A 72,089-nucleotide genomic window follows, 5' to 3' on the forward strand; every position below is an offset into this window, starting at 1 on the left:
GTGATCCCTTCGACCATTGAGTATTTTGCCTCTTCCCTTTCCATTCCGAAATTCGACTCTGAGTAGCGAGATTCCCTTCCGCTATAACGGCTCTCTCCAACACATCAACATAAGTAGGTAACTTCAACATGTTGACCCTATCCAGAATAGCGCTCCGTAATCCCCCTTCAAATTTGCGCGCCTTCTTATAGTCCGTGTCTACCATATGAGGTGCGAACCGAGCTAGTTCTGCGAATTGGGCTTCATATTCAGCGACAGTTTTGTTCCCTTGTCTGAGAGTTTCAAATTCTGTTACCTTCTTATCCCGCATGCTTTGAGGGAAGTACTTGTCATAAAATAATTCTAAGAACCTGTCCCATGTCAACCCTTGATGTACGGTTCTTGTAAGCATCCACCATCTGCGTGCCTCATCCTCAAGAGTAAAGGCAGCCAATTGCACTTTCTGAACTTCTGTGCAGGGAAAGACTTCAAATAACTTCTCTATTCCCAACACCCACGCCTCAGCTTTCATTGGTTCTATTCCTCCTTTGAAGGATGGCGGTTGCATCTTTTTAAACTCCTTAGTAAGAGTGATAGTTCGGTCTTCAACATGGAAATCTTGTACTGCCGGTGGAGGTACCGGTGGTGGGGGTGGTTGTTGTGGCTGTTGCTGTTGTTGCCGAAGGGTCTCTGCCATTTCCATAATCATCCTCTCCATTCTATCCAGCCGTGCAGACGTAGCATCTTCTGTCTCTTCTGTCCTTGTCCTCACCATTGCCTACACAATAAGCATTTATACATAATAGACATATTTCAAAAGTGTTAGCATTATCAGAGTAGACTTAACGTTGCCATCACTCTTTTATATATTTTTAGGATGTCATGCAAGATGCCTAAAGCTTTTCTAGACACCCTAAAGCCCAATGGATTCGTGTGTGAGATAGCAACTCGTGCTCTGATACCACTTGTCACGCCCCTAACTTGCCCCTAAAAGTTCGGGCATGACCTATTCTCAAACAGACGTATAACCTGGTATACATATAGTATATGGGGCCTTAGACGGAAGCACATAAACATACAAGAATACAAAGTCAAACAAATTCCATTGAGCTATCTCTAATATGCCAGGATCTCATACATTACATGCACCATAAGAAGTTGATGGAATCCAAAAATATTCCTTAGCAGAAGATATATTTACAAACATATATACAGACCCAGCCCTATAGTCGGGCATGTAACAAAACTTTTGGAGTTATACACAATCAACTTGGAAGGGTAGCCAAAAAGACTTCACAAAATGGGTGGCCTTGTGAGTGCTTGGATACACGAAGGTTGTCAAAAGGAACCGGGCATCATAGGTTAGGATTGACCACCTGATTGATTGCCTACAGAAACAGACATAACAGAGAGTGAGCCGGGCTCAGTGAATAGTAGTACATAATGAAGCAATGCTCAACTTGAACATGACATATAACAGTATATGTGTGAATGCAAAGATTGCAAGGGTAGTCTGATTCTGTATGCATCTTATATCGGCCTTAGGCCCATACCTGAACATAAAACTTGATATATCATATCCTTAATTTATATCAGCTTGAAGCCCTTAACATGGTGGCATAATGCCCTTAAACATAGTGGCACAAGGCCCTTAAACATGGTGGCACAAAGCCCTTATAACATATGGCACTAAGGCCCTTGAAACTTGTGGCACAAGGCCCTTGTACTTGTTGGCATTAAAGCCCTTGAAAATGGCATAAAGCCCTTGAAAATGGCATAAAGCCCTTGAAATCATACTTATTCGGACTCAAGAGGCGTCTCACACGGATTCTAGAGGTGGCTCACGTCGTAGCACTTAGTTCCGTGTAGCACTTTGTTCCGAATCTTGCTAACTTATCTTGAATGGCCATGGGCCTAGAGTCTTATAGAACATAGGTGTTTTATCTTTCTTATTTCATTCATTACATACTTGGAGCATACTGGAGCATTAACATACATACTTACACATTTGAAACATTAATCTTAGTTGCGTACTTGAGACATTAACATAGTCGCGTAAATGAAATGCTAATGAAAATCATTATTCATGTGTAAGGAAGATAATGATACTACTACTCACAGTGTTGCGACGACGTGCTTGTTCTTCCCGGAGTGTGCCCTGCACACATTCAACCTCACACACTTTAGTTTCCTTTTCATATTGAATCACTTTCTGTTTCGTTTTACTTCGAAGGAATTTATACATGTTAAAAGACATCAAATACATATTCCGACAATATCAGAGGGTTCTACACGCAAAACGGAGCAAACCATGTTTTTCAGCATGAGCCGCACGTGCGGCTGTGAGCCCCGCACGTGCGGCAGTTGGCCCCACACGTGCGGCCCGGAGGTCCCGCACGTGCCTTTTTAGCAGAACAGAGGCCCCTGTTTTTCACCATTTCCCGCACGTGCGGCCATGACTCCCGCACGTGCGGCAGCACCTCCCGCACGTGCGGCCATGACCCCCGCACGTGCGGCGATTCAGCCCAAAAATGTCCGAAAATTCTTACAAAATCCCATCTTTTGGCACATGTTTACAAGGCTCAAATCAACATTCTTATGTGATAATACATGGTCCAAAATCATGTCAAGATGATAGAAATTACATCAATTTAATTCAGTTCATCATTCTTAGGCTCTCAACATACACATATTCATGAGAATTCTTGCTTTACACATCCATAAACACATATATCCACATCTTTGAATTCAAAGTAAAAGCTCAAATACAATGTCTCCATGGTTGATTCAAGCAACTAAGTAAGGTTATCTTGTTCATTAACTTCTGACATTCATATGGAATTATCATTCCACCCCCTAAGTAACATGATCATAAGGGTATTCTACATATCTTAAAAAGAAGAGTTATGGGAGTTAAGTGAGTTAGTCTTATACATACCTTATGCTTTAATCTTCCACAAATTCTTAACCTTTGATGATCTCCTCCCCCTACCCTTCAATTTCTCTCATTCTCCATCTTCCCTTAGGAGCAAATATCATTTCTAAGTCTTATGAGTCATAAGACTCTTATGAGCATATATATACATATATAAAAACTTAGATAGAGACAAAAATGAATCGTTTAAGCATCCCCAAATTAAAATTTCATAAACATGCTTAATATTACTTAAAAATCACGCTGATCATATGTGTGATATCAATTCCAGATAATTAAGCCTCTAAGGCTTCCAATTTCTGATCTAAACATTCTCATTCAACAGATACTTTTCTTATTGAACAGATAGACATCTTTAATCATATGGTTTACTCACTTAAGGATTCCACAGTAAGCATTCAAAATCGCCAAAATAGGACCCAAAATATAACAAAGAACATATACGAGGGTCGGGTTATTACACTCTCCCCCCCTTAAATAAGTTTGGTCCTCCAAACTTAGTTTTACCTTAGGGTAGGAACAGATGTGGATACTGATGTTGTATTTCCTCTTCTCTTTCCCAAGTTGCGTCAGTTCCATAATGTTCTTGCCATTCCACTTTTACCATTGGGATTTCTCGGTTTCGTAATTGTTTCACTTGCCGATCCAAAATGCGGATTGGCTTCTCCTCATAAGTTAACTTATCATCTAGTTCAATGTGGTGATGATCAATAACATGAGACGGATCCGCAAGATACCCTCGAAGCATAGAGACATGAAACACATTATGTACTTGACTCATATGTGGCGGAAGGGCAACCCGATAAGCTACCAGACCTACCCTTTCCAAAATTTGAAAGGGACCAACGTAGCGGGGTGTTAACTTACCCCTTTTCCCGAATCTTGGATGGCCTTTCATCGGAGTAACTTTTATAAAGACGTGACTGCCCACCTCGAATTCCAAATCTCTCCGTCGATTATCCGCATAACTTTTTTGTCGACTTTGGGCCGTTTTTAATCTTTCCCGAATAATTTTAACTTTTTCAGTTGTCAGCTGAACAATTTCAGGCCCTAACAAAGACTTGTCTCCAACTTCAGCCCAACATACGGGAGAACGGCACGGTCTTCCATACAAAGCTTCATAGGGTGCCATTGCAATACTTGAGTGGTAACTATTGTTATATGCGAACTCTACCAGTGGTAAATGGGTTTCCCAACTTTCTTGAAACTCTAGCACACACATCCGGAGCATGTCTTCCAGAGTTTGTATCGTTCTCTCGGATTGACCGTCAGTTTGAGGATGGAAAGCTGTGCTGAACTTCAATTCTGTACCCATGGCTTCTTGTAAACTTTGCCAGAATCTGGAAACGAACTTCGGATCCCTATCCGATACAATGGAGACCGGTACACCATGCAGCCTTACAATTTCATTCACATAGATAACCGCCAGTTTATCTGCATTGTATTGAGTCTTCACCGGTAGGAAGTGGGCAGACTTAGTCAATCGGTCGACAATGACCCATATCGAATTCATACCCCTCGGTGTCCGCGGTAATCCCACAACGAAATCCATGGTTAAATGTTCCCATTTCCATTCTGGGATCGGGAGGGGCTGTAATAGTCCTGCTGGCCTCTGATGCTCCGCTTTTACTTGCTGACATTGCAAACATTTAGAGACGAATTCTGCAATCTCCTTCTTCATGCTTGGCCACCAAAAATTTTGTTTCAAATCCCGGTACATTTTAGTACTTCCCGGGTGCATAGAAAATCTCGAGACGTGTGCTTCTTCCATCAATTTCCGTCTGAGTTCCAACACATTGGGGACACATATCCGATTTTGAAATTTGAGTACCGAGTCCACTAAACTGAACCCCGATTTTGGTTTTGTCTCTAACTCATCACACACCTTCTTTAGAATGTCATCCTCCATTTGATGTGACTTAATCTCCTCAAGTAAGGTCGGTTGAGCCATTACCGCTGCTAGTACTGTTTCCTGTCCATGTATCTTAAACTCCACACTCATTTTATTCAGTTCATTTACCAATTCCCTTTGCTCCGTAAACAGGTGGGCCAAATCTCCCATATTCTTCCGACTAAGAGCATCCGCAACCGTATTGGCCTTGCCAGGATGGTAATGGATCTGTAAATCATAGTCTTTAATTAACTCTAACCACCGACGCTGCCGCATGTTCAATTCCTTCTGGGTAAAAAGGTACTTGAGGCTTTTGTGGTCGGTGTACACTTCGCAAGTAGTGCCATACAAATAGTGCCGCCATATCTTTAGAGCAAAAACCACTGCCGCGAGCTCGAGATCATGCGTGGGGTAATTCTTTTCATGGGGTTTAAGTTGTCGTGAAGCATAGGCTATGACTCTTCCACCTTGCATAAGCACACACCCTAATCCCTTATGAGATGCATCACTGTAGATCACAAACCCTCCGATACCAGATGGTAAAGCTAGAACTGGAGCTGTAGTTAATTTCATCTTTAATTCCTGAAAAGCAGATTCCCGCTCTTTTGACCATTCAAATGCAACTCCCTTTCGAGTCAATTGTGTAAGTGGTCCAGCAAGTTTAGAAAAATCTTGAACGAATCTCCTGTAATAGCCAGCTAATCCCATGAAGCTACGCACTTCGGCCACATTGGTAGGAGTCGGCCATTTCACAATCGCCTCAATTTTGTGTGGATCAACGGAAACTCCTTCCTTTCTGATAATATGCCCCAGGAATGCCACCTCGAATAGCCAAAATTCACATTTCTTAAGCTTTGCATACAATTTCCTTTCCCGAAGGATTTGAAGAATTAAGCGAAGATGGGTTTCATGAGCTTCCACATCCTTTGAATAAATAAGGATATCATCAATAAAGACTACCACAAATTCATCCAGATAAGACTTGAAGACGCGGTTCATCAAATCCATAAAGGCTGCTGGGGCGTTAGTAACTCCAAAGGGCATAACCAAAAATTCATAGTGACCGTACCGGGTTCGGAAGGCTGTCTTCTCAACATCATCAGCCTTGACTTTCAATTGACGGTATCCAGACCGTAGATCAATCTTAGAAAAGACCTGTGCCCCTTGAAGCTGATCAAATAGGTCATCGATTCTTGGTAACGGATACTTATTCTTGATGGTGACTTTGTTGAGTTCTCTGTAATCGATACAAAGCCGAAGTGTTCCATCCTTCTTCTTCACGAACAAAACGGGCGCACCCCACGGAGATACACTCGGGCGAATAAATCCCTTGTCCAATAGATCTTGCAACTGCATTTTCAATTCTTTCATCTCAACCGGTGCCATTCTATACGGAGTCTTAGAAATGGGTTGAGTTCCCGGTGTTACTTCAATTGTAAACTCAATTTCACGATCTATTAACTGTCCTGGTAGTTCTTCTGGAAAAACATCCGGAAATTCACAAACAACTGGGATCATGTTAGTATTCTCATTCACCATTTGCCCCTCTAGAATGCTACATAAATACCCCTGACACCCTTTCTGAATTAATTTACAAGCCCTTGCTGCGGAAATTAAGTAAGGTGGCGAAGTCACTTCATGTCCCTGAAAGGTAGACCCTGATTGTCCCGGAGGGTGGAAACTGATTTGTTTAGTCAAACAATCTATAGTTGCACCATATTCACCTAACTAGTCCATTCCCAGAATAATATCAAAATAGGCCATATCAAGAGGCAATAAATTGGCATATACCCGGATATCTCCAAGTTGGAGCTCACAAGCAACATAGATAGAAGTACAAATCATAGGGCCTCCCAAAGGTGAAGACACACACAACATGTAAGACAATTCTTCTTCAGTTTTATCTAAATTAGGAGCAAATAGTTTCGACACAAAAGAATGGGTGGAGCCAGAATCAAATAATACGTGAGCAAAATGACCATGAACGATAAATGTACCTGACACCACCGTTGCCGCGTTTTGCACATCTCCCGGGACTAATGCGAACACCCTGCCTTGTCTCGCAGTGTCTTTATTATTAGGGGGTTTAACAGTTGTCTTGGTGTTGGCAGTTGGTGCAGACCCCGCTGAACTCGTAGTGGTTCTATTATTACTTAGTTGATTCCTTTGAGGGCAATTCTTGATCAAATGACCCGTCTTACCACACTGAAAACAGGCTCCAGACTTCCGATAACACGTTCCACGATGCTTCTTCCCACATTCCGGACAAGTCGGCATTGTATCCTGACTAGGGGTAGAAGTAGTTGAACTCCCTAAGGTCTGCTTCTTGTTTGGTGGCGCAGGTGATCCCTTCGACCATTGAGTATTTTGCCTCTTCCCTTTCCATTCCGAAATTCGACTCTGAGTAGCGAGATTCCCTTCCGCTATAACGGCTCTCTCCAACACATCAACATAAGTAGGTAACTTCAACATGTTGACCCTATCCAGAATAGCGCTCCGTAATCCCCCTTCAAATTTGCGCGCCTTCTTATAGTCCGTGTCTACCATATGAGGTGCGAACCGAGCTAGTTCTGCGAATTGGGCTTCATATTCAGCGACAGTTTTGTTCCCTTGTCTGAGAGTTTCAAATTCTGTTACCTTCTTATCCCGCATGCTTTGAGGGAAGTACTTGTCATAAAATAATTCTAAGAACCTGTCCCATGTCAACCCTTGATGTACGGTTCTTGTAAGCATCCACCATCTGCGTGCCTCATCCTCAAGAGTAAAGGCAGCCAATTGCACTTTCTGAACTTCTGTGCAGGGAAAGACTTCAAATAACTTCTCTATTCCCAACACCCACGCCTCAGCTTTCATTGGTTCTATTCCTCCTTTGAAGGATGGCGGTTGCATCTTTTTAAACTCCTTAGTAAGAGTGATAGTTCGGTCTTCAACATGGAAATCTTGTACTGCCGGTGGAGGTACCGGTGGTGGGGGTGGTTGTTGTGGCTGTTGCTATTGTTGCCGAAGGGTCTCTGCCATTTCCATAATCATCCTCTCCATTCTATCCAGCCGTGCAGACGTAGCATCTTCTGTCTCTTCTGTCCTTGTCCTCACCATTGCCTACACAATAAGCATTTATACATAATAGACATATTTCAAAAGTGTTAGCATTATCAGAGTAGACTTAACGTTGCCATCACTCTTTTATATATTTTTAGGATGTCATGCAAGATGCCTAAAGCTTTTCTAGACACCCTAAAGCCCAATGGATTCGTGTGTGAGATAGCAACTCGTGCTCTGATACCACTTGTCACGCCCCTAACTTGCCCCTAAAAGTTCGGGCATGACCTATTCTCAAACAGACGTATAACCTGGTATACATATAGTATATGGGGCCTTAGACGGAAGCACATAAACATACAAGAATACAAAGTCAAACAAATTCCATTGAGCTATCTCTAATATGCCAGGATCTCATACATTACATGCACCATAAGAAGTTGATGGAATCCAAAAATATTCCTTAGCAGAAGATATATTTACAAACATATATACAGACCCAGCCCTATAGTCGGGCATGTAACAAAACTTTTGGAGTTATACACAATCAACTTGGAAGGGTAGCCAAAAAGACTTCACAAAATGGGTGGCCTTGTGAGTGCTTGGATACACGAAGGTTGTCAAAAGGAACCGGGCATCATAGGTTAGGATTGACCACCTGATTGATTGCCTACAGAAACAGACATAACAGAGAGTGAGCCGGGCTCAGTGAATAGTAGTACATAATGAAGCAATGCTCAACTTGAACATGACATATAACAGTATATGTGTGAATGCAAAGATTGCAAGGGTAGTCTGATTCTGTATGCATCTTATATCGGCCTTAGGCCCATACCTGAACATAAAACTTGATATATCATATCCTTAATTTATATCAGCTTGAAGCCCTTAACATGGTGGCATAATGCCCTTAAACATAGTGGCACAAGGCCCTTAAACATGGTGGCACAAAGCCCTTATAACATATGGCACTAAGGCCCTTGAAACTTGTGGCACAAGGCCCTTGTACTTGTTGGCATTAAAGCCCTTGAAAATGGCATAAAGCCCTTGAAAATGGCATAAAGCCCTTGAAATCATACTTATTCGGACTCAAGAGGCGTCTCACACGGATTCTAGAGGTGGCTCACGTCGTAGCACTTAGTTCCGTGTAGCACTTTGTTCCGAATCTTGCTAACTTATCTTGAATGGCCATGGGCCTAGAGTCTTATAGAACATAGGTGTTTTATCTTTCTTATTTCATTCATTACATACTTGGAGCATACTGGAGCATTAACATACATACTTACACATTTGAAACATTAATCTTAGTTGCGTACTTGAGACATTAACATAGTCGCGTAAATGAAATGCTAATGAAAATCATTATTCATGTGTAAGGAAGATAATGATACTACTACTCACAGTGTTGCGACGACGTGCTTGTTCTTCCCGGAGTGTGCCCTGCACACATTCAACCTCACACACTTTAGTTTCCTTTTCATATTGAATCACTTTCTGTTTCGTTTTACTTCGAAGGAATTTATACATGTTAAAAGACATCAAATACATATTCCGACAATATCAGAGGGTTCTACACGCAAAACGGAGCAAACCATGTTTTTCAGCATGAGCCGCACGTGCGGCTGTGAGCCCCGCACGTGCGGCAGTTGGCCCCACACGTGCGGCCCGGAGGTCCCGCACGTGCCTTTTTAGCAGAACAGAGGCCCCTGTTTTTCACCATTTCCCGCACGTGCGGCCATGACTCCCGCACGTGCGGCAGCACCTCCCGCACGTGCGGCCATGACCCCCGCACGTGCGGCGATTCAGCCCAAAAATGTCCGAAAATTCTTACAAAATCCCATCTTTTGGCACATGTTTACAAGGCTCAAATCAACATTCTTATGTGATAATACATGGTCCAAAATCATGTCAAGATGATAGCAATTACATCAATTTAATTCAGTTCATCATTCTTAGGCTCTCAACATACACATATTCATGAGAATTCTTGCTTTACACATCCATAAACACATATATCCACATCTTTGAATTCAAAGTAAAAGCTCAAATACAATGTCTCCATGGTTGATTCAAGCAACTAAGTAAGGTTATCTTGTTCATTAACTTCTGACATTCATATGGAATTATCATTCCACCCCCTAAGTAACATGATCATAAGGGTATTCTACATATCTTAAAAAGAAGAGTTATGGGAGTTAAGTGAGTTAGTCTTATACATACCTTATGCTTTAATCTTCCACAAATTCTTAACCTTTGATGATCTCCTCCCCCTACCCTTCAATTTCTCTCATTCTCCATCTTCCCTTAGGAGCAAATATCATTTCTAAGTCTTATGAGTCATAAGACTCTTATGAGCATATATATACATATATAAAAACTTAGATAGAGACAAAAATGAATCGTTTAAGCATCCCCAAATTAAAATTTCATAAACATGCTTAATATTACTTAAAAATCACGCTGATCATATGTGTGATATCAATTCCAGATAATTAAGCCTCTAAGGCTTCCAATTTCTGATCTAAACATTCTCATTCAACAGATACTTTTCTTATTGAACAGATAGACATCTTTAATCATATGGTTTACTCACTTAAGGATTCCACAGTAAGCATTCAAAATCGCCAAAATAGGACCCAAAATATAACAAAGAACATATACGAGGGTCGGGTTATTACAATCACGATTGGCCAAATTAAGTCTCCGGATTCAGAGCCCCTTTTGGTGCATTACACCTTAGGGCCGATTAAAGTCTCCGGATTCAGAGCCCCCTTTAGTGCATGATACCTTAGGGCCGACTAAGCCTCCGAATTCGGAGCGCCCTTCGTGGATATCACGATTGGCCAAATTACTTCGTGGATATCGCGATTGGCCAAATTAAGTCTCCGGATTTGGAGCCCCACTTTGGTGCATGACACCTTAGGGCCGATTAAAGTCTCCAGATTTGGAGCCCCTTTTGGTGCATGACACCTTAGGGCCGACTAAGCCTCCGGATTCGGAGCGCCCTTCGTGGATATCACGATTGGCCAAATTAAGTCTCCGGATTTGGAGTCCCTCTTGGGTGCATGACACCTTAGGGCCGATTGAAGTCTCCAGATTCGGAGCCCCCTTTGGTGCATGACACCTTAGGGCCGACTAAGCCTTCGGATTCGGAGCACCCTTCGTGGATATCACGATTGGCCAAATTAAGTCTCCGGATTCGGAGCCCCCTTTGGTGCATGACACCTTAGGGCCGACTAAGCCTCCGGATTCGGAGCGCCCTTCGTGGATATCACGATTGGCCAAATTAAATCTCCAAATTCGGAGCCCCCCTTTGGTGCATGACACCTTAGGGCCGATTATAGTCTTCGAATTTGAAGCTCCCTTTGGTGCATGGCACCTTAGGGCCGACTAAGCCTCCGAATTTGGAGCTCCCTATCACGATTGGCCAAATTAAGTCTCCAGATTCAGAGCCCCCTTTTGGTGCATGACACCTTAGGGCTGATTAAAGTCTCCGGATTCAGAGCCCTCTTTGGTGCATGACACCTTAGGGCCGATTTAAGTCTCCGGATTCGGAACCCCCTTTGGTGCATGACACCTTAGGGCCGACTAAGCCTCCAGATTCGGAGCGCCCTTCGTGGATATCACGATTGGCCAAATTAAATCTCCAGATTCGGAGGCTCCCTTTTGGTGCATGACACCTTAAGGCCGATTAAAGTATCCGGATTCGGAGCCCCCTTTTGGTGCATGACACCTTAGGGCCGATTAAAGTCTCCGGATTCGGAGTCCCTTTCTGTAACAACCCAGATTTTTATTTAATCTCAGTTCTGAAAATATATAATTTATTATATATTATTATGGGTAATTTTGTAAAATAATATAATTATTAAAAATTTAGGGGTCAGAATATAAATAATAATAATAATAATGGACATAATAATAAAATAAATAATTAATTTTCTGTTAGTATGTGATAATGTGTAATTTAATTAAGAATTAATTAATTATATTAGAATATTGAGTCAAAAGGTAATTATCCTAAATATTTAAATAAGATAAGAACGAATCGATTTAATTAATGAACGAATCTGAGCAAGAGGGACGGCCCGGCCACGTGTTGGCCAAGCATTGGTCTCACCTCCTTATAAATAGGAGGTGATTCGGCTGAAGGAGAGGAAAGAAGAAACAAAAAAAGAAGAAAGAAAGTAAAGAAAAGAGAAGAGAGAAAGAAGGAAAGAATAGTGGAAAGTGAAAGGGTCTTTGATAGTGGAAAGAAAGAGTAAAGTATTAAAGTTAAGGTGAGTTATATTATACCTTGAGTCTCCAAAATGTATTTTATGTATGTTTTGACTTACTAAAATCTATTTTATAAAAGTTATATTTTATTAGTATATTTATAAAAGTTATGTTTTATAAAGGTTTCAGTTACGTGGATTATTTTATGAACTCTATTTGCTTAAAAGAAAACTCATGGATGTGTTTGTTTTACTCTTAACGAATATTTGGCTATAACCTTATATAAAAATATGTTTTGTAAGTACCATCACGGGAGTCCCATGCCTTGGGGGACTTAAATAACCATTGGCTTAGTGAGTCCCATGCCTTGGGAGACTTAAATAACCATTGGCTTAGTGATTCCCATGCCTTGGGAGACTTAAATAACCATTGGCTTAGTGATTGACCATTTTGTGGTCCAGTGTTTGTCGTGGATCCATTGACCAGTGTAGTGCTTGGCACTTAGTGATGTACCGTAGTTATGGTAGTATAGTGATTTCTGTATTACATGTTATACGCCAAATGATTTCCGTATTATGTATGTTATGTATCAAACTCTTTTTGGCCTAACTAATTATCCATGGTGAATTTTATGCCTTATACTCTTAGTATAATATTTCTCACTCTGCCATGAGCTTATAGTTTTTTACCACTTTCAGGTGGCATGTCGGCACCAGCGTGTGGAGTAGGCACAAAGCACTTTTATTAATGTATTTTTTTTATGTAAATATCGGCCTTCTTGGTCAATACATTTTGTAATAAAAATAGACGCTCCAATGATTATTTTAGTACCCTTATTTAAATATTTCTTCCGCTTGCGTTTATTAGATTTGGCCGGAGGTAACCTCGGTTACAGGCCATCACGATGCCTAACCCGTGGGTACGGGGAGCGGGTCGTGACAAATGGTATCAGAGCAATGGTTTATAAAAAAAAAAAAATAAATAAATAAATAAATAAATAAATAAATAAAAAAATCATCATTGGAGCATAGGACACGCGCACGTTTAAGAAGTGAGATAACGGGTAATTAGTACCGAATTATTATATTTTGTTTGTCGATTTAATTATATTATAATTTTATATGATTATATATATATATAATAAATTTTTTTTTAGTGTGCCTAATTTGTGAAGGATTTTAGACATAATTTATATTTGTTATAGTAAAAGAATGACAAGAAAAGAAGGATGTCGGGCTCAAGCACCATTAAAATTATAATATAATTAAATATATATATATATATATATAATTTTCAGTTCTATATTGAAAAAAAAAATTATTTTGATGTTTTTAAAAGTGGGTTCAAATTATAAAGATACTAATTTTGAAATTATTTTCCATCAATGAAAAGTTCATCTCCTGTATATGATTCTGTCATTGTATTCTCACTTTATTTTATTTTTTATTTATTTTTATCGAAAACAAAACGAGTGAAAAGTTTTTAAAGTCGCTCCTTATTTCTCATTTTGGCCCAAACCAAATTTTGACAACTAGACCGTGAGTTATTTTTGGTAAAATTTTTTTGAGATACTATTTTTTATCAGATTAATCATCTAATATATATTTATCAGAGTGCGCAGCGGATAACTTACACCTATGGCAAATTTCGAGGACGAAATTTTAAAAGGAGGGAAGATTGTAACAAACCAGATTTTTAATTATTCTGTAGAATTTATACTAATATTATTTAATCTCAGTTCTTAAAATATATAATTTATTATATATTATTATGGATAATTTTGTAAAATAATATAATTATTAAAAGTTTAGGGGTCAGAATATAAATAATAATAATAATAATGGACATAATAATAAAATAAATAATTAATTTTCTGTTAGTATGTGATAATGTGTAATTTAATTAAGAATTAATTAATTATATTAAAATATTGTGTCAGAAGGTAATTATCTTAAATATTTATATAAGATAAGAACGAATCGATTTAATTAATGGCCCTGTTTGGTAGAACTGTGGGAAAGTGCTTATAGCTTATGCCTCAACAGCTTATAGCTTATAACTTTCAGCTTAAGCTGATTTCCAGCTTATTCTTAAAGTATCTCCTGCCCCACTCAAAGAATAAGCTGATTTCTGACTTCAAAAAAGCTATAAGCTATAAGCTATAAACTAAACTAAACACATCAAAATAGCTTAAATTAAGCTGAAAGCTGAAATAAGCTGTAATTAAGCTCTGCCAAACAGGCACAATGAACGAATCTGAGCAAGAGGGACGGCCCGGCTACGTGTTGGCCAAGCATTGGTCTCACCTCCTTATAAATAGGAGGTGATTCGGCTGAAGGAGAGGAAAGAAGAAATAGAAAAGAAGAAAGAAAGGAAAGAAAAGAGAGGAGAGAAAGAAGGAAAGAATAGTGGAAAGTGAAAGGGTCTTTGATAGTGGAAAGAAAGAGTAATGTATTAAAGTTAAGGTGAGTTATATTATACCTTGAGTTTTCAAAATATATTTTATGTATGTTTTGACTTACCAAAATCTATTTTATAAAAGTTATATTTTATTAGTATATTTATAAAAGTTATGTTTTATAAAGGTTTCAGTTACGTGGATTATTTTATGAGCCCTATTTGCTTAAAAGAAAATCCATGGATGTGTTTGTTTTACTCTTAACGAATATTTGGCTATAACCTTATATGAAAATATGTTTTGTAAGTACCACCACGGGAGTCCCATGCCTTGGGGGACTTAAATAACCATTGGCTTAATGAGTTCCATGCCTTGGGGGACTTAAATAACCATTGGCTTAGTGATTGACCATTTTGTGGTCTAGTGTTTGTCGTGGATCCATTGACCAGTGTAGTGCTTGGCACTTAATGATGTACAGTGGTTATGATTGTATAGTGATTTCTGTATTACATGTTATACGCCAAATGATTTTCGTATTATGTATGTTATGTATCAAGCTCTTTTTGGCCTAACTAATTATCCATGGTGAATTTTATGCCTTATACTCTTAGTATAATATTTCTCACTCTGCCATGAGCTTATAGTTTTTTACCACTTTCAGGTGGCATGTCGGGACCAGCGTGTGGAGTAGGCACAAAGCACTTTTATTAATGTATTTTTTTTATGTAAATATCGGCCTTCTTGGTCAATACATTTTTTAATAAAAATAGACGCTCCAATGATTAGTACCCTTATTTAAATATTTCTTCCGCTTGCGTTTATTAGATTTGGCCGGAGGTAACCTCGGTTACTGGCCATCACGATGCCTAACCCTTGGGTACGGGGAGCGGGTCGTGACACTTTCGGCACGAACAAAACAAAACAACATGCCAACATTCGAAATAAGGTGCTTAACTAAGCATATAAAAAATTCAGAGTAAGACGCAAATGTTTGAAATAAAACTTTTTATTTGATCAAACAGTTGTTACATAAACGCAATCCGCGTTCGAACATTACAATATCGATTCTCAACCTTGAAAGCGAAAAAAGAGAAAAAGACGCGTTGGTAAAGCAGCAGCGTCGAATCAACGCTCGTCGCTCGGAAGTCCTCCACGGCTTCCAATGCCTTGAGTGAACTGTGCCCAAGCCCACGACTTGCACATTGCCAAACTTCCCCTGATACCATTGACAATGTCAAGGCAAAGATCCAGGACAAGGAAGGATAAACTCAACGGTCGTTGACTCACCTTTCGGGGTGATCTGCTTCGATGACTTGGAGACTCACGAATCTCCCATTTTTTGGATGACCTGACTCCCGCACGGGTGGGTTCTCTGCTGCGATCCATTGCAACACCAAGCTCAACCGAAGTTCGAGCTTCTCTAACCGACATCCCCACTTATCTCACCCCACACAACAAGTAATGATAAATCAAGTGTGTTTATTGGCACGAAGCGCCCACTCCTTTTATTTTGAACAATGGCAGCGATCTCGAGGCAATTTCATTAACGCTAAACTGCAAGAAATCTAACCCGAGCCGGCTTATGATCCGGCGTTCGAATGACCATGATCCACCAGGGGCAAGGGCAGATTGATCAATATATTCGGCTCAAGTGCTCTAGATGGCTCATGAATCGATTCTTCAAAATTCTTAAGGTCGTCTCATCCGGTGTCTAAATGATCATGAACCACCTGGGGCAAGGGCAGATTCATCAATCTATTTGGCTAAAGTGCCCCAGCCGGCTCATGAATCAATTCTTCAAGATCCTAATCTATTCGGCTCAACTGCCCCAGTCAGCTCATGAATCGATTCTTCAAAATTTTTAAGGTCGTCTCATCCGGCATCTGAATGATCATGAACCACCTGGGGCAAGGGCAGATTCATCAATCTATTCGGCTAAAGTGCCCCAGCCAGCTCATGAATCGATTCTTCAAGATTCTAATCTATTTGGCTTAACTGCCCTAGCCGGCTCATGAATCGATTCTTCAAAATTCTTAAGGTCGTCTCATCCGGCATCTGAATGATCATGAACCACCTGGGGCAAGGGCAGATTCATCAACCCAACCGGCTAAACATCAAGGACCCGAGCCAAGTCCTCACTATAAATGGCCTAGTTAGAATGGCCTCATTCTAGACTAAACGGCTATCATGAGTGGGCCGACCTTGCCTATAAGCTGTCGTCTCACTGGTCATTTAATGGATGCTTGGGCTGATCAATGTTTATATATTCATTCAAATATTTGTGCAATAAAATGAAACACGTATACGCTGAATACAAACTGCAACGAAATATTTACAATAGAATATTTTTATTCGATCAAACAATAATTACATAGTTCTGAACGCGATCCGCGTTTCAACCTTACAATGAGCATTCTTATACGGCATCACCCTCATCCTCACTCTTCTCAACTTCAAAAGCGGAGAACGGAAAATGTTTATTGCGGTAGAGCGGTGATGCTGAATCAATGCCCGACGCTCGAAGAGCTTCCGCGGCTAGAGATGCCTTGATCCAACCATGCCTAAATCCACGATTTTCACATCGGCAAACCTCTTTGGCAAGCTTCACCTTGGTCTTTTTGATCCCAACTTTTCGGCCATTGTGAAAATCTTTTTCATAGGCCCTCCCCTTTGCAGACTCCATCGCGAACATACTCGCTGTATCACAATCAGTGAGCACGGTACTGATGAGCCGTTGGGTGACCCTTTCTTCCACGATTGGGTTTCCTTGCCCGGTGGGTTGTGCCTGGACTGCCTTGGCCTTCCTTAACTCACGCTCAGCCACCTCCGCGTGAGCCTCCAAACTTCGAATACATTCCTCCTTTTTCTACATTTCTTGGTGGGCAGCACGTAGTCGCATATACCGATTTCATAGGCAGTATAAAGCCCCTTCACGAAATACTTCGTAGTCCTGTCGACCTACCATTGACTGCTGAACCTCAGGAGGAAAAATTTGTCGAGCAAACTCGACCGCTACATTTGGGTCTCGAACGATCGAGTCTTCTTCTGTCATCGGTCTATTTCCCACAAAGACCGCAAAGCTTAATGGGCACGGATTCGCGTCGGATCCCCTCCCGACCTGGGGTTGCGGAGATCTTCCCTGCGACTGCCTGACCTGCCTGGGCGATCTGCTTCGACATCAAGGAGACTGATGCCTCTCTCGATCCCTAGAACTCCTACTTCCTGTGCGCAAAGGTTTACCACCTCGGTTCATGTCTCTGCCCAGCTCAGCTAGCGTCCTCGCTTCCCCTCTACTGTTATAGAAGAGTCTATTCGACATTCACACATTAAATCTTCTTCAAAGAGCTGGAGTCAGTTGTTTACTAAGCTCATAAAAGTTGTACCTTCGTTCATTTATCCCCTACAGGGGCAGCACCCTTGAGGCAATCTCATTAACTGTGAAAACCTTAATCGCCCGCCGCCGACTGAGTCGACCCTCGTGGGGCAAGGGCAGAATTCATGTGCCCATTCAGTGTATAATGTTCGTGAGCCAAAATAAGGCATCAATATATCTAGCTTGAGTGCCCCAGCCGGCCTATGAAATCTACCCCGAGATTTCAAGTTCATGTCATCCGGCGTCCGAATGATCATGAACCACCTGGGGCAAGGGTAGATTCATCAATATATTCGGCTCAAGTGCCCCAGCCAACTCATGAATCGATTCCTCAAGATTCTAACATATTCGGCTCAAGTGCCCCAGCCGGCTCATGAATCGATTCTTCAAGATTCTAATCTATTCGGCTCAACTTCCCCAGCCGGCTCATGAATCGATTCCTCAAGATTCTAATCTATTCGGCTTGAGTGCCCCAGCCGGCCTCGTGAATTGATTCTTCATGATTCCAATCTATTCCAATCTATCCACCGGGGGCCTAGGCAATTTCACCAACCTATTTGGCTTGAATGCCCTCAAAATATTCGGCATATGAATGATAAATCAATATTACCATAGGATATTTAATCTCTGAAAGCTCAAACATAGCAATGATTTTATCCAAAGTAGTGAAAGGCAAAAAAAATTCTTCATTAGCATAACTTCACAAACTGTGTACAAGTAATAGTGAAATGACAAGGAAATTTTCATTAATAAATTGAGCGCAAATAGTAACCAATTTATACATGAAAACTACCCTGAACCAACAAAAGTCTACCAAACAAAAACTTACATCGGAATTAAAAATAATTAACAAAACTGAAATGTCTCCCAGATCAATCCTCAGGGTCAGACTCAAGTGGCTCAACGTCCACTTGCTCGTAGGGAATTGGCAAGGCCAATGTAACTCTAGTGGCAGCAAGGGCTTTGAGCCACCCATGTTTGAACCCCTGATTCTCGAATTTGGGGACTTCATCTACATATTTCATGAAGGCGGCGCTTTTTCTTGCCTCAAATGCCGCAGAAGCCTCAGAGTCGGCTTTTTCCTTGGCCGCCTTGAGCTCCTCTAACTGAACCTCCACCTCAGCAAGCGCCTCTTTGGCTAACTTGAGCGATTCTTCGCTCGCATTTGCCCTATTCTCAGCGTCAGAGCGGAGCTATTCAGCAGTGTGAGCCCTCTCCTTCTCTGCTTCAGATCGCGCACTCTCCATTGCGGCTCCCATCACTTCAAACTTGGCCCTACTCTTTTGACCGTTCACCTCTGTTTGCAAACGGTCAATCCTGCCAAGGGCATCATGCAGGCAGCGACCTTGGTCGGTGATCCTGCCAACCGTCTGCAAAACAAGTTGGTATCGTTAGATACCTTAATGAAAACAAATTCAAGAGAATTTGAGATGGTCACCTACCAGGAGTGCCGACTGTGCAGATAGGGCTACGGCCATAATATCCGGCACGGCGCGAAAGGCTGCGTTGTCAACTGGCAAGGAAATTGAAGCCGCCAGGCTCAACGCCACGGCTGGATCCTCAATGGCCGAAGTGTTAGAAGAGATCGGCGTATCTTTGATCTTTGGCTAAAAAATAAAAGGAGCAACCATGTCCGACTCTTCTAAATGAGGCCGTTTGTCAGCAGGGCTAATCTCTGAACCAGCCTCTCCCTCGGCACTACGCTTTTTGCCCCCCTCCTCCGGAATCAGCCGTTCGTCAATGACCTGTTGTTCAACCTCTTTCTCTGTTTCAGCCGCAGCAACCTGAGCTGTCTCTTCAATAACGGGTACGAAAGTTTTAATCAAGGTGGGTTCAGAATGGGCGGCCTCGGCCTTCTTTCGAGTAGCCATTTGCCCGGCATTTTTCTTTCACGCCATCTATGTAAGGTTTTCCCCAGCCATACCTTCGAAAAAATCGCCGAGTAGGTCTCCCAAATTTGCAAACATATCTCCAGAAGAAAACTCTACCCGACCCGAAGTGGACGGTGAGGAAGGTTGGTTAAGTCTGGCAGCCTCAAATGCCGAGCGTAGCGTCTCGTCGACCTCTCTGGCTAGTTTGGCAACTATTTCTGCCACTGGCTCCACCTCTTGCCCCGAATCAGAATCGTCGAGACCAATTTGCCTAAGGCTCTTGAAGTTGGGAAAGATAAGGGCCGAAAGGTGTTGATCGCCGGATGGAATTGGGATGCCGTCTGCGACCGAGATTGTAGTATAAGTAGGCGCATATCGAAGGAGTAAGTGAGCAGCTCTCCCTTGCTTTTGTACGTTTGGGCGGCCGATGTATCTGAGTGCAGTCTTAATTTCCTCAAGGACTGCGTCGTCGGTTGAGGTAAGAATCTTCTTCAATCTGTTACCTACAAAAGACAAGGGGTGATTAAAGGAAAAAGGGCGAATAAAAGACATATCAACAAACGCAAGGCGTTACATGGCAACCTGGATCACCCTTTCATCTGGGAATAGGGTCTATTCGTTCTTCGCCTTCACCGAACTCCCAATTACCTCGGACATTGACCATTACGTCGTCAACTCTCTTACTAGAACTGGCAAGCATGGTTATCAAGTGATGGTCAGTGTCCTTGGCCCTGAGAAAGTATCGCCCCAGCCGACCGGAAGATTTGGCTAAAGCGTGGCAGTGCCGAATCGTCGGAATGCCAAGATTGATCCTAAGGCGTCGGTTCAACTCTATCACCCCCATGATGATTCGAAAGAAATTTACATTGGGTTGAGAAGGAATCAGACTCCAATAGCGAAGGACGGCCCTAAGCAATGGATGTAGGGGAAAACAGACTCCGCACTTTACTATGGATAAGAAAGGGAAGACGATTGTATTTTGATCCTCCCTCTCCATATCAAGAGTACTGTCCGTTACAAGAGATAAGTGGACATCATCGGGGATGGAAAAGTGTCGCCGAAATTCAGAAATACGACCCTCAGAAAGGAGGTCCTTCAAGTGTTTAGCCATTTTCGCGGGGATTCAAGGGTCTGTCGAAATTAAAATAACAAACAGAAAATGGGATCGCAAAGAAATGAGAAGAAGACTTACGAGGAGTAAATGGGGCAAGGATAGACGGAGAAGAGTTGCAGAAAATGCGAGTCAGAGAAGGGATACCCGCTGGCGGTCCAAGAGTCTCGAATACTCGACGAATTATGCATTCGAAAAGACTGAAGTTTCAAATCGTAATAAATGCAAGAGATGCACGAACGAGGTGGGAAAGCGTAATGATGACCGAAAAGGTGTGCGCATTCTGGCATCTATATTAGGGTATGCGAAGCCGCTTGACCTATTTTAACTTTTCAAATTCGAAGCCAAACACATCGATTAACTACCGTCAACGAGGAGTTCGGGGGGCAATTGTGGGAGCCGAATATATGGCAAAGTCAGAAGGTGCACACTTTAGAAGGCTGATATTAATCGACTGTATCCTGCAAGAATAGAGGGCCGAATATAATATATGGGCCGAATAAGTGTAGACCCTTGGAGCCGAATAAGAGAAAGGGCAATGATTAAAAAGTAGGGCCTGGCCCCGAGGCCCAGACGAAACAGGTATAAATACAGGAATAACGGACTTAGAAAGGTATGTAACAATCACTTTACTTAAACTTAGAAGACCAGCTATCTTGAGTATAAGGACTGACTTGTCCGTCGTAGTGCTAATTCTGGCACCCCCGACCGGAGTATTTGTGTCTTTTCAGGTGACTAGCTGAGGATCATTGGCGTCCTCCAGGATCTGAAGAGTATTTCCAAACCACTTCTCCACAAACACTACTTAGTCTTAATTAATTATAATTAATACTTAATTACCACATAATTTCATTAATCATAACTAATTTTAGATCCCACATAATTTAATTAGTCGAATTAACTTTAATGAAGGCCCAATTAATTATATTTAATTTTATCATTCTGAATCAGATTTTTAATCAAATTTCTAAAAGGCTCCAAATATCAAATTAAACTTCTTTCCATCATCAATCTTGGTTTCTCGTATCATTTAAGCCTTCAATTTCATATCAAACTCGAAATTTTCGTCTATAAATTACATGTTCCAATTGGGTACCTTATAAGTAGATTTAATTCTTAATAAGAATACTTTTTCAATCATCATAATTGAATTAACTTAATTAACTCCAATTTAGACCCGATTAATCAAATCTTGATTTTACTAAACTGAACCAAATATCAATTAAACTCCCAAATAAGTCCGTATTTAAAATTAAACTAATTTAACTTGTTAATTCCACTTCCTTAAGTCATTTGGATCTTTAATTTCTAGTTCCAGAATAAATCATTATTAAAATCAAATACGAATCAGACTCCAAAATTCTCACAAATCCCAAATTAAATTAGAATAATAACCAATTAGAATTTAAATCTCATTAATCAATTAAACATTAAATTTATACAAGATGAGGTTGGCTTAATCTACAGTTTATGCTAATTAAGCTCAATTAATTCATTATGAATCGTAATTTTGCCAAATTTCACCGCAGGCTTCAAAAACCATGTTAAACACAAATATGGAGTTGGTTTTGGTTTCTGGCACCTCTAAGACTATAAATTCTCAGTTCAAAGCTCTAATTGCAACATATTTCTCTACATTCAACATATATAAATTCATAAACACATAAATCACATCATTAAATATACAAATCCATGTTAAATACATAATCACACACATAATTAAGTATATTATGTGTTGGGTTATCACACGGTCAGAACCCATTTCATTTTTAGATCAAGACCTGGAAGGGATACATCATCCTCACGATGACCCATTGGTGATCACCGCCCCGGTCGCAAATTTAAAAACAATAAGAACCCTTGTTGACACCAACAGCTCAGCAGACATACTTTTCCTCAAGGCTTATAAGCAGATGTGGCCAGGGAAAGAGAAGATCACCCTTGTACATTCCCCTCTAATTGGTTTCTCTGGGGGACGTATCATCCCTCTCAGGTCAGTTGAGGTCCCAGTCACCCTAGGTGACTTCCCCAGACAGACAACGCGCTCTGTGACCTTCTTGGTCGTGGACAGCCCCTCGGTATACAATGTAATATTGGGAAGGACCTCATTAAACCAGCTTAAGGCCTTGGCCTCTACTTATTATCTAACGCTTAAATTTCCCACGAATTTGGTGTTGGGATAACCAAGGGGGATCAAGTTCTCACTCAAGAATGTTACACAGTTTCCCTTGACGGCATCAAAGACAAGAACACCTTCGTTACAGATAGTTTGGAGGTTAGAGATGAGGATGAAATCCATCAAGGCGAACCGGTAAAAGCCTTAGTAGGTATCGGCGTTGACACAACCAACCCTATGAAGGTGGCAAAGATCGGATCCTAACTACCAGGGTCTGTACGGGAAGACTTGACCCATTTCCTAATTGAGCACAGAGACGTCTTTGCCTGGTCACACAAGGATATGCCTAGCATAGATTCCAGAATAGCCGCACAACGGTTCAGTATTGACTAGCAGTTCAAAATGGTAAGGCAGAAACAACGAATTTTCCACCCTGAAAGGAATGGTCACAATGCTGAAAAGGTCGACAAGCTAGAAAAAGCCCACTTCATCTAGAATGCAAACTACCCCGAAGTGGTTGTCCATTGTGGTCCTTGTGAGGAAACCAAACGACAGGTGGAGGTTGTATGTTAACTATTCTGACCTCAATTGAGCCTACCACAAGAATAGTTATCCCCTTCCGATAATCAACCTATTAGTTGACATAATAGAAGGACACAAGATGGTGAGCTTCATGGACGCCTTCTCGAGCTACAACCATATTGGCGTGCGCGATCGTGCGCGCAACTCGCATACCGTGGTCAAAAGATCATCGCGCAGGAGGCGAACAAGCTAAGCAGCACAGGTCGTGCATAGGCCAGACTGCCACGCCACCCAGGCCGCAGGTGTGCAAAGCTGCCTAGGCCTCGTGCAGGCCAGACTGCCATGCCGTCCGGGCCATGGGTGTGCCATGCTGTCTAGGCCATGTGTAGGCTAGGCTGCCACACTGCCTAGGCGGCGGGATTGGCAAACAACATAGGCCGTGGGCGTACCAAGTTGGCCAGGTCGCACGCAAGCCAGGCTGGCACACCGCCCAGGCCGCGGGGGTGCCATGCTTCCCAGGCCACGCGCAGGCCAGTCTGCTACGCCGCCCAGGCAACGGGTGTGCCATGCTGCCTAGGCCGCGGGCGTGCCATGCGGCCCAGGCCGGGAGCATGCTAGGCTACATAGGCCGCGGACGTGCCATGTTGCCCAGACCGTGAGTAGGTCAGGCTGCCTAGGCCACGGGTTTGCCATGCGGGCAAGTCGTCCTGGTCACGGGCAAGGCTGCAGCCTAAGCCTCGTGCATGTTGGGCTTCCAGGTCGCTCGCATGACAAGCTGCTAGGCTGCAACCTGGATGCGTGCATGCCAGCCCTGCGGGCCATGTCGCACCCCCGATGAAGGTGGGCGTGCCATCGCCACCACCACGAGCCGCCACTCGACACATCCCATGCTTGCCATAAGCCAAGCAACGACATGTGCCAAGCGCGCGCCGTGGCCTGGCCTTGTTGGCCAACCTTTAGGAGGTGCCCCCCCTATAGTAGCTTGTTAAGCCTTTTTCCATCCTGCAGGAGGAAACATCACCTATGCTCGAGGAGACATAATGGGCTTTTTTAAAAAGTAGAGTTTTTTTCCATGAATTTTCAATCATAACTTGACGAAAATAAATAAAGACACCATAAAAAAATTTAAAAAAAATATTTGGCTGTCGAAATATTTCATTTTATTTTATTTCTATTTTAATATTTAAAAAATAATAAGAAATAGTAACAATAGTGAAAAAATTGTAGAAATGATTGCAATCATTAAATGATGAGTCGCTAGTAATTATAGAAATTTTTAAATAATTTTTTTAATGTTTATTAATTTTATTTTAATTTTTATAAATAAGAACAACATGATTCAATCATATATGCTAATCAAACTGATGAAAATGGTCTACCTATCTTTGATGAATCTATAGGATGTTGTCACCCTGATGGAATAAACCAATTAATCTATACAATAGTCCGACATTTTATTGGTACCCCTACAAACATATATTCTCGGATACATGATCAACTTAGTAATCTTACCTGTCCAACCTTAAGATTTCGTAATTCATCTCCTTCATGTATGTGCTGCTTCTGCCTTTTGGTATTAGAGCCACGTGATGTTGTATCCTGTTTCTAACTGTTTTGCTACTTCTACTCAATCTTCTTTCTTGTTTATTTGATTAATCTTGTTTTCAGATCATCTTAATCACCCGAAAGATCAGTCTGTTCTATCCACCTAGTTTAAGTCACCCACTTCTTCCCAGTCTAGTGTAAGTCCTTCGGTTTAGGCAGAATCTGACTTTGGGGTTTCAAGATAGGGTATGTATGTATACTAGGTATGTGGTAAAATTGACAAGAATAGGGTATGTATTAAGATCCCTGTAAAACTGATTAATTAAACAAAACAATGAGTCGATTATTTAGAAGTAACTCATCAGTTAGTTCTAGCTCAACAACTTTGCCCTCAATACCTCATCCAGGATTAGTCATTAATGAAGAAGATGTTGAAATACAAAATGATAAATTTGATGCTGGATGGAATATACCCAAACTACCAATCAAAGAAATTTATAAAACTACTTTTCTACAAAATGTTTTTAAAGTTACTCTTCATGTTAAAACTATTGAACAAGTTTATGCTTTAGAAAAACCTAGGGAAACCTGCCAATTATTTGATAAAAAATTAATCAAGTGACATTTAGATAATGGTTATAATTTTATGCATATTGGCTTAATTCAAGTAGGTGTCAATCCATTAACAATGGTAGGCAAAAACACTTCTGTTTTATTATGTTTACGAGATGCTCGCTTTCTTAATTACAATGATAGTTTAATGGGTATGATGGAAACTGGTCTTCATAAAGGTCTAGTACATTTTAATTGTTTTCCTGATTTTACACTTAGTTTACGAGATCCACATATTCTCAAAGCATTAACATTAAATATTCAATTACATGGTTCATTTACTGAAATGTTAGAAAAAGTTTATAATATTGCTTTAATTTATCGTGTTCATTATAAATGTATGCAAACTAATTTAAATGTTCATGCTTTACACAAAAGCCCCAAAGATAAAACTTTATTAATTCAAAGCAGTAGTAGTAGTGAATCCAATATTAATATTCCCCAAATGATTCAATGGAAAAATATAGAATTACCTGATCAATGGGTTACTGTCAATGAAAATTACAAACATAATCAACAACAATCTTCAATTCAAGATATTCAAGATATTCAGCAATACAATGATGGTTCTGTTCGAATTAAATTTAATCGAAGTCAATCCTCTCGGCATAGTACCTCTAGTGTCCCTACTGAAATTACATCTGATGATGAAATATTTAATACTCCTTTATTTCGGAAAAATAGTCAAATACATCTTGGTCCAACTAACCAAACTTCCCAAAACAAATTCAAAGGAATTGATAATTCTACTACTTCCCAGATTAGTAAACCTGTTTATACTACTCCCACACATTTGCCAGAAGAAGACATTGCTTCTAATACTTCTCCAACTCAAACTGATTTCGAAGAATTTATACCACCCGTGAATCCCCAACTAATGACAATCCAGAAAGATTTTACTCCTGATTTAGAAAAATTACTTATTGACTTTAGATCCAAAGAAAATCGGACTAAAAGACATGCTTATCGTGCTAAATATGATTCTGCTCAACAATCCAAAATAACTAGGAGATGGTATGACTTCATGGTTGAATATGGTTTTGAATTATCTTTCTTTGATTATATGGATCAATATTACAAAAAGATTAACACAATCACAAAACATAAATGGAAAACTTCTTCTAATACTTCTGTTAGTTCTAACCATCCTCCATTAGAAAATATAATTATTGATCACCAAGGTTCTGAAGTTCCAGCCTCTCCTTTTAAATTACCTGGCACTGACCCTGAGATTAAAAAAGTTATTGAACAAAATAATTATACTAATCAATGTTTAAAAACCATTGGTAAACAATTAGATAAACTAGAAACTAATTTAGAAGAACAATCCGCAAAATCTACTAAACCCTTAGATCAACCTTTACTTAATCTCCCTAGTCACCGATCTAAATGAACTAGCCTTATTACTAATGATCAATCTACTGTCAAAGCCATTGAACATTTATTTACTAAATTAACTCCCAGTGATACCTCTACATCCAAAGATAAAGGTCTTACTGTTTTAAATCAACAACCGAATACCAATACTGTTTTCGATCAATCTGAAACTGACACTACTAATAATAAAATCAATCAGTTAGCTCAACAATTTCAATCTTCTAATCTTAATAAAATTCATTATCCCAAAGTTAATCCTCAAACTACCATGAACTGGTATTCTCGGCCTACTCCACCTGATCTCCAATTTGAAGAAACTAATCTTAGTAATCAATTTTCTGTTTCTGCTAAAAAATTATATGAATGGAATATTGATGGTCTCAGTGAAGATCAGATCCTTCAAAAACTAAATCATTTATCTATGGTCGCCAATAGTTATCTCAGTAATTATCCCCAATATTCTCAACCTGAAATTGTTTCCTTAATTACCTCTGGTTTCACTGGCATGATCAAATCCTGGTGGGAAAAATACCTTACTGAAGAACAACATGATTCAATCATATATGCTAATTAAACTGATGAAAATGGTCTACCTATCTTTGATGAATCTATAGGATGTTGTCACCCTGATGGAATAAACCAATTAATCTGTACAATAGTCCGACATTTTATTGGTACCCCTACAAACATATATTCTCGCATACATGATCAACTTAGTAATCTTACCGTCCAACCTTAAGTGACTTTAGATGGTATAAGGATGTATTCACCTCTCGCGTTATGTTACGAGAAGACTGTACTAAATCATTTTGGAAGGAAAAATTTATTAATGGATTACCTAGTTTATTTGCTCACAAAATTAGAGATGTTCTTAGTCAACCCACTGGTGTTATTGAATATGATAATTTAACATATGGTGATATAATTAGCACTATTCAAAAAGAAGGCTTAAAAATGTGTATTGATCTTAAACTTATCCAAAAAGCTAATAAAGATAAACATAAAGCTAAATATGAATTAGGCAATTTCTGTGAACAATATGATTTACCTCCTGTTGCACCCTCTCGTAGGAAATCACACAAATATTCCAAACATAAACATAAATCATCATACAAATATTCTAATAAATACAAAAAGAATTATTCACCTTTAAGTCAAATGATAAATTCTATACTAAACCTAAAAAGAAATATTATAAATCCAAATCACATCCAAAATCTAAATCTAAATATACTAAATATATTACATGTTATAACTGTGGTCAAAAAGGCCATTACTCCAATAAATGTAAAGAAAAACAAAAATTAAAAGATCGAGTTAATCAACTTCAAATTGATGACAATTCCAAAAATCAATTATATGAAATCTTCCAATTAAATCAATCTACTAGTAGTTCCTCTTCTTCTGATCATCTTCATACTTCATCCGATTACCAATCACCTAGTGATGATTCTGATAACAACATTAATATAGGATGTAATGATGTTTGTTGTAAACCAGTTAAACAAATTACTGTTCTTACCAAAAACACTCAAGAAGAATCTGCTCTTATTGACCTGATTAGTAAATTAGATGATCCAAAATTAAAACAAAAATATATTGATAAACTAAAATCATTATTGATTCATTCTGACGCCAAACCAAAGTTTGATAAACCAATCATTAGTTTATCCAAAACTTTAGAAAAATTTAAACATAAACACAAAGAAGTTACATTACAAGATCTACAACAAGAAATCAATCAGATTAAACACACCATCAAAGAATTACAACAGAAAGATAAAAAATTCGAAGACGAAATTATTACTTTAAAACTTAATAAAAGTCTAGATAATTTCCAACATAATGATCACGAATCTCCCCATGAATCTGAACATGATTCTGATCCCACTAATCCTGACAATCTGTTATTTGATAATCGATCACACCAATCTCAATCCAACAATCCTGAAGAAAAACGATTAAGTCTAATTAATAAACTTTACATTCAAAAATGGTATTCGAAAATTAAACTAATAATCAATGACTTTGAATTTGAATTAATTGCTTTAATTGATACTGGTGTTGATTTAAATTGTATACAAGAAGGTTTACTTCCTACTACATATTATGAAAAATGTCAAGAGATGAAGGAGATGAATGGTGATGGAGTAGAATGTCTTTGTAATAGGAGAGGGTTTTCTCTGGATGTGAAAGGGTGAAATGGCATCCAGAGCCAAGATGGAATTTATCATTTTGTATTTCAACATCTTCTTCATTAATGACTAATCCTGGATGAGGTATTGAGGGCAAAGTTGTTGAGCTAGAACTGACTGATGAGTTACTTCTAAATAATCGACTCATTGTTTTGTTTAATTAATCAGTTTTACAGGGATCTTAATACATACCCTATTCTTGTCAATTTTACCACATACCTAGTATACATACATACCCTATCTTGAAACCCCAAAGTCGGATTCTGCCTAAACCGAAGGACTTACACTAGACTGGGAAGAAGTGGGTGACTTAAACTAGGTGGATAGAACAGACTGATCTTTCGGGTGATTAAGATGATCTAAAAACAAGATTAATCAAATAAACAAGAAAGAAGATTGAGTAGAAGTAGCAAAACAGTTAGAAACTGGATACAACATCACGTGGCTCTGATACCAAAAGGTGGAAGCAGCACATACATGAAGGAGATGAATTACGAAATCAAAAGAATAACTGGAATACTAGAAATCAAAAGAATAACTGGAATGCACTTTAAAATACCATTATTAAAACAACATTTAATATATTAACTTACAATTACAAAACAACAACTGCAAGGATCTTAAATGGTTACAGCATAGGGTGTTGATCTCACAGAGCACTTAGAGCTTCAGAATTTTTCTAATTCTGCCGAATGAGTTCAACTTGATTACATTATATACAAAACAAAGCAAAGAAAAGTAACAAGTGACTGATGAAAGCAGCTGGCAACGCATGGGGTAAAGTAGATGCTGTCGGTTGCTTTCGGTTGATTGATTGAATAGTTGAACAGCTTTAAACAAAAGTTGACTGGGTGAATAGTGACGGTGAACAGTAAAAGTGAACAGTAACTTTTACTATTCATCACTTTCGGTGGAACATGTGAATGATGGAATCAATACAAATACAAATTGGCAGCTTTTCTCAAAAGAGTATTGACTGAAGCTGATTTGTATTTATATGGAATCCAATGTTGATTATGCAAACGGATCCTGAGCATCTTGAAACTCGGGTCCTGAATATTGATTAGTTGATTGTTCAGAGGAGTGGGCATGTTCTGAATCTTTGTCTGAACTATCTGAATCAGTGGATTAGGTTTTAGCTTGATTCAATAGTTGATGGGCTAACTGGATCATGTCTTCTTTGGATGACTTGGATTTATTGTTGGACTTGACCTTCGGCTGAGCAGGGGATGAAATGGGTTTTGCTGTTACCTTGGACTTTGATTTGGGCTTGGACTAGGCTGGTTGGGTAGCAATGGCTTTGGACTTTAATTTGGATGATTTGGGCTTGGAACCACTGGATGAGGGGCTTCTAAGGTTGACTGGAGGAAGACTGGGTTGACTTCCTTGAGTAATTGCAGCAGTTGGGTTCTGCTGGGCTTTAGCAAGAGCAGGAGTTGGAGCACACTGATCAGGTGGGAATTCTTCTTGAACAATTTCAAGAATCCTGGGTACATTGAACTTAACCCACCATTTGACTGTATGTTGGCGAATGATGATGTTATCATCAATCCCATATTGCCATTTAAATATCCATGGAATTTTGTATTTGGATATAAAAATTAGTAATAAGGGAAATTGTCGTTGATGAGCAGTAAATGGATAAACAGTGGCAAAATAATTAATTATTTCAAGGAGATCATCAGGGAGGATATCTGAAATGGCACCATAGTGAGTCCACCATCTCAGAAACTAGGTAGGTATTTCAGATTTGAATTTTTGATCAAATGAGATGAACCAAGAATGACTGAAGGTTTCATTTTGGTACAAGAAGATCTTGAACCAAGCATCAACGTAGTCATGGTAATTATATTGAATGGAATGGCCAGGTAAATCACGAAGCTGGTTAGGGTTTCCCCATTCAGCCATGGAAACAATGTTGTGAATATAAATTGAATGATATAGGATCTTGTAAGCATAGGTTCGATCCTGGATTGGTTTGATCAAAATTGAATGGTGATGGAGTAGAATGTCTTTGTAATAGGAGAGGGTTTTCTCTGGATGTGAAAGGGTGAAATGGCATCCAGAGCCAAAATGGAATTTAGCAATTTCATTGATGGGTTGGTTTTTTGGGTGACTGGGTTCTTTGTAGAACAAGTTAGTAACATGTGAATTGGTGTACTTAGATCGGGGTGATTTAATGGGGTTAACTGGAAATGGAGTAACTGAAACCGAATGGCTGGATGCAAAGGGATCTGCAGCCAATGCAGATGAGTAATCAGGACGATAGATGTTACCAAGAGTTTGGTAACCGTTAACGGTTTCAAGTGAATGAGATTGGGTGACTGACTCCAAAGGAGGAGGAACAATAAGTTGATTAGGTTTACTGGAGGATGAGACCAAAGCCTTGGAGGGATGCCTTGGACGAGACATCTGTTGAGAAAGAAATAATGGTTAGCAGCCAGAAAGAAGATCTAAATAATCTTGATGGCGATGTAAACAATTGTAGTTGTGGGCAAGTAAATTGCGACGGGCTTGAATCTGATGGTAATTGATATATTGGGCTCTTTTGGTAGTTGGTCTGGCTAATTTGAGACGGTGAATACGATGGGTAAGTTGTTTAATTTGGGTTGTGAAATAGGTAATTCGGGATTTATGGTAAGAAGTAAATGGTGCAGTCATCCCTTACCCCCTTGTAAAAATTCCCGGGTAAGAAAATCAGGCAGGCAATTTTGACAACCAGGGATATATGTTATATCAAAATCAAAAATACTTAAAAGGGATTGCCAACGGGCAAAAATTTGTTTACTAGCAAGATTTTGAACATCTTTTTCCAAAACATATTTAGCAGATTTGCAATCAACACGAAGTAAAATTTTTTGATTTAAAATATCATCTTGAAATTTTTGAATACATAAGACAGTAGATAAAATTTCTTTTTTAATAGTACTATAATTTAATTGTGCTTTATTCCAAGCACCAGAATGATAGCGAACAATTTGTTCAGAGGATTGAGGAGTGACTTTTTGAAGAAGAATGCCACCATAACCGATATCGGAGGCATCAGTTTGAATAATTTTGAATGAATTCTCAGAGGGGATACCAAGACAAGGAAGAGTCTTAACGTATTGTTTGACTTGTTGAACTATAGAAATATGAACAGAAGACCAAGGAGGAGGATTATCCTTTAACCTATCAAACAAAGGTTGACAAGTTTTTCTAAGGTCTTTGTAAAATTCAGCAATATAGTTGAGGGAACCTAAAAACCTTTGTAATTGGGTTTTATCCAGAATTTCATCAGGGAATTTGGACGCAAATTCAATGGATCGACTAATGGGTAAAATAGTATTATGATGAATATCATAGCCTAAAAATCGAATTTTAGTTTGAAATAATTTAATTTTAGGAGCAGAGATGACAAGACCATGACTTTTTATTGTGTAGAAAAATGCAGTTAAATGTTTCCAATGTTCACTGATTGATTTTGAAAAAATTAATATATCATCAATGTAAACAATTGAAAAATGACTAAATGGGTTGAATATGTCATTCATGATATTTTGAAATTCACTAGGAGCATTTTTTAATCCAAATGGCATGACATTCCATTCATATTGGCCAAAGGGGGTATTAAAGGCAGTTTTATATCTATCTTTAGGATGAATTTGAATTTGCCAAAAACCACTTTTTAAATCAAATTTACTGAAAATGACAGCTTGACTAAGTCGTTTAATTAAATCTTTTTTATTAGGAATAGGATACCGAATCCATTCTAAAACAGCATTTAGAGGTTTGTAATTGATGACTAATCGAGGGACACCTCGTTCTAATTCAGCATTTTTATTAACATAAAAAGCAGGGCAAGACCATGGTGATTTACTTGGACTAATTATTCGATTTTGGAGTAATTCATTAATTTCTTTTTTACACATTTCAAGTAATTCATGATTCATTTGAATTGGTCTAGACTTAGTAGGGATTTGTCGTTCATCAAAATTCTTAATATAAGGTAAAGTAACTACATGCTTTTTGCGATGCCAAAATGCAGTAGGTAAGGTAGAATAAACAGTTGATTCCAGTTTGAGTTTGAAATCATTGATTTGAGAAATAATAACTGGATCAGTTAATTGTTGGTCAATGCGTTTATAATTAATTTCTTCTTTGAGAAAATTTAAATGCCGAGTTAGGCGATTAATTGTATGGGAAATAGAACAATCTTTCAATTGATTTAATTTTAATAGTTCAGGAGGAGATAAAAATTTAAATGTAACAGGTTGTCCTAAAACATGTGTAGTGATTCCTGTACTAGATGTAGTAAATGGATATAATAAATATATAAATGGGGAACCAAAAATAATTTTATCAGTCATATTTGTTACTAAAACAAAAGAGGTTTTAAAACATACATTATCTTGACAAACATGAACTTTAGGTAATTTATATTTGATATGCATTTTAGTACCATTGGCAGAAGTTAATATCTCTTGACATTTTTCATAATATGTAGTAGGAAGTAAACCTTCTTGTATACAATTTAAATCAGCACAAATTCAAGAAAAATAGCAAAAAAATACGAAATGGCATTAAAAATTAATACTTTTGCACTATTAATTATATGGCATGGTTCAGGTAAGAATATAAAAGAATCATGTTCAAAACAAATGGTAAAAATGTACAAAATACGACACAATGCCGGACAAAAGTGATAAAATACACAATAAGTGATCAAAACAACCGGTGCAACGCGACAAGAAACAATTTGCATTTGGATAAGATGATGATAATGCCATAAAAAGTAAGTACGGCTCAAGGAGGTGTGGCCTGGGCTGCGGCCTGGGCTGCTGGCCAAGGCTACGGCTTGTGTTGTAGCATGCTAGACAAGGTTGTAGCTTGTGCTGTTGGCCAAGGCTGCGGCTTGTGTTGTAGCATGCTGGACAAGGTTGTAGCTTGTGCTGCTGGCCAAGGCTGCGGCTTGTGCTACAACGTGCTGGCCGAGGCTGGGGCATGCTGGTCAAGGCTACAGTATGCTAGCCAAGGCTGTGGTATACTAGCCAAGGCTGCAGCCTGTGCTGCAGCATGCTAACCAAGGTTGCGGCATGCTAGCCAAGGCTGTGGTATACTGGTCAAGGCTGCGGCCTGTGCTGCAGCATGCTGGCCAAGGCTGGGGCATGCTGGGCAAGGCTGCAACCTGTCCTGTAGCATGCTGGCCAAGGTTGCGGCATGCTGGCCAAAGTTGTGACCTGTGCTATTGGCCAAGGCAGCGGCCTGTGCTGCAGCATATTGGGTAAGGTTGCAGCCTGTGCTGCAGCATGCTAGCCAAGGCTGTGGCATGCTAACCAAGGCTGCGTCCTATGCTATTGGCTAAGGCAGTGGCCTTCACTGCTACCCAAGGCTAGGATCTGTGCTGCAGCATGCTGGTCAAGGCTGGGGCATGCTAGCCAAGGCTGCGGTCTGTAGCATGCTGACCAAGGCCGTGGCATGCTGGCCAAGGTTGTAGCCTGCGTTGTTCGCCAAGGCTATGAGCTATGCTATAGCATGCTGGCCAAGGCTACAGCCTGTTCTGTTGGCCAAGGCTACGACCTATGCTGCAACATTCTGGCCAAGGCTGTGGCCTGTGCGGCAGCATGCTGGCCAAGGCAGCAACATGCTGGCCAAAACTGTGGCCTGTGCTGTTGGCCAAGGCTATGGCTAGTGCTGTAGCATGCTGGCCAGGGCTGTGGCATATGCTGCTGGCCTAGGTTGTGGCCTGTACTGCTGGCCAAGGTTACAGCCTATGCTGCTGCAAACTGGCCAAGGCTGTGGCATACTGGCCAAGGCTGCAGCTTATGTTGTTGGCCAAGGCTGCGCCCTGCAGCATGCTGGCCAAGGCTACGGCATATGCTGCTAGCCATGACTGTAGCCTGTGCTGCAGCATGCTCGACAAGGCTGTAGCATGCTCGGCAAGGCTGCGTCTTGTGCTGTAGCATGCTGGCCAAGGCTGTAACATGCTAGCCAAGGCTACACCCTGTGCTGCTGGCCAAGGCTGCGACCCGTGCTGCTGGCCAAGGCTACGGCCTGTGTTGCAGCTTGCGGGCCAAGGTTGCGGCCTGTGCTGCTGGCCAAGGCTACGCCTTGTGCTGCACCGTGCTGGCCAAGGCTGCGGCTTGTGCTGCGGCCTGCTATCCAAGGTTATGGTATGCTTGGCAAGGTTGTGGCCCTTGCTGTAACATGCTGGCCAAGGCTACGACCTGTGCTGCAGCATGCTGGCCAAGGCTGCGGCCTATGCTGCAAGATACTAGCCTAGGCTGTGGCATCTGCTATTGGCCAATGCTGCTACATGTGTTGCTGCATGCTGGCCAAGGCTGCGACATATGTTTGCACTATGACTGCGGCCTTTGCTTGCACTTGCACCAACAACTTCTTGGACATGTCTTTGGCTTTTCGAATGCCACAATTGTGTGTGGCATCAAGGTCTTGACCCTTGGATGGGTGCACCTTGACACCTTTCCAAGTGCCGCAGTCCAGGCCGAACGTATGCATGCCAGGCTGCGTGCATGCAAGTGAGTCTGCGACCTTGCCAGTTGCTGCAACTTTGGCCACAGGCACTCAAGCTAGGCTGCACGTGTAGCCTTGCACATGGCTCTAGTTGTGCACTTAATAGCCATGCCATGGCCTTGCCAAGTGCCGTAGCCCAAGCCACAGCACAGACGAAAGCCTTCGTTCGGTACGTGTTGCCGACTCACAACTTGTCGCAAAAGTGTTAGCAATCTCCTTGGGCCTTAGGAATTTCTTTTCGGTACACAAGTGAATCATTTTTGTGTCTCGAGCCGCGCACTTAGGCTATATTATGTGTTCCCAGACCTCACGGGCAATTGGTCGTAGGAGGGACAGAGAAGGGGGAGGGACGAATCGAAGCGACGCATGGCTGAATCTCAGTGGATTGTGGTAGCAAGGCCACTCTACCACTTACAATACCTCGTCACGTATTTAAGCCATCTACAAAGGATTTTACCTATCGCTCGAGATAGGAATTGTACTTCAAGGCGATCTGTGTGGCTCATGCGCCGCGCGGGCTTCACCAACGGCACGCGTCTTTAGGGGTCAGCCGGCCCCTACTGCGGGTTGGCAAGTGGGCGGCAGGCGCATGTGTCATTTCTAGCCCGAATTTTGACTTAGAAGCGTTCAATCATAATCTACCGCATGGTAGCTTCGCGCCACTGGCTTTTCAACCAAGCGTGATGACCAATTATGTGAATCAACGGTTCCTCTCGTACTAGGTTGAATTACTATTGCGTCACTGTCATCAGCATGGTAAAAACTAACCTATGTCATGACGGTCTAAACCCAGCTCATGTTCCCTATTGGTGGGTGAACAATCCAACACTTGGTGAATTATGTTTCACAATGATAGGAAGAGCCGACATCGAAGGATCAAAAAGCAACGTTGCTATGAATGCTTGGCTACCAGAAGCCAGTTATCCCCGTGGTAACTTTTCTAACACCTCTAGCGTCAAATTCCAAAGGTCTAAATGATCATTAGGCCACGCTTTCACGGTTCATATTCATACTGGAAATCAAAATCAAATGAGCTTTTATCCTTTTGTTCCACAAGAGATTTCTGTTCTCGTTGAGCTTATCTTACTACACTTGCGTTATCTTTTAACAGATGTACCATCTTAGCCAAACTCCCCACCTGACAATGTCTCCTACCTAGGCTCGCACCCAAGGTTTTGCAGTGACTGCTGCACCCTCCTACTCATCGGGGCCTGGCACTTGCCCTGACAGCGCCATCCATTTTCTGGGCTAGTGGATTCGATAGGTGAGTTGTTACACACTCCTTAGCAGATTTTGACTTCCATGACCACTGTCCTGTTGTCTTAATCGACCAACACCCTTTGTGGGTTCTAGGTTAGCGTGCAGTTGGGCACCGTAACCCGACTTTTAGTTCATCCCGCATTGCCAGTTATGCTTATAAAAAATGGCCCACTTAGAGCTTGCAATTCCGTGGCGTGGCTCAACGGAGTAGTCACGCCATCCTACCTATTTAGAGTTTGAGAATAGGTCGAGGGCATTGCACCCCTGATGCCTCTAATCATCGGCTTTGCCTGACAGAACTCGCACCCAGGTTCCAGCTATCCTGAGGCAAACTTCAGAGGGAACCAACAACTAAACGGTTCGATTAGTCTTTCGCCCCTATGCCCAAGTCAGACGAACGATTTGCACATCAGTATCACTGCGGACCTCCACTAGAGTTTCCTTTGGCTTCGCCCCGCTTAGGCATAGTTCACTATCTTTCGGGTCCCGACATGCATGCTCACACTTGAACCCTTCTCAGAAGATCAAGGTCGGTTGATTGTGCAACTCGTGAGGGGATCCCCTCAATCAGCTTCCTTGTAACTTACGAGTTTACTCACTCGTTGACTCGCACACATGAAGTTTACTCACCATTGCTTCAAACGATTCAGTTACCCCTCAAGAACTCTGGACCCGAGTTAGAAAGATTTCTAGATCCAGGGATCTAGTCAGGGGACAGCCAGTGTTTGTTTCACTCCCACCGGTTACCAGACGAAGGAGGATTACGCAAAATTCACCAATTCAGTAGTCACCTTTTACTTCGCCTGTGTCCAGTCAGGCCCAATCTTCTACTTCTACTCTAGATAGAGAGTATTCGCCAGTTCCGGTAACTCAAAGTCCCTCATTCAGTATGGAAGATAAGCTTCACCAACTCCAGCAGACCATTGAGACTATGCTGCTAAACGTTGCCTGCCAAGCTGAGACCATAGCCTGCCAAGCCGAGGTTGTAGCCCGCCAAGCAGAAGTGATAGAAAGGCTTCAACAACAGTAGCCACAACCGGTAGTAGCCTCAGCATGCCATGCACCTCCAGCGGGAATTCCGGCACCCGGAGTCACAATTAAGGCCCAGGAAAATGTGGGCATGCAAGTAGATCCCATCCCACCTCAGACCTCCAAGGCACTAGTTTATCAAATGGAGGCACCATTTGAATTCGAGGTTGATCTCACAGCACTAAAGGTCAACAAGCTGGAAAAGCTCTTCAAACGGGCTCAGAGCGTGAATTCAATCCCTGATATTGAGGATGGATACACTTACTCGGCAGTAACTCTGCCGGATAGATTCAAGATACCATACATAGACCAGTTTGACGGCTCCGGGGATTATGTGGCTATTTTCAAATATCCTACGACCTATGGGTCTCACTAGACTGTAAAAGTTGTTGTTTTTCGGCCGGACCCTGTTAGGTATAGCGGCCATTTGGTATGCTAAGCTTGAAGACTCTTTGAAGAGAAACTGGGAGGAAATGGTCGAGGCCTTCATAGCATAGTACTCCTACAATACTTAGATCGAGGTCATTACTCGTGATCTCGAAGCGACCCGTCAGGAGCCGAAAGAGGGTTTCTCAGATTTTGTGACCCGGTGGAGGGCTAAGGCCTCCATGATGACTATTCGGCCATCTGAGAAGGACCAGAGCAGAATGGTGGTCCGTAACTTGCAAGGAAGAATATTACAGAAAATGATAGTCTTGCCTTTATTTACATTTGCTGAGCTCCATGAAATAAGGGTGCAAATTGAGGATGTAATGAAGCAGGGTCTAATAGACCATGAGAAGGAACAGCCCAAAAGGTCCTTTACACGCAGGTCCAATGCAGCCACGACTAATGGCACCTCTACGAGACCTTCGGATGTGAGCATGGTCACCACTACACCCAAGACTGCCAATCCCTTTGCCGGCACATCCAATACAACTTCCCAAACTTGCAGCCATCAAGCCCGAGGCCAGAGGGTCTTCACACTGCTCTATGGCCCTGTTTGGTAGAGCTGTGGGAAAGTACGTATAGCTTATACCTTAACAGCTTATAGCTTATAACTATGAACATAAGCTGATTTCTGACTTATAAATTAAGCATCTTTTGCCCCACTCAAAGAATAAGTTGATTTCTGACTTACAAAAAGCTATAAGCTGTATTGTTAAGCTAAACCAAACACATCAAAATAGCTTAAATTAAGCTGAAAGCTGAAATAAGCAGCTTTTATGCTGCACCAAACAAGCACTATATGTCTCTATCTGCAGCCTTGAGGATCCTAATAAAAAAGGTACATCTTAAGCCATTAGAGCAACGCCCACTACCCGATCCTCTCCCTCCGAAATGCAACTTGGCCAAATACTGTGCTTTTCATCAACAGCATGGTCATGATACTAATCAGTGCTTTAGACTGCGTCATGAGATTCAAGATCTCATTGATAATAACGTGATAGCACCTCCCGAAAAACCCAATGCCACTACAAATCCTCTCCTACCACATAACCAAGCCCCTCCACCCCAGCAAATAAACCTCATTCATACACTGGCTGTCTCTTATGACCCCAGTATATACATCACCCCCTCCCACCTACCTAAGCTAGCGTTGTTCACCCCTGAGAGCACAGACTTGTGCATGATGAACGCGTCTTCACTCCAACCCGAACCTGTGGTGGTGACAGTGGAAGATGAGGTTAGCCTTAGTGGAGAATGCCAGTCCATTTCCCAAGGGCTTTAAGGATTTGTCTGGAGGGACATACGACCCGAGCTGCTATGTTGTGCCAATCAATCAAGCAAATCCAGAAGTGGTACTACCGACTAGGATGGAGGTTAGTGTGGTCCGAGAAGATGGACCAAGTCAGGGATTAGATGTTCTAGCCGACCTCAAGGAGGATATAGACAATTTATAATTCTTTGATGAGCAAGATCAAGGAGACTTGCACATTAACTGGTTCGATCTGAATGGGTCAATAGACAATTCTGGGTGGCTAAGTGATAAACCCGATATAGAGGAGGGAACTGAATCAAAGATGGAGGAACAGAAAGCAAGAATCGCTGTAATGGCCGGAACGGCCGATAGGAAAGGTAAACTACTGGAAAGCACTGATAAAGAACAATTGGTTTAGGAATTGGGCATTATTAGCACTGTACAAATAGAACAAGAAGCTGCGCTGGAGCAGTTTGGACAGGAAATGAGTGAAAGTGATAAGAAAGTTGGAATAACTCAATGTCCCTTGGGGAACATTTCTGCTGAGGGAATACTTAGGCTAGAACCGGGAAATTACTTGTCGGTTGCTGGAGGAATCTGCATCTTGCCCACACTGATAAGGATTGGGGTGAAGGCCTTCTTGATAATACCTGGTATGTGGAGGAAGTCGACCACATGACAAGAAGTGGTCGATATTTCAAACCACCGCATCTAGACCAACCCAAGGCATCTGGAAAGGACAAAGAGGTAGAGAAATAGAGGGAAAAACTATTCAAGGAAGATGCTGTGTTGAAATAGTTGAAGAAGATTCAAGCTAACATATCTATTTAGGGGTTGCTTATGGCTTCGCGTGTGCACAGGCAAGCTGTACTGTCCACTATGGATAAAGCAAAGTTGTCTGTTGACACCACCCCAGAACAGCTGGTTGGATTAGTCTTCCCAGGAGGCACTGCGCCAACTTTAACCTTTTCCGATAAGGAGTTACCACCAGAAGGCTCCGTACACAACAAGCCTCTATACATATCCATAGAGTGCCGAGAAAAGTGGCTACCAGTCGTACTAGTCGACATCGGGTCAACAATTAATGTCTGTCCATGCCACACAACTTATGTTATTGGCCTGAAATTGGCCAATTTTTTGCCTATAGCCTAGGTGATCTAGGCGTATGACAATACAAGCAGAGAGGTGATGGGAACAGTGCAAATCAGGGTGTAGGTTGGACCCGCTTAACAGGATATTGATTTTCACATCTTGGATGTTCCAGCCACTTTCAACCTACTACTTGGGCGACCCTAGCTACACCAAGTAAAAGTTGTCTCTTCCACCCTCCACCAAATGCTCAACTACCCTCATGAAAAATAGGTGGCCATAGTCTTTGGGAATTCGTCTATAAATCCTCTACTAGAGGTCACTACGCCTGTATTGGAAATTGTACACGGTGAAGAGGATGTGCTTATTTTGGGGTTTGCCTTGGCTGAGGCCTAGGTGGTGCAGAATATCTTGGCTGTTGCTGAGAGCCTATATGTCAGTGCCCAATTTGTATTTCTCATGAATAAGTTGCAACACATGCCCGGAATGGGATTAAAGAGAAATGGCTAGAAGGGCATTACTGCATTGGCCGACGTGCCAGATAACCCTCATGCCTTTGGTCTTTGGCTATATGCCCACCAAAGAGGACTGGGTGACGAAAAGAAAAGAAATGATCGGTAGAGCCAGAGCAAAGCAAAGCGAGAAGCACTACGAGCTTGTGCACTGACCAATTCGGGGAACCCTGAATGGCTATTTTGTTTGGGAGGGGGAAGACTTCCCATTCTATGGTTTCCCCGAACCTTGGTTCAACTCTGAGAGGTAGCAAGTTCCTGGCTTTGAGATTTTCTTCGACTTGCAGTTGCAAGAGAGCGACCCAGAGGAACAGACTGAACCAACTACTAAGGCTATAAAGAGCACAAAAAGTGATTCCAACAACAGTGAGCTTGAGGTAGGAGCATCACTGGCATGTCTCCTTTCGGATCCTCAAATCAACCAAGGGAGCTTAGGGGATGACCTAACCGTTTCCATGATGGGAGACCAATCAGGTGTGGACCCTTCCGGTGGTATCTTGGATGCATCTGACGTGCCGTCCCTCAATTGGCAGTTGGAGGAGGGCTTCTTGTCCAATAGCTCTAAGTAAGGTAGTGAACCAAAATCTGATTCTATCGAGTCTGTGGAGTCGAAATCAGATTTCGGATCGTCTGAGTCTGGGTCCAGTATTCCTGGGATTGATAACACTGCTACAGAGGTTTTGTCCAAGTCATTTTTTCCTTTTCTTTTGAGTCAGTTGTAACCAAGGAACTGGATGAACTAGACTTTGTGAATAAGAATGCCATTGTAGGTTTTGAGTACTTCTCTGTTTCACTTGTATATTGCATTGATCATGACTTTCAAATTTTTAGTGAAAACGATGAGGAAGGAATTCCTCTGGTTTTGAAACATTTGATTGATCGAGAGGAGGAGAGGTTTGTAAAACCCCTTATTGATGAAATCATTCCAATTAATGTGGGTACTGTGAAGGATCCACATCTGGTCCTGATCGGGTCCATGTTATCTTCGGAGGAGCGCGAGTGCTTAGTCGCTTTATTAAAAAATTTCAAAGATGTTTTCGCGTGGTCCTACGAAGACATACCTGGAATCAATCCTAAGATTGTACAGCATCGGATCCCTCTTGACCCCAAGGCTCGACCTATTAAGCAGAAGCTGTGGAGAATATGCTCGGATTGGGCTTTGAAGATTAAAGAAGAGGTCACCCAGCAGATAAACGCAGAATTTTTGCTAGTATCTAAGTATCCGACTTGGTTGACCAACATTGTTCCGGTGCCAAAGAAAGATAACAGAATTCGGGTGTGTTTTGATTTCAGAGATCTGAACAAAGCTAGTACGAAGGATGTCTTTCCTCTACCGCACATCGATGAATTGGTGGATTTCACCACAGGCCATGCGTTGCTCTCCTTCATGGATGGGTTTTTCGGGTGTAACCAGATTTTGATGGCACCTGAGGATAGAGAGAAAATCGCTTTCACTACGCCATATCATGTCAGTTTGCTTTTGAGCAGATCAAATAGTACCTTCAGAACCCACCTATGTTGTCGTCGTCGTCAGAGCCGGGGAAGCCGTTGATTCTGTATCTATCAGTAACGGACACAATGATAGGATGCATGCTTGCTCAGGAATCTAAAGATAGAGTGGAGAAAGCCATCTATTACCTGAGCAAGAAAATACTGGATTATGAGACCCGTTACACCCTACTAGAGAAGGCTTTCTTAGCCTTGGTATGTGCTGCCAGGAAGTTGAGGCACTACCTGTTAGCTCACTCTGTAATTCTTGTTTCGAGATTAGATCTATCAAATATCCTTTTGAGAAACCAGCGCTTACGAGTAAGCTAGCCCGTTGGTTGCTTCTTCTCTCCAAATTTGATTTGAAGTATGTTACTCGCAAGTCTGTTAAGGAGAGAGTGGTAGCAGAGTTCCTGGTAGATTACCTAGTGGAAGGGGATGAAGCGGTAGAATACCTATTCCCAGATAAAGCTATTCTGCAAGTCGATGAAGAGATTTGGCCAATGTACTTTGACGGGGCATCTAACCAGTATAGTTATGGGATAGGGGTGTTGCTGATAGCACCCGACAATTCCTATATACCCTTAGCCTTCAAACTCCGGTTCAAAGTATCCAACAATGAGGCAGAATACGAGGCGTGTATCGCTGGATTGGAAGCCACCCTGGAACTAGGGGAAAAAAGGTTGGACATCATCGGGGACTCGAACCTGGTTGTGTCTCAAGCAAAAGGAGACTGGAAGGTCGAAGAAGAAAAGATGAAAATCTATCTCCAAACTCTAGATGTTCTGATTCCTAGGTTTGAGAAGCTAACCTTCACTCATCTACTAAGAGAGAACAACAGGTTCGCTGACGCCTTACCAACGCTATCTTCCATGATAGACATCCTGTTCGGGGTTCGGATGCATGCGATCATTATTAAGTAGAGATATACGTCAACCTACGAGTCGATTGTTGCAGTAGATGAAGTACAAGATCAAAACCCTTGGCTTTATGATATCTGTAACTTCTTGGAAAAAGGAGGTTTATCCACCAGGGGCAAATGCCAAAGATAAAAGGGCAATACGGCGGATAGCTGTTCAATTTATCATCTACGGGGGTAAGTTGTATAAGAGGGGTTATCTGGGGATACACAAGCTGTGTGTTGATGTAGAAGAGTCGAAGCGCCTAATGGAGGCCATCCATGGGGGAGAGTGTGGAGCACACATGAGCGGAGTAATGTTAGCCCAGAAGATTCTCAGGCAAGGTTACTACTGGTCTACCATGGAGGAGGATTGTATCGGTTTTGTTTAGCGATGCCACAAATGCCAAATCCATGCAAATCGCATGAATATCCTGTCGTCGAAGCTGTACAACATGACTTCACCATGGCCTTTCTTAGTTTGGGGAATTGACGTCATTGGGGTAGTTACACTGAAAGGGTCAAATGGACATGAGCACATTCTGGTGGCAATTGATAATTTTACGAAGCGGGTGGAAGCTTAGTCTTACGCAGTGTTGAAAGCAGCGCATGTGGCTAAGTTCATCCGCAATAACATTATTTGCCGTTATGGAGTCCTAAACGAGATCATTATAGACAATGGCTCCCATTTTAAGAAAGAAGTGATCAATTTGTTGGAGAAATACAACGTGGCTTTTCATAAGTCATCTACATATCGGCCGCAAACCAGCGGAGCTGTTGAGGCCGCCAACACGAACATCAAGCACATTTTGCAAAAAATGGTTGAGACATACATGGATTGGCCAAACAAATTACCATTTGCTCTCTGGGGCTACAGAACTTCAATTCGGACATCTACTGGGCAACTCCGTACACTCTTGTTTATGGGATGGAATTTGTTTTACCCATTGAAATACAAGTTCAATCATGCGGGTTATGGAGTGCCAGATAGCAGAAGCAGATTGGTAGCAGAATAGGTTTGAGGAACTAATGTTGTTTGATGTGAGGAGGCTAAAAGCACTGTATCGTGTTCAAGGATATCAACGCAGGATTGCCAGGGCTTTTAACAAGAAGGTCAAGTCTCAGAATCTTAAGGAAGGGGATTTGGTATTGAAAGACAACCGAGCTCCCATCCATGACCCTAGGGGCAAGTTCAGACCAAATTGGACTGGTCCTTATGTTATCAAAACCATCTGGTCAGGTGGAGTTGTTATTCTTATGGACCTGGATGGCCTAGAATTTTCCTAACCAATCAACATGGGCAAGTTGAAGAAATATTATCCCTGAGAGGCTCGCTAGGCCGAAAACCTGGAAAGGTGACCTAGGCAAAAGTTAGAGCACAAAAAAATTAGAAAAAAGAAAAACTGAGCTCGCAAGGTTGAAAACCCAGAAATGGCGGCCTTGGCAAAAGTTAGAGCGCAAAAGAAGAGTGTTAATACTGAAGTGAACCCAAACCGAACTACGTAAGGCCTGATTCCCATCTTCGGGATGCGTAGGTAACTTCATCCTGAAGTCTGGCCATAAACACCTCCAAATCAACTGTGTCCATGTGATTGATCAAGGCATTCTTGTCTATTCGTTATTTGAATGTTCGGTTGTGATCCTTACCCTGAGAGAAGAACTGACTACAGTGCTGAGCCGTGCTATTCAGTCTAGAGGCAATTTTCCATTTCTGGATTCAGGGTTGTACGTCTCAAGGACAGATTCCATGTGTGTCAAGTTATGATCTTTATCGAAAATGGTTTTGAAAAGTTTTAATAAAAGTTGATTTTGTTCAAATTAATCTTTTTACAACTTAAACCATTTTTGGACCAAAAGAAAAATATTCAGTGCCCACAACTTCAATTTCATTGATTTCAATACAAAGTTCTCCAACTCTCGATACAAATCAAAGTTGCTTTTATTACATTCAAAAGAAAAACTTGAAAAGTTAGATCAAAGCAATAAACTTGGGTCATAGATGAGTCAGGTGTTCCTGCGTCCCGTCCCTGCGCTTGTGGAAACTTCCGATGCTAAAGTAGGCCCGGTCTATGCTTCTTCTTCAGGCCAAGCCAGGCATTCGCCAGAAAGGGTGCAACTGAAATTGGAAGCAGGAGCTAGAAGCTCTCTCGTCCTCCATGTAGTGGGATATCGAGCCAATTGTGAACCTCGGATTGGAAACGAAGCTGGGTACTCTATCCCCTCTTCTGGGCAAGTTTGGCCATGTCCGAACTGACGCCTGAATCGGAACGGAAAGTAGAATACACAGTGTGTTAGGCCAATCAGTTGAATGTTGGCTTATCAAGCCGTGCTGTAGCTCATCTCGGGCAGATCAGCTAGGGGTAACGCTAAGCAATGTCAACAGTAGACCTGTTGCACATCCAATGGCACCACTATTCCTTGTTAGGGAAATCAACTAGCCGTTGGCAAAAGAAATAGCCTCGTGCTAAATATGCAAGGCAAGAGTCTACTACCTTCAACCTGTCCATGAGCCATATCTGGGGAGGGATGACAGAAAAGAGAGATTAAAGAATAGAGAGGTGTATGATGAGAGGAAAAGTGGGAAAAGGGCTTTGAGAGAAAAACGGAGCATGAGTGTCGAGTGATGTGAGAAATACATATGAGAAATGGTGGGAAACGTTACCTGAAAAAGTAGTGGACTTCCTGCAAATTTGTTTGTCTCTCGCTGATGAAAGGCGTCTAAGCCCATCAAAGTCTCGGCCAGTACCAAGCCAATGCAACTCTTTCCCTCTTTCAAGCCTTGTGCCACTTCGACTAGCCGAATGCTAGACCAGCCGAAACTAGGGTCAAGAAGGAAATGTGCTAACATGCACAAACAAAGGGCATGTTGTCAAAAACCTCACCAAAGAATATTGCCTCGGTCACCGGCGTCAGAAAACTGATGAGTCAAACTGGGGATATCCAGCTCTCCATTGTGAACCAAGGATCGGGCATCATCTAAAGTGAGCCCATACATCCTTCCCAAAGCTTAGATGTGACCAAAACGGGGCTGAGGCAAGATTTCCTCATCGCGCCGAGACTCCATTAGCACTTGAAATTCTTCGATTGTCGGGCATATCTCTTGTTCCCCGAAGCTAAAGACATGTGTAATCGGGTTCCAACATCTAGCAGCGACATGTAGGAACGGAAAACAAAGTGGAGAACAACTCAGCGGGAATAGTGCATTAATGTAGAAATCCCAAAAATTTATCTTTTCCAAACCATCTAAAGTCGCAATCCAATTCTAGAGTTTTTTTTTTTGCAAAGAATGGCTCCATTTGTGAAGAATTTGTAGCTGACAAGAAGAAAACACGAAGCTTGAACCTTTTGTAGAAGATAAGGCAGTGAGTGGAAGCCAGGTGTCAACATTCTGGAAATTCACCACGTTGGTGGCTGACCGGCCACTAGTGATGGCCGACAGGCCACTTTGGTAGCCAGCAGGCCACCACTAGTGGCCGACATCCTCTGTTCATGGCAGACGGCTATTTTGCCTGTCTTCTTGTTCACCTGTGTGCTGAGGATGCTGAAACCATGTGTTTTGTCCGGTTTTATTTTGTATTTCAAGGTCCTGTTTTGTGTCCTTTTAGTTTTAGCAAGTTTCCTGTGTTGTATTTAAGTTGTTTATCAAGCTGTTTTGTTCATCGAGTTGTTTATCAAGTAGTTTTATTGTATATCGAATTGTTCTGTTGTTTATCGAGTTATTGTTATTTTGATTATCGAGTTGTATTACTTTGTTTATTTTAGTTGTCAGTTGGTTCGTTACTTGATTTAGACTGTTGGGACATTACAAGTATTTGATTTTCAATGTCAAATTCAATCTCATTTTCATGCAATGTGGTGCTTATGATGCAAAATACAACACTTTTTCAAAAAGCTTGGCTTTCATTCCGATCATGGTTGGTTTTACAAAAGGTGCAGTACAAGTTTTTAAAGAAAGGATAAAAACTGTCTGAGGCTATACAAAGTGCTAACACTTCTAATAAAAGAAGCTAAGCAAAAATACAGATAGATCAGCGCCATCTATCTTAGGCTCGAGTGGCCCTCTTTGTCCTCTTCCTGGGTGGGGACTCAGAGCTGTCTCCATCTACGCCGCTGTCTGAACTGGATGCCGAACTGGAACCAGAGTCGTTGCTTCTCTCTACCTCAGAACCTGGCCCAGTAGCATCACCACTAGTAGAACCCGAGCTGGTGTCATCGTCTCCACTCTCAAATGACTCAGCATGCTGACTTGTTGCCTCCTCAACCTTGCTGGTCTCAATATCATCCTCACTTAGAATAGGTTGTGAAGGGCCACTCTTAGCTCGGGCGCTCTTAGCTCGACCTCGACTGTGTGCTGGAGCCTGTCTCTCTCTCCCTGCTGTCGGAGGAGGTACTGATGGTCCTGGTCCTGCTGCCACTGGAGCTGTCGGTATAGGTGGGACCTGAAAAGACAGTTGTTATGTGTTAGCCACAGTATGTGTATCAGAAATGCAACTATGGTGTGCAGAATGAGTGTATGCAGAAGTCAGGTATAGTGTATGAATTCAGATGCAGCGTATCATGCAGCTTGGGGAAATTTTCAGTTGAAATGTCCGTTTCAGTATGTCAGTGGAAATTTGATGACTGGAATGTAAGAAAACTTGAAAAATAACCTAAATGCTGTGAAAGCCGAGTAGTGCCTCCTTCCTTAATATCATGCCCTCGAATAAGGCTAACAGCTCTAGAATGCATTGAAAATGATCAATGTCCAGAAAGAGCAAGTATCAGAAAGAAATGAGAAAACTAAAGAATGGGGTACATACTGGGGCGCATCAAGAGCTCTAACGTATCTGTGTCCCGCTGCGGCAGGCTCAATCGGGATCTAGTATGCCTCCCCAGTATACCGCCAACATGTGAGTGCAGTAGGCAGCTCTGGCCAGCCGGTCCTCTACCTCGTCTGTGTAGCCCCTCTACTACGCGCCCTGGTCGCCCTGGGTACTTTGACTCTCTCTCTCTCTCTCTCACAGTTGGAGCTCTCATTCCCCCACCTCTGTGACTACCGGTCAAAGGAGGCATGAGATGTGTCTCGATGAATGTCGCATAATCACCCTCCCCCAAGAAGTAATCGACATCCAATCCCCTGGTAAACTGGATCATCTAATGGGAGGTAAGCTGGTCTGTAGCTCTCATCGATGGTGGGGGCACCATGGGAACTATCGGTTGCAGTAAACCCAGGGTCTGGCGTACGAAACGCTCACCTAGAAACCAGGCCCCGCAAACAAGACCCTCGAATAGAAGCCGGAAACGGGGTGGCCCCCTAAGCTCCAGCAAACTGGTCCTCGACTCCCTCAGGCATCATTACCCAAGGCTTCCATGTGATCTATAAATAGAGAATGCACAACTTGTTAGTTGCCATTGGAATATTACAATATGAATCAGAATTGAAGTAGAATGAACATAACTGTGAATTTTGAGTTACCTCTGTTGCAGTCACCGTGTCGAAGTACTGGCGGAAGAATGAAAAAGTCTCTCGGGTCCTCCGCAGACATCTCCTGTCATACCGGTGACAGTACGACACGACAAGAGGCATCTCCACCTCTGGCTCTGGGGCAAGGGCCGGGAAGTAGGCATATACCCAAAGCTTCAAAAAGAAAAGGGCCATATTGAATATACAGCGAAACACAGGGAATGCAGAAAGCAAGATTGTGTACAATGTCTAGAGAATGCAGAATACAGGGAATGCAGAAAGCAGAAAATGTAGAATAAGGAATACAGAAAGCAGAATGTGTGTGTAGTGTACAGACAGTACAAGTGTGAATATAGAAAGTAGAATGTGCAGTAAGCATAAAGTACAAGTGCAAAGCAGAAAACATGATAGGAAATGCAAAGCAAAAAAGGTAAAGCATACCTCCCAGGCTCTCCAATAGCTGCTGACTCTGTTCTAGCTCCAGCGGGATGTCGAGCTCATATATCCATATAATGTGGCAAGGCCAACACTGGCCCAATCGTAAACATAGACCTAAGACAAGTCCACCAGTGCACTTAGGAGATATAACCCAATAGTGTTCGCTCTGTCTGCGAACAAAGTGGTATTGAAGAAGAACATCAAGAAGCCTTGGGTGTAATGCTCGGTTTCTTCTAAGGTCACTTTCTCTCTCCCTCGAAACTGCTCTGCAAACCAACTGTACCGTACCATCCCCGATCGGAAGAGAGGTGGGTGTGCTCCTAGCAGGTAGATCCATGCCGCCTCCCACTCACCCATGTCTGTATCATATGGGATCAGACAACCCCCTACCTCTATGCCAATGAGCACAGAGAAATCATAAGGAGTCATTGTCATCCCTCCTGCGGTAGAGAAGTGGAAAGAGTTGGTGGTATCCCACCACCACTCTACCAATGCTCCAAGTAGAGGTCGAGTCACTATGAGGCATGACAGCCCCATGCAGAACAAGCCGAAGCCGGCCTCATCAACAGTGTGGCGGACACCGTCAGGGAGCTCTATATACCACTCCCTCGCGGATATGGCTCCATAGCCACTGATAGAGTGGGAATCCTCCTGTGATCGCAATGAGCAGGTGAAAGGCAGTGTAAGAAATATAGTGCAAGAATGTATATGGAATGAGCAAGTGAAAAGCATTGTAAGAAATACAGTGCAAGAGTGTGGTGTAAGCAAGAAATGCACGGTACAGTGAAGAAAACATGAGAATACAATGTATACCTCGGTGGCGCCGTAAGATAAATTGAAGGTCGGCTCTTGCAACAAAAGGTCCTCTAGTGCACCTCGCTCAAACCCTCTGAAATGGAAGACACTCTCAGGTGGTAGCACATACGTCTAAGGATCATATGTCGTCGGGTCGAAGGGTCGAACCCTGGGTGGTAGTAGCACAGGCTCAGGCTCTGCCTCCATCTCTTGGGTCAACTGAGGTGGAATCTTTGGGGAAGCTTCATTGTGGGGTATGTCATCTGCCATCTGGAAAGAAGATGAGAAAAGTGGCCGAAAATGAGGGGAATAGGTGGAAAATGCCAAAAATCAACTCAAGTCAACCCTAGGAGAGAGAAAAAGGAAAAAAAAAAGTCAAAGCCCGGGAAAAGGCACCAAACCCAAGAAGAACTTGAGGGAAACAAGTCTCAAGTGGTGAAACTCCAAGAAAAAGTACCAAAATCGAATTTCAATCGGTTCAAAACGGAGTATACAAAGAGGATTTAGCGAATCAAACGTCCGTGGGGTGTGTTGGAAAATGAGTATAAAGCATGGATCTATAGGGGAAAACTATCTAGAGAGAAAGGGAGGGTTTTCGAGTTTGGAGAAGTGTAGGAATGAAGTTTGGGGGTGTATATTTAAAGACCCGTGGTGAAATGACCAAAATGGGCCCGATTTGCCATCGGTGACCGACAATGCTTAGGGGTGGCCGACAACTGGCCGGCACCCTCCTTTGGTGGCCGTCTAGTGCCCAGTGCTCCTCCTTTGAGTCTTGATGCTGTTTTGTGTCTTCATTTCTCAAGAAGTGCAAGGAAAGTTCACTTTTAAGTTCGAATTGTCTCTGCGGAAGCTCCAAGCCGTGTCTTCAGTACATGATGTTCATTGCTAGTCAACACGAACGAGGTGTTTCCCTTTAAAACATATTGCAACTCTTCCGAGAGGTAAATCGAAAGTTGCGACTGAGTTGGTTTTATCAAATTCGCTTTTGTCATTGCATAGAATGTGCATCTCTTTGTCGTTGCATGGAACGTGCATTTCACATATATTGTTGAATAGAATGGGCATTCGGTTGCATAGAACATGTTGTTAATCTTGCAGAGAACATGCATTTTGTACTATTGATCGTGCATAGAACATGCATTTTGTTTTGTTGCTTTGAACATGCATTCCAATGTAGCATAGAACATGCTCTGGCTCTCGTTGCATAGAATGTGCTTCTGTTTTGTTTCGCGCATGTTTTGCATAAAACATGCCATTAACATTGTATCTTGGTTATTTGTCTTGCGTAAGACATGCATTCTTACTGTATTGTACCTGTTAAGCTTTTTTCTTATGTTGGCACGATATTGTATAAACGGTTCATTTAGAGGAGTTCCAGGTAGAATCACTTGTACCCTTCGAATCACCTCTTTCCCTCTCGCGTACGGCGCGTTAGGACACCACCGGTTAAAAACATTTGTGTGCATCCTGATGTTTATCACCTCTTTCAATCACCGTCCTTCGGTTAAAAACATGTGCATCCTGATGTTTATCACCTCTTTTGGTCACTGCCCTTCGGTTAAAAACATTTGTGTGCGTCTATAGACACCCCATTTTTGACCGACTTTAAGACTCAGATGTCATCAATTGAGCACTCGATGATTGTGCATGTTTGTGCTCGTTTTGAGTTTCTGGAGCCTTCGGTTGAGCGCCTTGTCTCGGGACCTCTTAACTTTCTCGTCTTGGCCTAGTTTTTGGACCATGCCTTGCTACCTTTCCCTCTCATAGGCCACCTTTTGTACCCGTAGACTAGTTTTCGAGGCTTCCAGCTGAGTGCCTCGCCTTACGGACTCTTGTCTTGCTTCCTTTTTGGTGTGTTTTTGAACCAAACCTTGTTACCCTTTGCCTGGAGGGTGGAACAGGGGTGTACACCAGTTTTCCCCCACGTAGACCACTTTTGGTGGTCGACCAACTAGGGTGGGTGGTCTGTGGACCACCTAATGTGGTCGGCAGCCTGTCACCAGATTCCACTCTCTCTGCAGACCCTCTTCCTCCCTTGCCGACCAGTTTTGTGCCCGGTAGACCACTTTTTGTGGTCGGTCGACTAGTGGGAGTGGTCAGTCAACCACTTTAATTGGTAGGCGGCCTTTCTGCATTTTCTGCAGGTATTTTCCTTGCTAGCTGTGCCAGCTGGTGTGCACAGAATGCATCCTCCATACACGTGTATGGCGGGATTGCACCAAGCCTCTAGTTTGTTCAACAAGCTTGAGGCTTGGAATTCTATAAGAGGGAAGCGCCCTCTCCCTTTCCAGAGGTTCAAAAATTTGCATTAGGGCTATACGTATCCCTCTCTCTCTCTATATATATATATATTTCTCCATCTCTCTCTATATTTGTATTGGTTTGTGCCTTAAAGTGGTTTTTCTTCACACTTTTGCACTAAAGGACCTAGTGAAACACCTTCACTCTTGAGCTAAGGTACTTGGAGGTTTGTTTGAAGCTCAAAAGCTTAGTTTTTGCCTCAGAAGTTACTGTTTTGAAGTTGTTCTTCAAGGGTGAGTCTTTACCCTTTTTAAAGCTTTGTTTTCATTGCTTATTTGGCCCTATTTGCATGATGTTTTAGGCCTAACTTTCAACTGTAAAAAGCTTCATTTTTAAGTATTAAAAATGGTTGTTTAAGGCTTGGTTTGAGTTAGGGGTGGTCTACCCCCTTTGGTGCCTTCTTTTACTATGTTTTGTGCCATTTCGTTTGGCCTTTGAGATCACCTTCTCTTGCCCTTTTAACCACTGAAATCCAGTGGATTTTCAGTGGTAGAAATGTGATTTTGAGGCCCAAAATGAGAGGGGGTGGTCCTGTAGACACCCCATTTTTGACCGTCCTCAAGACTTGGACGTCACCGTTTGAACACTCGGTGATCATCCATGTTTGCGTTCGTTTGGAGTTCCCGGAGGTCTCGGCTACGCACCTTGCCTCAGGATCTCCGAACTCGACCGTTTAGTGTCTGGTTTTGCACCAAACACTGGCATCTTGCCTTTGAGAGGCAGGGTAGGGCTTGTAGACCATCCCCACCCACCACCGGCAGTGGCTAGAGGTCACCGGCTGGTTTTTGCTGCCACCGGCAATGTATATTGCCGGCCGGCACTATTTGTTGCCGGTCAGCACTTTTTAGTGCCGGTCGGCACTCTTTTTGGCCAAAATGGCATTTTTGGCCGGCCGACTACTGTGCATCTGCTTTTGCAGATATTTTAAGACAGTTGTCTTGCTTTTTTTCCCCTCCATACACGTGTATGGAGGGATCTCCCTCTTATGAAGCTTGTCTTGTAAGCTTTACAAGACAAAAGAGCTTCTATAAGGGAAGGTCTTCCTCCTTGGCTTGAGAAGGGGGAGACTGGAGATATTTTGAGAGCTTAGACAGCCATTGTTAAGCTCTGGTTTTAGGGTTAGGGTTAGATACACATCCTATCTCTCTTTCCCTCTCTTTTGTGCTCTAGGTGTTTTGTGTCTTACTATTGCACACAAACACCTAGTGTTTCACCTTTGTCTAGCTACTGAGGTTCTAAGGGACTGAGTTTGAAGTTTTGGTGTTGGATTCAAGCCAAAGAAGGCCATTGGAGCACCATTGTTGAAGGGGTCATCAAGGGTAAGGAACTAACACCTTTATTCCCCATTTTTGCATTGATTTTTTACCTATCTTAGAGCTGTTTTCATGGTTATTGTATAACACAAAAAAGTTCTATTTTTAGGCCCTCTTGGTTGTTTGTTAAGAGTGTTTTGTGGTTTGAGTAAGTTTGAACACCCTTAGGCCTTGAAAGGCCTCATTTTGTGCCCTTTTGTGTGAACTTTGAGACTTTGGTGTTTGGGCCTCTTCACCCCAGAAATCTTGAGGGATTTCAGTGGTGGAGATGGTGCCTTGAAGTCTCCAAAACGAGAGGGCCACCCCCTCTCCTTGTTGTCCTTGAAAAGGGCATGTTTTGGCCTCTAAAGGGAGCCTATGTTTGAGTGTGTGTTGAACATGTATAGGCTGTTTTTCATGCTTATATATCCATAATATAACATGATTTTAAATTGGTTTTGGTACCCCATGCATGCTTAGCATACCTACCATGTAATGCCATGATATTGCCTCAATGTGCTTTAGGTTGTTAGCCCTTGTTAGAGCATGTTTTAGGCTTAGATTTGTGAAGGTTTTGTGCCTATCTTGACATGTTTTAGGTCTGTCCATAAGTGTTTGGGCTGATTTTGGCATGCTTAGTATAGCTCCTTTGCATTCCGGCTTGTTGGCCTTGAGTATGTGCATGTGTAGCATGACATCTTTGCATCGATTTGGTGATTTGGGGCCACCCTACATGTTATTTCAGTCCCATTTCCATGCCTATGTGTTTTCCTTGAATGCTTCTTTAATGCTTTGGAAGCATGTGTTGCATGCTCCATGTTTTGGTCATAGTGCATGCCTTTGAATTGAGCCACTTAGATGCCATCTAGGGAGCCCCCTTTGCATGATCTAGGTCTGCCTTGAACCTATTTTAGGTCCCCTTAGCCTTGTGAGGCTTGGTTGGCTTGGTCATGCTTCAAGCCTCTTTGATTTGCTCCAAGCACTTAGACCATTTGTTGCATGTTTAACTTGACTTGTTGCTTGGTTTGGCACCTTGTATCAACATGAATTTCAGAGTTTATAATGCATGCTATTTTGTCCATGATTGCCCCTTTCAAGTGTGTTTGAGAGTTGTTCAATTTGTGCCTAAGTGTTGGCCGTTCAACATATGTATGTGTGCATGTGTTTTAGTCCCTTGTTTTGGTTATTATGGCTACTGTTTTAGGCCTATTTAGAGTTGCCTAATTCATGTTTAAGTCCATCTTTCCATCTATTTGCATTGCCATATGTATGCTTGTATGCTTGCATAAGTTTGTTGCCATGCCATGTTGCATCCTTAGCTTGTATGCCTAGGTTGCATTGCATCTTGCATGCATGCCTTATTCCTTGACTTGGTGATAGGAATTGGGCCTTGCTTGTTTGATTGGTTTGTATTTCATTTGACATGAAAATTGCATACTTGATTCCTTGGGCCACCATGCATGGAAATGCGTGATTGGTGGTCTGAGAATCGAGGCACATGCCCCTTTGAGTCACTACCATGATAAGGGACATGATTGTTGCATACATGCCTTGAATTGTGCTGCCATGCTTTGCCTTGCCCTCTGTTGCTGTCATTTGCAGATTCTGCAAGAACACTCTGCCGACCGGCAGTGTAAAGTGCTGACCGGCAATAATTTCTCTGGTGACAGATTCATTTTGTGCCGATGGCCACATACCACTGCCGGTGGTAATTCCACTCAGCCGGTGGCACTCCCCAATGTCCAGGGATGAAGTCCTGAGGTTTTGGCAGCCTCCAGAGGAGTGAAGGAAGGAAAACAGAGGCAGCCTATGCATGGTGGCACGTTTCCCGAGGCGATTTTCCTATTTTTCTTAGCTTAAGTTATTTTGCTTAGTTGATTAGGCAATTTGTAATATTTAATTAGCTCGCGTAGTTAATTAATTTGTAATATTTATTTAGTCCCTCCGAGCGAAGGCAAATCTGTAATAAGTGTGCGTGAGTGGTGTGTATGTCTTCCAACCTCACGTCTTTCTTCCCTTTTATTTACCTGCTTATGATGGTAGATTAGGGCATGTTTAATTTAGCATACCTTATGCTATGCATGCGTGCATTCATGCATTTGTATCGCATGCATCAGGATCGGTACATCACGCTAACTGCATCTGTACTTCAATTCCAAATTGAATACGTGCATCAATTAATCGCATTTCATATGCCATGCTTAGTTTAGCCGAGCCTACTTCGATTGCATCCTGTATGCGTTGCATTAGACATTTAAACATGAACTAGGACATGCATGTTTGCTAACTAGTTTATCGTTTTGGCACGGAGTACGATGTAAGTATTTCCGCTTTAGCATATCGCATGAGTGTGAATGTTGCCATGATAGCATGCTTAACATGTGGCTAGATGCTTATGTGTTATAAACTGTTTGGATGCCTGTGGGTGAAGGTTGGATTGTTTGAGTTGGAAAAACTTATTGAAATCCGTATTTTAGCCTACTTGCGAGTAGCAAATTCCAAAACGCTTTTCAAAACAAACGGATATGAAATGTTTATTTCCAAATTAGGCAATCTAGTCTATACTTGTTTGCTGCGCGCATAACATAGTAATTCTAGGCTAACAATTGGTATAAGAACACATAATGTTTTCAAAAATGGATATCACGGTTAGTAGAGGTCGGTCTTTGAACCGGGCGAAAGGGGGTGCTCATAGCTGACCTTCCCCGATCGTACCCAAGCTCCCGAGCCGAGACAACTCCGGTGATGACGGACATGTGGCCTTCGGCACCGAGTCAGGGTTTCCTAAATTCTCCCATTTTAAAAAAATATTTAGGTGGCGACTCTGTATCTGGCAAAGCAGTCCACGTTTGGCACTACTTTTTCAAAAATCTGTTTCTCAAAACGATTTGCCAGATTTGGACTCTTTGGTTCCGATTTAGAACCGTGACACAAATCGAGTCCGAACTGTAGTGACCCCAGATGAACAGAACGGGACTCATCCTCCCGGGGCGTTCGGGGGACGTCTACAGTTTCTGGCGACTCTGCTGGGGATTTTAGAGAGCTTGACTCGAACTCGTGATATCCTGTTTTGATTTCATTTATGTGTCTCTTTGCATTGCATGTGCATTGGTGCGCCTAGGAACACGGTGTTTGCCATCTGCCATTCCTGAACGGTTTGCCAGAGGCTTGTCTTGTCAAGGCATGACCATAGGGCTGACCGGCTATGGGCTCTGACAGTATGGGAACACAAACCCCGGTTTTACCGGGGCACCATTTTCGACCATTCGACCTAGTGCATATTCGGATCCATAGTGACCATTCCAAGCTAGGACGGGTTGCTTACCTGATGTTAGGTTGTTTGAAAACCGCTGCGTGCGTAGTGAAACCCTAGCTCCTGACAAAATAAGACAGGGAAACCCTACCCCAACATAGGGGTGTTTTGGTTCTCTTTACTTGCTATGTGCTTTTAGGGTGTATCTCTACAGGAATATGCATACCAGTTTGCAAGTTTGAGTATCAGGCCCGAGGGCACCAGAATCAGTGTTGTTGAGAATCAGTTATCTGCGGGTATCCGGATTCAGTTTTGGAAACAGTGATTCCGGGGAACAGTGATCAGTAGTGGAGTGCAGTTGTTCGGCTACACCTGTGTCTGATCTGTTTTGGGGCTGAAATGCTGTTTGTTTTTCCTTTCAGTTCAGTGAGTTCAGAGAGCTGATATAGAATAGCCAGTGTTCCCCCTTTGCTGAGGCAGGATTTATGGCGGTACAAAATTCAGAAGAAATTGTGGTTATGACGGCAGCATTGGAGCAGGGGACCACTCTGCAAAGTGAGGCCAACATCAATATCTCACATCCACCCAGGGCGCCCGTTGTGCACCCGGTCTGGGCTCCCCAGTTATACCAGGCTCGTGAGCCCACCACCTTTGAATTGATGGGGATGATAGGTGACCTCCAGAGGTCCGTGGCCGATCTGGCCTATGGAATGTCGGCTTCACCACCAGCGACGCCGTATGCCGGGAATTTCATACCACAGGAGCCCCCGCTACTGGGGCAGATTGTGATAGAGCTCAGCTAGCCAGAGGTGGCTTCCGGCTACAGCCACGACATGCCAGCACCAACCCAGACCCTTGATCAGGTTGACGCCAAAGGAAAGGACAAGGCAAAGGTAGATGCCGATCCTATTGAACAACTGCTGTGGGCAGTCGAGGCTCTGAAAGTCAGAGGGATGAACAAGCAACAAACATCTGCGATCGTGACCAAAGCTGTGGATGATGCTTTCCCCACTCCAATCGAAGGCAGTTCAAGCCAGGCAGAAAATCGGGATGGGCCCCGTCATGCCCAGACAATTCCTGTCATTCCCAACCCTGTACCGGGAAGAGGTCAAAAAGCCAAGGCAGTGCCAGCCGACCCTTTCGCTAGCGCATCTAGCAAGAGTCCTTAAACTTCAAAGTATCTGCCTCGGGGACGCAGAGCCTTTCACGACCTCTACATGCCTTTGTCTAGGGCATTACTAATATTGGCGAAAAATGGGCATCTTAAACCTTTGGAGCCTCGGCCGCTCCCGAAGAATCTCCCCGCCACGCATGATGCTACCTTGTACTGCGCGTACCACCAACAGTCCGGTCACAGTACCGATGGTTGTTTCCGCCTTCGTCATGAAGTGCAAGATTTGATTGATAACAAGGTTATCCTCCCACCCAACTCAGCCAAGTCCGTTACCACCCAGTTGTTGGATTTTGAGGGCTCAGATACCGCGAGTATGTAATGTGAACCACCCGCGGGCGGCATTCAACATGTTTTGGATATGGCGTCTGGCACGCATTTTTGAGCATCGGTGAAACCATGTTTTGTAAATTCTAGCTCGGGTGTCGGGTCAGTCTTTTGCTTGGAGTCTGCCTCTTTACTTTGAGTCAGTCTTTTTGTTTTTGGGTCTGTCCTGTGGTACCGAGACAGTCCCGTTGTATAGGATGTCGAGTGATTCCGGGGTTGTTGCCTCGAACACCGTCTTGTAATTAACCTTTTTGCTTTCTTTTTGAGTCTGTCTCTGCTGTGGAGCCAGTTACATCCGAGAAGCCTGAATGAAACAGCTGCGGCCATCATGTTTCCGTGCTTATTATTTGTTTTGGGCTAGTTATGCCAGGGGTTCTGAATGGAACGACCCTGCATTCTACCTGCTCTTCTGTGCCTTGAGAATTATTGCATTGACCTAAGTTCTTCAAAACCTTTTTGAAACATTGTGATAAAAACAAAGAGGGAGGAATTCCTCGGGTTTTGCCAAATTTTGATCATTTTGAGAGAAAGAAAAGCATGCTAAGCCTTTTAATGAATGAAATCATGCTTGTCCGCGTGAGTACTGGAAAGGATCCTGGCTTGATCCAGATTGGTTCCACACTATCTTCGGCGCGAGCGAGTCGTCGCTTTCTTAAAAACTTTCAAAAACAAATGTTTTACGCGGCCCTGTGAAGACCTGTGTGGAACCGCTCTTGAGATTGTGCAGCCTAGGATCGCTCTCAGCCTCAAGACTCGACCCGTCCTTTCCAAGCCTTGAACCTGTTCAGAAAGTTCAACGGACAAACGCCATGAAAGGTCTGTATGGCCAGCTCTGAAGTAGCCCTCGAGCAGGAGGCACCAAAGCTGAATCATAAAGAGTAGATCTCGCCAGAAGAAGCTCGTGAAGCAACCAGGATGGATTCCTCTGCAAATCATTGCAACAGCCGTTCTCCTAGACACAGAGAGGCTTCAATTTCAAAAACCATTTGACATGGACTTGCTACACTTTTACCCTTTGAGAGGCTCGCTGGGCCGAAAACCCGGAAGGGCGGCCCAGGCAAAAGTTAGAGCAAAAGAAAAAATAAAAGAAAAAAAAGAAAAGAAAAAATGCAAGAATACAAAAAAAAGAAAAGCAAAAGAAAAAAGAGAAAAAAGAGAAAAAATGCGAAAAAGAAAAAAGAAATGACCAAAAAGAAAATGAAAAGAAGCTTGCAAGGTCGAAAACCCGCATCGGGCACCTTTGCAAAAGTTAGAGCCTGAAAAGTGAAGGTTAAAATACCCGAGTGTACCTTAACCGGAACTACGTAAGGCTTGATTCCCATATTTGGGATACGTAGGCAACTTCATCTCGAAGTCCAGCCCCCAACGCTTTCATAGCGTTTCAGTCCATGCAATGGTTTCGACTTCATCTCAAAGTCTGGTCGCCAACACCTTCCAAGGTGACTGTGTCCATATATTTGTTGTGATCATCTTCGTCATCTCTGTGTCCAAGAGTTCGGCCACCACCATTGAAGACTGTCTGCGGACTGCTGCGGCACCATCCAAACAAGGGGCAACTTTCCGTTGCCACCAGTCGCCATGAGCCGCCATTCAAACCAGGGGCAACTTTCCGTTGCCATGTGGCGTTCTTCAAACTAGGGGCAATTTTCCATTGCCTCCGATCTGAGGTTACGCATCTCAAAAGGGTAAGTTCCATGCTCGTTGAGCATTGGCCGTTTGCAAAAATAGTTTTTGAAAATTTTTACTGAGGTCGACTATTTTCTCGAAAACTATTCCATTTTCCAAAACCGGACCATTTTCTTGGACTCGAAAAGGAAAATTTTCAGTGCTTACAGCCTGACTGGCATGGCTTTCAAACCAAAAATTGGACAAGTACGTTAATTCGACTCTCCTCTTGATCAAAACTGTTTTAGTAGAAAACAAAAAATGGTCAAAATGATGAACTAGGGGCACAGTTGAGTCAGGTGTTCTGTCTTTTTCCCCGTCATCGACGTACTTGCCAGGAGGGCACTCTATCCACCAGAAGAAATAGCTGTGAGCTAACGGCATCGGGCGAGAACCCGCGACTTCCTATTCATCCATTAATCACCTCGGGGAGGGACGAAAAATGAGAGAGTAAAGAATAGAGAGGTTTAAGTTGAGAGAAAAGTAAGAAAAAGGGTTTTGAGGGAAAAATCGAGCCTGAGAGCCGAGTGATGTGAGAATCACAAATTAGAAAGGGTGGGAAACAGTACCCAGAGAAACTGGCTCCTCGTGATCTGAGGTCCCCCGTCGTCGTTAACACGCCTGTGTGTCGTGTCTTTTGTTTTGTTTACCGCAACCTTTGTTTTAGGTTTCTTTCGAGCGTGTCTCGTTGTGTTTAGGTCGCGCACCTCGTCCTCCCCGCTATGTTCAGTTATAGGCTCGACACCCCAGTTAAGAAAACCCCTTTTCCAAAAGTTAATCGTTTATGCTCAGAATGTTGCGCCATTCTCTATATCCGATTGTGTTCCAACTCCGGCTGGTTTCACCTCCGTAGTCCGTCTTGTCAGATTGGGCTGTTTTATTCAGGATGTGCTATGTGCAGAATGAGCCGAATGCTGTGTTATGGGCTGTATGCAGGTTAATCCCCAACAGAGTAAAGGTCGTGTGTTCAGAATCAGGCAGTGGGTTGCTTGGGTTATTTTGCCGTTGGCTGTTTAGTTATCTGATTATTACGGTGCAAATGTTCAATTTTCAGACAACCAATCAATTCCATTTACATTGAGGTGTAACATGATGAGATGCGATGCAATACATGAGATGCGTAAATGTAAACACTTTTTCAGATAAAAAGTCTGTTTCATTTCATTATCTTTTCAAATGTACAAGTTTTGGAAACAAAAATCTGCCTGCGGCAGTACAAGGTAATCTAACTACCTACCAAAAGGAAAAGTACAAGAAAGAGAAAAATAAGCAAAAATCTGTATCTGTGTCGAGCACTCCGGGAGAGGGGCCATCAGTCTATCCTAGTCCTCTTCCTGGACGAGGGTCCAGGAGCATCATCAGCATCGTCGTCAAAGCCCGAGCTAGTGCCTCCTCCGGTCTCCTCCTCTGATGACTCTGACTCCGCCTCTGACTCCTCGTCGTCACCATCATCCGGGACTGGAGCTCGTGAGCTGCTCCCGACATGAGCGCGCCCCGCCTTGGAGCGGGGGAATACTCGGCCCTCCTCATCTCTCCCTCGAGCCGGGATAGAAGGTCCAGCTGGAGCGCCGCCTGCCATGGGAATCTGGAAAGGAGGCTGAAAAAGTACATAAGAGGGAAATACATCAGTATACTGTGAACAGTTCATCAATGCAGAATGCAGTGTATGAGTACAGTGTGTATGCCGTGAACAGTTCATCAGTGCAGAATGCAGTGTATGAGTACAGTGTGTATGCCGTGGAGTACAGTGCAGAATGCAGTGTATGCAGTGCATCAGATTACGTGAATCAGTGTATGAATGGTTTGAGGCCAGTGTCAGAAGAACATACTGGGATGCTGTAGAGGGCTAGAAGATCAAATGTCCGCTGAAGCATCCCCATCATCGAGGCATTCATCGCCAACGACTGAAGGGTATACTCAGAAGAGGCCTGCAAAAGTATTAGACGCATCAATATTCTGTGGAATATCAAATAAACTGAAAGAAAATGACTGTACAAAACGCAGTAATACATACCGGAGGTAAATCGGGGACGTCGATGAACTCGTGACCAGCTGGTGGAGGGGCGAAGGGGATCTGGTAGGTCGACCCACTCTGCCCTCGGAAAGTCAATGCAGCGGGCAGGGCGGGCCATCCAGCTCCCCGTCCTCCCTGCACTCCGCCCCAGCCACGGACCCGGGCCCTCCTCGCAGCTCCTGCTCCAACTCCCGCTCCTACTCCAGCCGCCGGCGCCATGGGCCTAGATCCCTCTACCTGACGGCCGCTGCTCAGAGGTCGCATCAGGTATGTCTGCACATACTCCCGGTAGTCGCCGATGCCTCTGAAGCCGGCCTCCTCCCAACCAACGGTGTAATCGTCCATCTGCTCGATGGTGAGCCTCTCGGTCTCCCTCATATCCGTCGGAGGGTGAGCCGGGACTATCTGCTCAGGTAACCCTAGGGTCTGGCGTAGGAAACGCTCCCCCAGGTACCAAGCCCGACAGGCCAGGCCCTTCAGCAAGATCCGGAAACGCGAGGTCTCCTCCGCACCGGCAAACCGATCCTGTATCGCCGCCGGTAAGGGAGCCCACGGCCGCCATGTGATCTGAAAGTAACAGACAGTTTGTTATCTACTGTTTTGAAATATGTAGTGGAAAAGCGAAGCTTGAATGAACTGCAAGTAAAACATACCTCAGCAGGGGTAATGGTGTCAAAATATCGGCGGAAAAAGCCGAATGTCTCTCATGGCCGCCGGGTGCATCTCCCGTCAAATCGCCGTGAGAAGGGGACGACCAGAGGGGTCTCCGCGACAGGCACGGGAGCGAGCCTAGGAAAGTAGGCGTAAACCCACAACTGCAAGATAAATACCAGTGCATTTATCAGATAAAGCAGAATACAGAATAAAGCAGAAATGGCAGAGCCGTGTGTTGTGCAGTGTATTGTGTACAGTGTACAGTGTGAGCAGTGTGCAGTCAGTGTAAAGCAGAATGTATGTGTGTGCCGTGTGTACAGTATACAGCGAGTATGAAGCAGACTACAGTCTGTGCAGTGTACAGAATACAGAAAGCAGAAAGCAGAAAGCAGAAATGAAAAAGTGGAGAAGAAATGTACCTCCCAAGCCCGCCAGTAGCCTCCGAGTAGCTGGCCTTTGCCTCGAGAAGCCGAGCTCATGTATCCATAGAGGGTGGCCAGAGCGGCGCCACCCCAATCATAGTGCAGGATGTCCCGGATGTCCACCAGTGCGCTGAGAAGATAGAGAGGCACGGTGTTCGCCCGGTCGGCGAAGATGGTCGTCCCGAACAGGAACATGAGGAAGCCGCGAGCATACCTCTCCACGTCCTCCTGGGTCATCTGTGCCTCCTCCTCCAACACGGGCTGGACTCGAAACTGCACCTCAAACCAGAAGTATCGGACGAAACCTGGGCGAGCTAGAGGCGGGGCCTCACCTAGCAGATGGACCTGAGCGGCGGTCCACTCATCCATGTCGATATCAAATGGGATCGGATCACCCCCTACCCCGATGCCTGTGAGCATCGAGAAATCATAAGGGGTCATCGTCATGTCCCCTGCAGTGGAAAAGTGAAAAGAATCCGTGGTGTCCAACCACCTCTCCGCCAGAGCGGGGAGAAGGGGTCTGCATGTGGAGAGCCTAGAGAGTCCTCGGCAAAAGGTGCCGAAACCCGCTCGATCCACGATGCGCCAGACTGCGTCAGGGAGCTCGCCGTACCACTCCCGAGCGCCAGTGTTCCCATACCCGTGGATGGTATGGGAATCCTTCTGTAAACAAAAAATAACAATTGCAAGACAACATTCAAAATGCAGTTCTACGAAGCAGAACAGATGTAGCATGCGTGCAAGTTTAACAGATTCATATGAGTACCGGGTGCCGGTGTGCTTACAGTGAACTACAGCGTGTGATGTGTCAACGTGTTCGGGTGGTTCAGTATAGTATAGCATGTGTGTACAGTTTGACAGATTTAAGCAAATGCTGGGTACCAGTGTTGTTTGCAGTGAAATGAAGTGTGTGCTGTGTGTTTGAGTGATTCAGGGTTAGTGCAGTGTGTGTGTGCATGTGCCAGTCTCAAACGGATATCAGTTGTATGTATGTTTACAGTCAACTACGGTGTTTAGCATATCAGTTTTCAGCAGTTAAAGAATACAACTAGCTATGACAGTTTTTGTATCCTACATTGCGGAAAGTAAAACAGAAGAAAAGAAAGTTACCTCGGAAGCGCCAAAGGAAAGGTGGGAGGTAGGCTCGCGCAGCAGTAGCTCGGGCGCCACGTGCCTCTCAAAGCTCCGGAACTGGCGCAGGCCGTCGGGGGGCAGAACGTGGATCGCTGGCCGGTAGGTCGCCGGGTCGAACGGGCGCTCGCTCAACGGTAGGAACTCGACCCCGGGATCCATCTCGTGGTCCGGGGGAGTCCCGCCGCGTGGAATGTCGTCCGCCATATCAAGAATGATGTGAAAAATGGCCGGAGGAAGGAAAATCGGGCCGGAATACGAAGAGTCAACCGAAAAGTCAACTCCCGAGAGGGTCGGAAATGGCCGGAAAGGCCGGAATGTGAAAAGGCACGGGAATGAAGAGGAAAACGAGGGGAACAAACCCCGAAAAGGCGGGAACGCCAAACGAGGCACCGAAACAAAGTTTTGTTCGGTTGAAAACGTTCGAAACGCGAAGAAAATCGCGAATCCGGCGACGAAACGGGCGTAGAACGCGAAGAAACGGAGAAACGGGGAAGCAAAAACGCTCTAGAGAGAGAGGGTAAGAGTTTTTGGCGGTGGAGAAGTGAAGAATAGGGTTTAGGAACCCTATTTTAAAACACCCGAAGTGAAAATTCGAAACTGCCCCGAATCAGCAACTTTTTGCCGGTCGGCAATATTTTGTGCCGGCCGGCAGTTTTTTGTGCCGATGGATTTATTCTTCAGCCGGTGGACAGCCGGTGGTGTCCCCTCTCGGCCGGTGGTGTTCCCACAGCCTTGTTTGGGCCATATGAGAAGTTTTAGGTCTTCATAGCTCAATAAAGTGCAAGAAAGTGTATCTCCGATGCTCAACCGGCCTCCGTTTTGACTTCGGACTGCGTCTGCAGTGCGTAGCACTCCAACCCATGCAAGATTGTATCCTTTTCGTATCCTTTTGGCTTTTACAAGATCCAAAAGTTGCCCCATGTGCATTTCAAACCCTCGCACTGTTTTGTGCATTTCAAACCCTTGCGCATTGTTTTGTGCATTTCAAACCGTCGCACTGTTTTGTGCATTTCAAACCCTCGCACTGTTTTGTGCATTTCAAACCCTCGCATTGTTTTGTGCATTTCAAACCCTCACACTGTTTTGTTCATTTCAAACTTGCGCATTGTTTTGTGCATTTCAAACCGTCGCACTGTTTTGTGCATTTCAATCCCTCGCACTGTTTTGTGCATTTCAAACCCGCGCACTGTTTTGTGCATTTCAAACTATCGCACTGTTTTGTGCATTTCAAATCTCGCGCTGTTTTGCGCATTGCACTGTTTTGTGCATTTTCAAACCTCGCGCTGTTCTGCGCATCGCACTGTTTTGTGCATTTCAAACCAATCGCGCTATTTTGTGCAGTTTATCAATCGCGCTGTTTTGCGCATCGCACTGTTTTGTGCATTTCAAATCTCGCGCTGTTTTGCGCATCGCACTGTTTTGTGCATTTCAAAATCACTTGCGCTGTTCTGCGCATCGCACTGTCTTGTGCACTGCGGTCTAGCGAGACCTTAAATACGCATGGTCTAGGAGACCTTAAATCCTTGGAAGGTGCAAAACCTTTGGCGCATTGATGTGCGCAGTTCATTTGCATCATACATGCATGTCTTAAGCCGCGTGTTGTCGCGCATTCCATGCAACATGCATTTCATGCATCATTTGCATTTCAAAAACAACATGCATTGTCATGCATACATTTTGCATCCCGGTCTAGGAGACCTTAAATCCTCTGAAGGTGCAAGTCCTTCGGTGTTTGTCGTGCCCGAACGACTTTCGGTGGTCTGGTAAAGCCACCGGCCTATGTTTGTGGTGAGTTCCTAGAAGATCAACCGGGACGATGGAAACTAGAGTTCGAACGGCTAATGCCTAGAACGCAAAGGTTCGGGAGTTCCGAGACTAAAGTCTGGTTTAAATACCCAAGGGTGTACCCTCGGCTTGAAATCTGTATGGAAGCCCCATAGCTTGAGGCGGCATGTCTGCGCCTCAGTTCTGGATACTGAACCAACCTAGTATATCGCCCTGTTGGTAAGATAGGGAAAGCTGCAATCATAGCCGTTGCATCACATGCATTGTCATGCATTTCCATTGTAGCTTGCATGCATCCATTGCATTTCCCCCGGTAGATCGCATCATACTGCATTGTCATGCATATTTGTAAATATCCATTCCATTGCATATTTGTAGATATTGCATTGTAGCTTGCATGCATTCATTGCATCACCTCCATCTATGGCTTGCGCCTTTCCAGGTTGAGCTTGGTCCGGTATGTGCCCTTACTTTTCATGTTAAAACACAGTTCTTCATGTGTATCGCGCCGATTCCACGCTGGTATGTTGGTTTGAGGGTTGCGGCACCTTTTCTGTGTTACACATGGCTCGTATGCGTACATGCCTTTCCTAGGCAAGATTCGGTTTGGCCCGCGTGCCATATCCATTGCATTCTAGTTTCCATGCATTCACTGCATCACTTCCATCTATGGCTTGCGCCTTTCCATGTTGAGCTTGGTCTGGTATGTGCCCATACTTCTCGTGTCAAAACATAGTTCAGTAGACCGTTCTATGTTAAACATGGCCTGTATGTGTACATGCCTTTCCTAGGCAAGATTTGGTTTGGCCCGCGTGCCATATCCATCGCCATCTTCCTAGCATATCCATACATATTACATTGTAGTGTAATTTTTGCATCCGGCATTAGGATCATTGTCCTTTCTCCAGCGGGTCGTTTCCCCACTTGTGTCAATTCCACCCAATACTTGTTCTTGGTCTGTCTACAATGCTCATAGTTCAGTTGACCGTTCTATGGTAGACAGACTTGTTACCTCCATCAATCTATTTGACATAGGTGTGGTTTCGAACCGCTCGTGATTGGATCACGATTCAATTGCTTTGCATATAGCTTGCATTGTTTCAATTACATTGCATCTTCATTTGCATTGTTTATACATTGTTTTGTATATATTGCATATCGTTTTGCATCCATCTTGCATTGTCATGCATGTTGCTAACAATATTGTACCTGTTAAGTTTGTTTTCTTTGCAGGCACGATATTGTATGTACGGTTCATTTGAGGCTGGTGCAACCAGACGAGCCGCACAGGTGTTGTATCCTCCGAGCGAGACGTATCGAGAATTGCATAATTCTCTTACATCCTTTCTGCATTGTAGTGTAGTTTGGTGTGTGCTAGCTTAAAATTGTCGCATGTATGCTTCATTACAGCTTTCTTTGCATGATCATAAGTTATGCTCGGCTTCGTGCATTGTATTGCATTTTTCCCCTGCCTTCGGGCGCATACCTTATTTGTTTTGAATGTTTGTCTAAGTCTTCGGCCTTGTCAAAAATGGGTCGTCTCTGGGCTTTGACATTCACTCCCGTCATCGTTATGACTTTCGAGTTCTGTCAGAGAGGGGCAACTGTAGACACCCCATTTTTGACCGTCCTCAAGACTTGGACGTCACCGTTTGAACACTCGGTGATCATCCATGTTTGTGTTCGTTTGGAGTTCCCGGAGGTCTCGGCTACGCGCCTTGCCTCAGGATCTCCGAACTCGACCGTTTAGTGTCTGGTTTTGCACCAAACACTGGCATCTTGCCTTTGAGAGGCAGGGTAGGGCTTGTAGACCATCCCCACCCACCACAGGCAGTGGCTAGAGGTCACCGGCTGGTTTTTGCTGCCACCGGCAATGTATATTGCCGGCCGGCACTATTTGTTGCCGGTCAGCACTTTTTAGTGCCGGTCGGCACTCTTTTTGGGCAAAATGGCATTTTTGGCCGGCCGACTACTGTGCATCTGCTTTTGCAGATATTTTAAGACAGCTGTCTTGCTTTTGTTCCCCTCCATACACGTGTATGGAGGGATCTCCCTCTTATGAAGCTTGTCTTGTAAGCTTTACAAGACAAAGGAGCTTCTATAAGGGAAGGTCTTCCTCCTTGGCTTGAGAAGGGGGAGACTGGAGATATTTTGAGAGCTTAGACAGCCATTGTTAAGCTCTGGTTTTAGGGTTAGGGTTAGATACACATCCTATCTCTCTTTCCCTCTCTTTTGTGCTCTAGGTGTTTTGTGTCTTACTATTGCACACAAACACCTAGTGTTTCACCTTTGTCTAGCTACTGAGGTTCTAAGGGACTGAGTTTGAAGTTTTGGTGTTGGATTCAAGCCAAAGAAGGTCATTGGAGCACCATTGTTGAAGGGGTCATCAAGGGTAAGGAACTAACACCTTTATTCCCCATTTTTGCATTGATTTTCTACCTATCTTAGAGCTGTTTTCGTGCTTATTGTATAACACAAAAAGTTCTATTTTTAGGCCCTCTTGGTTGTTTGTTAAGAGTGTTTTGTGGTTTGAGTAAGTTTGAACACCCTTAGGCCTTGAAAGGCCTAATTTTGTGCCCTTTTGTGTGAACTTTGAGACTTTGGTGTTTGGGCCTCTTCACCACTGAAATCTTGAGGGATTTCAGTGGTGGAGATGGTGCCTTGAAGTCTCCAAAAGGAGAGGGCCACCCCCTCTCCTTGTTGTCCTTGAAAAGGGCATGTTTTGGCCTCTAAAGGGAGCCTATGTTTGAGTGTGTGTTGAACATGTATAGGCTGTTTTTCATGCTTATATATCCATTATATAACATGATTTTAAATTGGTTTTGGTACCCCATGCATGCTTAGCATACCTACCATGTAATGCCATGATATTGCCTCAATGTGCTTTAGGTTGTTAGCCCTTGTTAGAGCATGTTTTAGGCTTAGATTTGTGAAGGTTTTGTGCCTATCTTGACATGTTTTAGGTCTGTCCATAAATGTTTGGGCTGATTTTGGCATGCTTAGTATAGCTCCTTTGCATTCCGGCTTATTGGCCTTGAGTATGTGCATGTGTAGCATGACATCTTTGCATCGATTTGGTGATTTGGGGCCACCCTACATGTTATTTCAGTCCCATTTCCATGCCTATGTGTTTGCCTTGAATGCTTCTTTAATGCTTTGGAAGCATGTGTTGCATGCTCCATGTTTTGGTCATAGTGCATGCCTTTGAATTGAGCCACTTAGATGCCATCTAGGGAGCCCCCTTTGCATGATCTAGGTCTGCCTTGAACCTATTTTAGGTCCCCTTAGCCTTGTGAGGCTTGGTTGGCTTGGTCATGCTTCAAGCCTCTTTGATTTGCTCCAAGCACTTAGACCATTTGTTGCATGTTTAACTTGACTTGTTGCTTGGTTTGGCACCTTGTATCAACATGAATTTCAGAGTTTATAATGCATGCTATTTTGTCCATGATTGCCCCTTTCAAGTGTGTTTGAGAGTTGTTCAATTTGTGCCTAAGTGTTGGCCGTTCAACATATGTATATGTGCATGTGTTTTAGTCCCTTGTTTTGGTTATTATGGCTACTATTTTAGGCCTATTTAGAGTTGCCTAATTCATGTTTAAGTCCATCTTTCCATCTATTTGCATTGCCATATGTATGCTTGTATGCTTGCATAAGTTTGTTGCCATGCCATGTTGCATCCTTAGCTTGTATGCCTAGGTTGCATTGCATCTTGCATGCATGCCTTATTCCTTGACTTGGTGATAGGAATTGGGCCTTGCTTGTTTGATTGGTTTGCATTTCATTTGACATGAAAATTGCATACTTGATTCCTTGGGCCACCATGCATGGAAATGCGTGATTGGTGGTCTGAGAATCGAGGCACATGCCCGTTTGAGTCACTACCATGATAAGGGACATGATTGTTGCATACATGCCTTGAATTGTGCTGCCATGCTTTGCCTTGCCCTCTGTTGCTGTCATTTGCAGATTCTGCAAGAACACTCTGCCGACCGGCAGTGTAAAGTGCCGACCGGCAATAATTTCTCTGGCGATAGATTCATTTTGTGCCGATGGCCACATACCACTGCCGGTGGTAATTCCACTCAGCCGGTGGCACTCCCCAATGTCCAGGGATGAAGTCCTGAGGTTTTGGCAGCCTCCAGAGGAGTGAAGGAAGGAAAACAGAGGCAGCCTATGCATGGCGGCACGTTTCCCGAGGCGATTTTCCTGTTTTTCTTAGCTTAAGTTATTTTGCTTAGTTGATTAGGCAATTTGTAATATTTATTTAGTCCCTCCGAGCGAGGGCAAATCTGTAATAAGTGTGCGTGAGTGGTGTGTATGTCTTCCAACCTCACGTCTTTCTTCCCTTTTATTTACCTGCTTATGATGGTAGATTAGGGCACGTTTAATTTAGCATACCTTATGCTATGCATGCGTGCATTCATGCATTTGTATCGCATGCATCAGGCTTGGTACATCACGCTAACTGCTTCTGTACTTCAATTCCAAATTGAATACGTGCATCAATTAATCGCATTTCATATGCCATGCTTAGTTTAGCCGAGCCTACTTCAATTGCATCCTGTATGCATTGCATTAGACATTTAAACATGAACTAGGACATGCATGTTTGCTAACTAGTTTATCGTTTTGGCACGGAGTACGATGTAAGTATTTCCGCTTTAGCATATCGCATGAGTGTGAATGTTGCAATGATAGCATGCTTAACATGTGGCTAGATGCTTATGTGTTATAAACTGTTTGGATGCCTGCGGGTGAAGGTTGGATTGTTTGAGTTGGAAAAACTCATTGAAATTCGTATTTTAGCCTACTTGCGAGTAGCAAATTCCAAAACGCTTTTCAAAACAAACGGATATGAAATGTTTATTTCCAAATTAGGCAATCTAGTCTACACTTGTTTGCTGCGCGCATAACATAGTAATTCTAGGCTAACAATTGGTATAAGAACACATAACATTTTCAAAAATGGATATCACGGTTAGTAGAGGCCGGTCTTCGAACCGGGCGAAAGGGGGTGCTCATAGCTGACCTTCCCCGATCGTACCCAAGCTCCCGAGCCGAGACAACTCCGGTGATGACGGACATGTGGCCTTCGGCACCGAGTCAGGGTTTCCTAAATTCTCCCATTTTAAAAAAATATTTAGGTGGCGACTCTGTATCTGGCAAAGCAGTCCATGTTTGGCACTACTTTTTCAAAAATCTGTTTATCAAAACGTTTTGCCAGATTTGGACTCTTTGGTTCAGATTTAGAACCGTGACACAAATCGAGTCCGAACTGTAGTGACCCCAGATGAACAGAACGGGACTCATCCTCCCGGGGCGTTCGGGGGACGTCTACAGGTCCCCTCTCATCTTGTCTTGTTTGCATGCCTTGTTGGCCTCATTATTGAGCATGTGTTTCTAGCATGTGTTGGCTTGTTCTCAGCCTATTTTTGGCCCTATGTTAGCATGGCATAACTCTGTTTTGGCTTGGTTGAGTCACCTCATGCATGCTTTTTGCACTTGTAGTGTAATCTTACCATTTAGCCTTGTGTGCTCAATGCTTTAATCCATCATGCTCGGCTGTTTTGGTTCTATCTCAATATGTTTTTGATGTTATTTTATCGTGCCTTAGCTTTGTTTTGGGTCGGTTTGATTGCCTCTTGCATGCTCCATACCCTTGTAGTGCAATCCTCCCTATAGCCTTAACATGCGTCATGCTTTGGACCACCATTTTAGCATGTTTTTGGCTCCACTCCAACAAGCT

The 72,089-nt window shown here is 43.1% G+C and overlaps 1 protein-coding gene and 2 pseudogenes across 1 annotated transcript; all 3 read right to left on the minus strand.

Annotated features, from left to right (window-relative positions):
• Nucleotides 1-6,533: 6,533 nt before the first annotated feature.
• LOC145807360 (uncharacterized) lies at nucleotides 6,534-7,457 on the minus strand. Its single transcript, XM_082905349.1, has one exon. The coding sequence runs from the start codon at nucleotides 7,455-7,457 to the stop codon at nucleotides 6,534-6,536; it is 924 nt and encodes a 307-aa protein (XP_082761475.1).
• A 28,586-nt stretch (nucleotides 7,458-36,043) lies between these two features.
• LOC145808137 (25S ribosomal RNA) lies at nucleotides 36,044-36,879 on the minus strand (annotated as a pseudogene).
• Nucleotides 36,880-37,574, minus strand: LOC145808138 (25S ribosomal RNA; annotated as a pseudogene).
• Nucleotides 37,575-72,089: the final 34,515 nt, after the last annotated feature.

Source organism: Camellia sinensis, chromosome 14, assembly GCF_055761805.1.
Source record: "Camellia sinensis isolate YWXY chromosome 14, ASM5576180v1, whole genome shotgun sequence".
Lineage (NCBI taxonomy): Eukaryota > Viridiplantae > Streptophyta > Magnoliopsida > Ericales > Theaceae > Camellia > Camellia sinensis.

Bases quoted from the DNA above. Each gene is read 5' to 3' on its own strand.
- LOC145807360 (XM_082905349.1), bottom strand. From the start codon at position 7,457: ATGCGGGATAAGAAGGTAACAGAATTTGAAACTCTCAGACAAGGGAAC.